General features: G+C 39.2%; 1 long non-coding RNA gene across 1 annotated transcript; it reads right to left on the bottom strand.

The window, feature by feature from the left end:
* Positions 1–27,882: 27,882 nt before the first annotated feature.
* Positions 27,883–45,159, bottom strand: LOC309641221. The gene is made up of 2 exons (XR_014252568.1): positions 44,377–45,159; positions 27,883–32,154 (listed from the first exon to the last, which is right to left on the bottom strand). It is a non-coding gene; the product is annotated as an uncharacterized lncRNA (long non-coding RNA).
* Between the last annotated feature and the right edge of the window lie 26,930 nt (positions 45,160–72,089).

The raw sequence follows: 72,089 nt of genomic DNA, 5'->3' as shown, positions 1-72,089 counted from the left end.
CCTTACCCTGAACCTGGAGGAAATCTCATGCAGATACCACAATTTTTTTGAGTTCCTTTCATTCTCAAGAGTAATTTCATTTTGGCAATTAAACTATTTAATCCAATCTAGTGTTTTAAGCTGAACCATGAGAAATTGCCAGTATTCGATAATTTTTGATCTATGTAAAGGACAATTTCATATGGTTCAAACTAATAATGCAGTGTAAAGCCAAACATAATTCAAATTTAAACCCATCCCCTCCCTCAGATGGAAACTGGCCCCTAGTGGGTACAGAGTATGGTTGGCTTTTGTCTTTCTCTCGATCACCTTCTACTCCACTGGGAATGTGCTGCTTCTGTCACCTTCAGGGTCAGCCCAAATGAAGAGGGGAGTAATTTCATGTGGCTGACATTGTTGGAAGCTGATGTTGGATTCTAGGCTTGGTGAACAGTTAAAACTGACTTCTCTTTCTTGGATCACTTTTGTGTGTTTTCCTTGGGATTTTCCATCAGGGCAATTCCTTTACTGAAGCTAACTTGTTCTCTGAGGGACAATCTTGTGTTTCCCATCAGTCCTTGGTCTTCTGGTAGTTCATCCTCTGATTGGGTGCCTCTAGATATCCTCATGGACAGGATTCTTCAGAGACACTCTAGGCAATCTCTCTCAGTCGTGACTGATATCTGGTCCAAGAAAATACATGCCTCTGTCCCACCATCAGTGAAAGGATGGCTTTCACCCAGTAGAATTCTACTCACAGTGGACTCAGCTGCTCATGCCATTCTAATGCTCTCCTAATCTCCAGGGACATGGCCAAGTTCTCTCTGTAATCCCATTAATCTTCTATTATCTAATTTAATGTCAACACTTATAACCCTTTCCCTCCATCTTGAGGGGGAAAAGGAAAAGAGATCCTACAGCATTACAACAGCCCTCTCCAAAGGGCTCCGCTCTCTAAATATTTGAAGTTCAACATTTTTACAGGCTGGAGGTAAGGGACTTTGCTGGCAGAACCAGTTTTGTCATGTCCTTTCTATGTCCCATATGGGGGATATGGCATCTCATTTTAGGATATAGGGGTACCTATCACCTATTATATATTTTAAGCCTTTGGGATCTCTACTGAAACTCTGAGACGATAGAAAGAGCTACCTTTGACATTTGGTTTCACTTATATACAGTCCAGCCTTCCCAGTCATTCCATTTCAGAAATGACAGCACAGCACAGGAAATTCTGCAGAGTACCACTGCTTCTGAGCCCATTAGGTGAAGTTTCAGAAAACAACTTGGCTGCCTGTTAGAAGATTTTGATCAGCTTGGCCTTTCAAAAAGATGGATTACAAGAGCAGTGTGTGTGTAAGGGAGACTTCCAAAGTCAGATTTCTACTAGACAAGTTTATTCAAAAGTATATTGACTGGGACTTCCCTGGTGGTCCAGTGGTAAAGAATCCGCCTTACAATTCAGGGGACGAGAGTACAATCCCTGGTCAGGGAACTAAGATCCCACATGCTTCCGGGAAACAAAGCCCATGCGCTGCAACAACTGAGCTGGTGTGTCTCAACTAGAGAGCCCATGTGCCGCAAACTACAGAGCCTGTGTGCTCTGGAACCCTCACGCCACAACTACAGAGCCCACGCTCCCTGGAGCCTGTGCACCACAACGAAAGATCCCACATGCTTCAACAAAGATCCCATGTGCTGCAACTAAGACCCGAAGCAGCCAAAAATAAATTAAATAAATAAATAAATAATAAATAAATCTTTAAAAAAAAAATGTATACTGACTAACTGACCAACCATTCACAGGACCAGATTATTTAAACATGACAGCTCCTAACAGGGTTTGATGAACATCAAACCTCATTTCTATCTTTTTTTTAAATGACATTGCACAAAGAATCCAAACCCCATGGGGAACAGGGAAAAGCACAGTAAAATTCTAGGATTCCTGACTTTTCCACCATCAGATAGATGATGTAGTATAATTGCTTAGGGTCCAGGTTTCAGGGTCAAACAGACCTAGGTTTGAATTCCTGCTCCCCTACTTACTAACTGTGTATCGTTGGTCAAATTTGCTTTATCTGAAAACTCTAATTTATGGGGTTCATTTGACTATTAAACAAGGCAAGTTACTAGTGCTGTGCCTTGGACATTTTAAATACTTAGCACCAAAATAGTTATTATTACCAACATAGTAGTTGTGGACCCAAGAGTCATACTACCCAGGTTTGAATCTCAACTATGCTACTAACCAGATTTGTGGCCTTGTCCATAAAATGTGGTATTAATAAAACCTATCCTTATCTCATAGGGTTGTGGAAAGTATTAAACTGAGTTAATAAATACAAAACACATAGAATAATACCTAGAACACAGAAGATTCCCAGAAATTGTTAGCTGTTACTATTGTTACTAAGGTCCTCTTTGTAGTCTTTTCCCCCAGGAATTGCAAAAATTGGAAAATATGGTGTATTCAACCATGTAAGGAATGCTTAATTTCTTCCCTCTTCTACCACTTCATTAAAGTGGATCAAAGATATTCATGACTACAAATCAGGATTTCTGATTGAGGGAGACGGAAACCCCAGCAGTGTTATCAGACTAATTCTAATCAAAGCAAAGACTATTAGCATTTTTGTTAACCAATGAAGCATTATCCCTCCAATTGCCTTTTAAATTTTTTGAAACAACACTGAAATGTTCCAAAAGATTACAAACACAGTACAAACACTTTTCTTCTAAACTTTCGAGAGTGAGTTGGCAACCTGTGGTCCAATTACCTCAGAATACTTTGGCGTATATCTCCTACAAACAATGGCATTCTCCTACATTACCACGAGATATCACTTAAATCAGGAAGGTAGCATAAATATCAATATGTCACCACCACCTGCTCCACAGACCCATTCAAGTTCCTCCAATTGTCTCTTATAGCTAAAAGACTGACGTAAATCATGCATTGCATGTAGTTTCATGTGATTTTGGTCTTCTTCCGTCATTTCTCAATCTTTCTTTGACTTTCCTGACCTTGACACTTTTGAGAGTACCGGTCATTTATTTTGTAGGATGCCTCTCAATTTGGTTTTATATTCTATTTCCTTATGATTAGATTCAGGTTCTGCATTCTTGGCAGAAATATTGCAGAAGCGATGCTACATTTTTCTCACTGCATCCCATCAGGGGTTGGATGATTCCATTTGTTTACCTGGTCTCTTGATTAAGGTGGTGTCTGCCAGGCTTCCCCACTGTGAAGTCACTACTCTTCCTTTTGTAACTAGTAAGTATTTTATGGGAAAGTATTTTGACATTATGTAAATATGCCGTTGTCTTCACAGTTTTAAGTTATTTTTATCAGTATGGATGCACAGTTTTCTATTTTATTCGGTGTATTATAATCTATGACTATCATTACTTATTTGGTTACTCAAGTTGTTCCCAGTTTGGCCAGTGGGGTTCCATTCAAGCTGGGTTTTACACCCCTTTAAGATGTTCCTATTATCTCTCTCTGTCACAAGATGTTTCAGTCTCATCTTGTATTTTCCCTCCCCCACTCCTGGAATTAGCTATTCGCCTAGGAGTTCAGGTTTCTTTTACTGGAGAATGGTATTAAGAAACCAAGATATGAGGTCTAGGTGTGTTCATTGCTATTGGGATGTCGCTACACCCACATCTTCTTGGTGGACAGAGCCAGGGAATGTATGTGTGTATAGTCATACATTTACATTTATTTCTGTCTGTATTAAAGACCATGAATTCGGTCTGATTGTAATTCAACACTACAGTTTTCATTCTAATTTTCTGCCTTTCTGTATTCGTATGTCCATTCTCCAAATGGTTCCCGCTATCCTTACTCTGTTTACTTATTTGATCAATCCCTCAGCACAACTAATCTCCTATCTCCTCTCCCTCCTCCAGAGCAGATGGTACCCACACTCCTTTTGAATTCCAACACCCCGTGCAGGACCACCCCCTGTTTGGACACCTCTTCACCCTGCTGTGTCTTGGATACCCCAGAACCGGGCTTCCCCCACACATAAGTATTCTCCTGCGGGTTGTGCTTGGGGTTTGAGAGCCCCCTGCCAGGCACCCCTCCTCACCTTGGTCATTCTCCGACTCTCCACTGTAAGCTAATCCCCTCACCTCATCCCATGTGACACTCCCCATAGCCTGCCCTTCCTGGAGGTCATGCTCTTCTTCCTGCTCAGATTCTCACTTCCTAGGCTGGGCAACTCCCCTTCCCTACCTGAAGACACATTCTCATCCCACCTGGACCCTGAGGGCTGCTTCTCTTTGTGGATGCCCCTCTTACCGCACTTGGGATGACTCCTCTGAGGTGGACAACGTCCCCACGTGCTCAAGGCCCTGACATTTCACACCAGGCTGCCCCTTTGCTGGACGTCCTCCTCACTCGGTTGGACTCAGGCTACTCTGCTCAGGGCAGCCCTCACATGTGGCCCTTCCCTGCTCCCTGGTCTTGGCCCGGGACTCGAGCACCACAGCTTTCTCCCCTTTCGATACAGATGCCTATCCTCTTGTGTCCCACCTAATAGACTTAGGACTGAATTATTCAGCAAAGAAAGAGCAAGCAAGGGGAGGAGGTGGAAAAAGAGGAGAAGAAGAAGAAGAAAGAAATATGTGAGGAAAAAAATAGGTCTTTAACAACCAAACGGCATTTTCACCAATACATGCATAAATTAACAAAAAGCTTAGATCCTCTAATACTTTTGGGAAGTATCATTTAATAGAAAATCATAGACTTTAAAAAAAAGAGTTATTTCAAAATATTTCAATGCAGGCAGGGTTTTGTTTTTGTTGTTTTTGTTTTTTGTTTTGTTTTGTTTTGTTTTGTTTTCTCTTTGCTCTTTATTCATTCATCAAACTTTCCTGGGAGCAAACATTCCTGAACGCAATGAAATTGATGTGGTTGCCTCTGTCCCCATGGAACTACACTTGCAGGGGGTGCGGGGGGAGAGATGAAATACCTGTTAAATTAGTGAATGAATTTGCTTAAATTAATGAGGAGCTTTTTTTTTTACCATCTTTATTGGAGTATAATTGCTTTACAATGGTGTGTTAGTTTCTGCCGTATAACAAAGTGAATCAGCTATACATCCGCATATATCCCCATATCCCCTCCCTTTTGCGTGTCCCTCCCGCCCTCCCTATCCCACCCTTCTGGGTGGTCACAAAGCACCGAGCTGATCCCTCTGTGCTATGTGGCTGCTTCCCATAGCTATCTATTTTACATTTGGTAGTGTATATATGTCCATGCCACTCTCTCACTTCGTCCCAGCTTACCCTTCCCCCTCCCCGTGTCCTCAAGCCCATTCTCTATGTCTGCAATTGACCTAAGTCTATTGCTTCATCTTTCTTTTTTTATTAATTTTTATTGGCGTATAGTTGTTTTACAATGTTGTGCTAGTTTCTGCTGTGCAGCAAAAAGAAGCAGTTATACGTATACATATAGCCACTCTTTTTTTAGATTTCCTCATCTTTCAAATAGAATCAAAGTCCTACCCCAACCAATGTTGCAGAGGTGCTATAAGGATCAAATAATATAATAAATGTGAAGTCTCTCTGAACGTTAGTGTTATCTAAGGGGAAAGAATAAAATCTTCAAGATAGCACCTCAATTTTCCACATACACAGGAACCACTTCATTCCAATAACTGCTGTTATTGTTCTTTAGGGAAAAGAGCCCAGGGCCCCAATCCATCCTTCTTCCACTCTTATCTTTGGTCCTCCCTAAAGATGTAGCAGGCTCAAGGTCACGGCATTCCCCTATTAGGGAGGAAGAGTTGGAAGGGGAATGCTGACCTTATTCCAGGCTATTTTATGAGAACCATGATCCTGATGGGTAGAACTTTCAAGGGAATAAAAGGACGGTGCACATGCCCTTCTCTTTCTTCCTTCTACAAGTCGATGATGGTACAGTCTTACTTTTCTCTTTCTCTTCCTTTTAGCCATTTTCTTTTCTTCCAAGAGACAGTGTGTCCTATAGATGCTGCCCCAGGCTGAGAGGTCTGTGGCAGGCTAAGCAAGGTTGGCTCTATGCTATGGAGCGAACATTCTTTCTTCCTCTGTATCTTTTTCTGTGGTACCTCTATGTTCATTGAAGTAATTAGGATACATATTTGAACAATGGGAGGAAATAGACAGAGTATACCTTCAGCTTGATTGATGTAAGGCTATATTTAGAGCTAACAAGTATAGGAAAAAAGAGCTCCTACATGATTATTAGAGTTCGACTCTCATGTAAGTTCCCTGCCTTGTTCTTATTTCTTTGTGTATATAGTTCTTCTAAGACCTATAGGTAGGAGATGTGACTTGTCCAAGCTAGAGTTTGGATAGTCCTGAGTTTTCTTCATTCACTCATTAACTATTTATCAAGCTCCTATGTGCTAGGCACTTTTCAAAGATGCTGATATATAGTGGTGAGCTTATGAGATACGGTTTTTCTCCTCTAAAACTTGGAGTCAAATAAAGAGTAGACCTTCAACAAGGATACCACTTGTAAAATTACAAATTACATCACTTGAATACATGGCATTTAAACTAAGTAGAAATTAACCAGGTAGAGTTCAAAGAAACTTGTGTCAGGCAAGAAGCAACAGCATTGTTTAAAGACCCTGGGCAAGAAATAATTTGGTAGGTTCAAGGGACTAAAAAAAGGATATGGTGGCTTGAGAGCAGGGAATAAGGGGAAATAAAAGCCTGAAACAAGACCGGAGAGATAGGCAGCTGCCAGGCCATGCTGGTCTTGCCGGCTGGTAAGTATTTCAGGCTTGATCCTAAGTACATAAGAACCATTGAAAGATCTTAAGCAGAAGAGTGGCATAATTTATTTTAAAGATATTCTTGCTACTTTGTAGAAAATGAGTTGAAAAGGAGCAAGATTAAAAGACAGTAAGCCATTAAGGATCTATTGCAATCATCTAGATGTGAAATGATGGTATCTTGTACCAGGAGCGCAGTGGAAAGTCTCCCATCCTTCATCCTCAGCAGACCCAGGCCAGGCTGAGGTGGTAAGCCCATGAGGGGTTTGAAGACATGGCTTCAGCCTCATAAGATCAATCTCCTGACTTTCAGTCAAACCAGCCATACTAAAATATGATTTTCCCCCTTACCTGAGAATCAAACTCATTATCCTTTGTAGTAGTTGGGGATATTTACTGAGTCATCATTCTACGTATTATACAGGGCATCTGAGGTGTTTCACCTCTTGGTATTCATGTGCTTCTGTCATCATCTGCCCCAAGCAATTGACTGCGAACTGGACATTTAATTCTCTTCTAATGAATAGAATACAGGAGAAGGATCAGGTGTCACTTCAGATGTTAGACCCCATTAAGACTGTGGCTCGCTCCCTCTGAGGGAAGCCAGATGCCCTGTTATGAGCTGCTCTATGAACAGTCCACATGGCAGGGAAGTAATCTCTCTACCCAGTAGCCAGTGAGGACCTGAAGTTGGCCAGCAGCCACATAAGTGAGCTTGGGAACAGATCCTACCCCGGTAGAGTCTTGACTGTAGCCCCAGATAACACCTTGATTACAACCTAGTGACAGATGCTGAGCCATTGGCACCCAGCTAAGGTGTGCCCAGAGTCCTCACCCACAGCAACTGTGAGATAGCAAATGTTCCTTGTCCTAAACTGCAAAGTTGGGGGGAAATTTTTTATACAGCTGTGACTATTTAACACAGCAACATTATGAAATGTCTCATGTATTTGTGAATTGTCTTTAAAACAGTCTTGGGGGCTTCCCTGGTGGCGCAGTGGTTGAGAATCTGCCTGCCAATGCAGGGGACACGGGTTCGAGACCTGGTCTGGGAAGATCCCACATGCCGCGGAGCGACTGGGCCCGTGAGCCACAACTACTGAGCCTGCGCGTCTGGAGCCTGTGCTCCGCAACAAGAGAGGCCGCGGTAGTGAGAGGCCCGCGCACCGCGATGAAGAGTGGCCCCCGCTTGCCACAACTAGAGAAAGCCCTCGCACAGAAACGAAGACCCAACACAGCCAAAAATAAAATATATAAATAAATAAATAAATAAATAAAAGATTACTATTAAAAAAAAAAAAAACAGTCTTGGTATTTGTACACCTGTCTTCTACAGCCACATGAGCGGTTCCATTCCCATTAGGACAGAGTAGTGACCAGCCGCATGCCAAAACATTCCTGGAGACTGGTTACAGACCTAAGAGAACCCTAGAGACCAATGTCCAGCCCTCTCAGAGATGAATACGTGGAGACTCAAAGAAGAGGCAAAATTTTCAACTCACTGGTCTTAGTGTAGGGATAATGCCCTGGATCTTGTAATTTCCGGATTGATTTGGCATCTCTGTATTCTAGCTTTCAGGGCAATGAACCAGAAACTCTGATCAGAAACTTGTAGATGATATTCAGAGTGTTAGGACTGTACTAGTTTTCTATTGCTTCTGTAAAAAATAACCACAAACAGTGATTTAAAACAACACAGATTTATTATATTGCAGTTCTGGAGACCAGAAGTCTGAAATGAGTCTCGCTGGACTAAAACCAAAGTGCTGGTAGGGCTGAACTCATTTCTGAAGACTCTAGGAGAAAATGTATTTACCTGCCTTTTCCAGCTTCTAAAGCCTGCCCACACACCTTAGCTCTTGGCCGCCTTCCATCCCCAAAGCCAACAATGGCAGCTTGAGTCTTTTTCATTCTGACATGCATTCTCTTCTGCCTCCGTCTTCTCCATTTTAAAAACTCTTGTGATTACACTGGGTCTACCTGGATAATCCAGGATAATCGACCCATCTCGAAGTCAGCTGATCAGCAACCTTAATTCTATTTGCAACCTTAATGCCTTATCATGTATGGTAACGTCTTCACGGGTTCTGGGTATTAGGATGTGGACATCTTTGGGGTGGGGGCATTATTCTCCCTACCATAAGCATTTTCCGCCTACCTCCCTTGGCACCTGTTGATTGCTGTGGAAATGTGGTAGGAACATCATTATTTACCAAATATGTATGTTCTTCTCTCGCTTCCTTTAAAGTTACATCTTCAATGTGCCTCCTCAGGGTCCATTACTTTGTGGACAAGCCATTGACTGAGTGTGTAACCAGAATTCCACTAGAGGCATTTCCAACCTCATTTCCACCTGAGTCAGTAGGTAGCAAATGGCCCAACTGGACTTTTGTGAAAACAGAGATCAATACTTGGAAATGTAAATGCATGCTGGTATAAGGATAAGTCTAGACTTTCTGCTGGCAGTGTATGATGCCTGGTATGAGAATGGCCCCATGTTCTGCCATCCCAAGGACACATCTTATCTTCCTTTTCTGTGGGGTTTTTGTTAGTGGCTGAAGCTCATTAGGCTTGTGAAATGAAGTATAAATGGGAAAGGTGGAAGAAAAATTTCTTGGTTCAGGTGCATAATTAATGAAGCCTGGACATTAATATTAATGATCCTGTCCACCAAAGTTAGGCAAATGAAATATGCAAAGGAAGATAAACTTGGAAGAAACTTCAGGTCTTTCACACTTAGTTCCCCTGAGGGGATAGCAACAAAAGTATAGCCAGATTTGTATAGCAAATTATAGCGTGCTAAGAACCTTCACATTTATTAATTTGCATTATGCTCACAATATTCCTGTGAAGTAGGGGAGACAGGGAGGAGATTTCATTTTATGGATGGGGAAAGTGAGGGCCCACATAGTCGCTCAGTTTGAGCTAGAATTCAGGTGACCCGATTCCAAACCCCACGTCCCCTCCATGACCTCACTCTGTTATGTTAGCTGCTACATGGTATAATTCAGATGACATACAAAGCCCTCTTTATGTTAAAGAAAGCAAAAAAACCAACAACAGTAAGTAAAACTACTGTACCAAGAACATTTTGAAAGCTCTCTGTCTTGTAAAATTTTTCTCTATAAAATGAGAAATAAATAGGACTCATTGCATACATTTCTTGGGTGATTACATGAAGTAATGTACAAATAAAAGTCAACATGGTGATTGAAAATAGTAATCACTCAGTGAATGGCAGTTATTACAAGAACTAAGTAGCTAAATAAGATGGGTTTTCAGGCAAAATCACCTTTATTTACTTATTCATTCATTTATCCATTCAACAAATATTTATTGAGCTTCCTTTTTGAACAGCTTTACTGAGGTATAATTGATATACAAAAACTGCACATATTTAATATGTACAATTTGATGAGTATGGATGTATGTATATACCTGTGAAACCATCACCATAAGATAATAGACATCCATTACCTCTAAAAATATCTTGAGTTCCCCCACCTTTTTTTGTGGTAAGAACACAACATCTTTAATGAGTATTATTAACTATAAACTATGCAGAACTTCTGCTACATACTGCATGCCTGTTCTGAACACTGGGGTTATAATAGTGAACGAAAGAGACAAATATCTTTCTCTTCTACGTTTTCTTGCAGGGGGTTGACAATTAACAAATAAGAAGAGTAGTCTGCTGGTAGTAAAATGCAGATAAATAAGGCAGGGTAAGAGGGGTATGGAGTTCAAGAGGGACATGAAAATTCTCTCTGAGGAAGTGATATTTGATCCACAGGAAGTGTTTTCCATATCTGGACCACACTTCCCCATAGACTCTCTTGGGGAAGAGTGGTCCAGACATGGAAAACAGCAAATTCCAAGTTCCTGAGACAAGAGGTGTTTAGCAGCTCAGAATTCTGGCTTGCATCTTGGGGATTTTCAGTAAGGCTCAAACTCAAGGTATCGTGTGTTTCCACTCTCCACCACTGCCACAAGACTGCTAGCATTTGCTTCCCAAATCTCCCAGTAAGACTGCTGGCAGAAGATAGAATTTCACCTTACATATCTTATTCCAGGGCACCGCCTTTTTACCATGAAACTGGTTCTGTAAGTTCTCCATCAAATCTACATCCTGTCTTTGCTTAGGCTCAGCAGAAAAATCCCTTCTACACCCTTATCGTGGCATCATTGTACTCTAAATACCTGTTTATTTAATTCAACAAATATTTATGGAACATCTGCTATGCGCTGACACAGTTCCAAGCATGGATATACACTGTTTATCCATCTCCTGTTACTTATGGTTAGTTCCTGGAGGGCAAATATTGTGACTACTTGTTATGATAGTATCCTCAGCACCTTGGATTTCCTTAATAAAAATCCTGAGCTTAAGAGATACTTAGTGAATTAATCAAACTAAAATTCAGTGCCTTTCTTACTCTTCATATTTCCCTACCTTTTCATAAAAATAATGTTAAGTCCCTTATATTTTACCTCACTGACGTTCATAAGGCTCTTTTGTATAAGTTATTCCATCAGGAATTAGAAGATATAAAAATGTTCAGTCACTTTAATTCAGTTATTATACTTTTAGGAAATTATTTCACATACATAAAAAGAATCTAGTCAAACATTTGAATGCAAATATACCCCTTTAAGCATTATTTATATTAATTGAAACTGGCCATAGTCTGTATGTCCAGAAATATAGTAACACTCATGTAAAATACGTTTCTTCCTATACATTTGCTTTTTTTTATCCTCCTTCTCCTCCTTCTCATTCTAATTTTTATTCTTATCTTCCATTCTATTTTCTTCTTTCAAATAAAGCTAAATTTTCCAGGACCCAAACGAAAGCTTGCCATTTTGAAAGCTGGTAACTGTAATTTTGAGGGTGAAAGCTAGGTCTAGCTTATAAAACGTTGTATACAGTTAATATTTTACTTTATTGAGACATGCACATTTCCTTGAAACTTTACCTATGGTTATTCTGGAGACGATTGACCCAGGTTTCTGCCAACTGCCTGGGACAACAGGACTAGGACCATTTTAAACTAAATTCTTAGCTAGACTTTCAACAGATAGAGTGACTTCTGACTGCAACTTTGTATGATGGCTGGTTTGTGTTTATAACTTCTCATGGGATATTTTTCCTCTCCATTCATTGTTACAATTTCTTGGGCAAACTTCTTTTATTGCGAATTTCTCTGCAGTCCTCCAGAATGTGTATTTCTAATTCTCTTGTACACTAAAGTGTACTAAAGCTCTGTAGAGCCCAGCTTTATTGGGGACATCCTGTGTTAGACATCCTCTTGTCTTGGGTGGTCTCTGAGTTTTGTATTCTGTCTCTAAGCCCTGTAAGGCTGTAGAAACTTAAGTTTCACAAAGATCAGAAAAATGCCCTCTAGGCACAGGGCAGCTTCAATGCTACGCTTACATCTCTAGGTCCTTATTACGAGCATCACTGAACTTCTTGCCAGCTCAAAGTAGCATTCAAAAAGGTATAAAGGGGCTTCCCTGGTGGCGCAGTGGTTGAGAATCTGCCTGCCAATGCAGGGGACACGGGTTCAAGCCCTGGTCTGTGGAGGATCCCACATGCCGTGGAGCAACTAGGCCTGTGAGCCACAGCTACTGAGCCTGCGCGTCTGGAACCTGTGCTCCACAACAAGAGAGGCCACGATAGTGAGAGGCCCGCGCACCGCGATGAAGAGTGGCCCCCGCTTGCCGCAACTAGAGAAAGCCCTCGCATAGGAACGAAGACCCAACACAGCCATAAATAAATAAATAAAAAATTTAAAAAAAGGTATAAAAATGTTTTCTCTAGCATTGACAGTTGTTTTCAGCAAGAGGGTTGGTAGCAGGGAGCTGGTAGGAGACACCAAGGTGACCATCATGCTAGAAAGAGAAGTCCCTCACTCAATAAGAGAAAGAATTTGGACACAAATGAAATTTGCCTGTCTCTAAGGACCAATTTTTTTGTACAGCTTCTGAAACATATTACATCTAACACCAGGGTAGTGATGGTTCTACTCTATTTCAATTGAGTCGGATTAGAATATGGGTGCTACCTTTATTTCTAAGAACTTATATGACTTTTCCTTATGACTTAGCTCCAGAATACAACTTTGTTTCTGCTCATTCCAAAGGCGAGAAAGCAGCTGAGCCTGGTAGCAGGAGGGCAGCAAAGAGTGGGTTAAACGGAGCAAGCAGGACTTGCTTCCTGGAGTGTTGTTTTCCCCCATGAGTGATAATACGTGATTAACTAGTCCATTAACTGCTCCATTCACCTCCGACCTTTTTCTCTCTCCCTAGTCAAAGTGGGCAGCATTACTCTCAGAATCCAAGATTAATGGACTGTCACATATTTATATAAAATCTGTTTTTCCATTTCTTCTTCAGTAAGATACTTAGACACATTATGATGTGTAATACAAAAACCACAACACAGGTAAACATTTTACTTGCATTTCCTCAGTCTCCATCTAAAGAAAGCATCAACTTTTCCTGATGTCCTCTAAGAGGTTTACCGTGGAAAAAAAGAAAATTGTGCTGGCTGCATATTTTATTTATACAAGAGAGAACTAAATTTCTATGCATAGCTGAAAGGAACAGGTGTCCTTCAAATGCATAGGTTGAGTCCTTCAGCAATCCATCTCATTGCCCATTTATCCATTCACCTATACATCCACTAATTCAGTAAATCATTCATACATCAATCTATCACCCATACAATATCTCCTTCTATCCATTTATTTGTACCCATCCAACCACAATTCTATCCATCAATATATTTTCCATCTCTCATTTATTTATCCATCTAACCATTCATCTACATGTTCACCTTACCTCTACCCATTTATCCATGTACCTATCAAGCCATCTCTTGATCTATCCATCAATCTATTCAAAAATATTTAAGCATCCAATCTGCACAGAATGCTGAACTGGTCTATATGTGAATACAAAGATAACTACCACTACAATATAAGGCAAAATACGGCAAGTACTTTTATATAAACAAAATATTCAGGGAAATCTGAGATTGGAGCAATTCGTGTTTCAAAGGGAAGAGAAGGAGAAAGGTAATGAAAAGAAATGGCACTTGATTTGATACCTAAATAATATGCAAATTTTAACAGCTGGAAATTGGGTGGGTATAGTTAGGGTTCCTGGAGAACGCAGGGTTCCAGGAGTTCTTTCAATTCTCAGAGACCTCTATTCTTCCCAACTATATGAATCATAAGTTCCCCCTTGGCTTAAGCTATCTTAAGCTTCCTTTCTATCACTTAGACTAACGGTGTCTTGACTCCCAAAGAACCTGGATTCCCCCATCTGATGGGTATCAACATGATGGAGTGGTGAGGAGCTTGAATTCTAAATTGGACAGAACTTCGTTGGTGGTAATAACTATTGTCTCATAAGGTTATCAGGTACCATTTAAAAATATTTGCTTATTGGAGGTGCTCACTAAATTGTTCTTATTATTATTCTTTAATTTTTTATGTACGATCTTCAATAAGTGGTCATGTAGCCTTTAAATAAGCCAGAATTAACTCTGATTCTGTCTGTTGTGTATCCTTGGACCTAACCACCATTATCCTCATTTATTAATTTATTAATTCATTCAATAAACATTTAATGAATACCCACTTTATGTCATATTTTACTGTCTTGTGCATTTTACATATGATATCTTTTAATCCCAAAACCTATTAGAGGAGTATTATTATTCCTATTCTGAGGATAAAAAACCGAGGCTCAAGGAGACATCTAAAGTCAAATGATTAGTAAGAGGTAGAGCTGGATTTCAACACCTGTGATGTAGATATTAGTGTAACACCTGTGATATTAGTACAGATCTTCCTCAACTTACAATGTGGTTACGTCCCGATTAACCCAACATAAATTTAAAATATTATTAATCGAAAATGCATTTTATACACCTAACTTATCAAACGTCACAGCTTAGCTAGCCTGCTTAAACATGCTCAGAATGATTACATTAGCCTACAGTTGGGCAAAATCATCTAACCCAAAGCCTATTTTGTAATCAAGTGTTGAAAATCTTATGTAATTTATTGAATACTGTACTGAAAATGAAGCACAGAATGGTTGTGTGGTACAGAATGGTTGTAAGTGTGTCGCTTGTTTACCCTCACGGTCGCGTGGCTGGCTGGGAGCCGCGGCCCAGCATCAGGAGAGAGTATCACACCGCACATCACTAGCCAGGGAAAAGACCAAAATTCAAAGTTCAAATGCGTATCTCTTTCACACCATCATAAAGTTGAAAAATCCTAAATTAAACCATCATAAATTGAGGATCCTTTGTCCTTCCATGTTAGAGATGAAGAAGCTGAGAGTTGGAGAGTTTCCATAACTTACCTAAGGTCACAGAGCTAGTAAGTGGCAGAACCAGACTGTGAACCCAAGTCCCTCTGCCTCCAAAGTCTACGTAATAATCACAGTGCCTATTTCTCCTTCAAAACCTTGTAGGAGAGATGAGAGGAATGCGTCATCATTGTAATACAAGGATGAAAAGGGCTAATTGAACAACATAAGACAGGTACAGGGAGAGATCATGTCTTGCTGCGCAGGATCAGGGAATACTTCCAACAGGAGGAGGCACTTAAGTTGAACCTTAGAGATGAGGTCGACTAGGATATACCAGAGGAGGTGGCTCTGAGCATCCTAGGCTTTGGGACAAAAGATGAAGTGTCACACCAGCAAGAATGAAACATACAGGACAAATGGTGAGCAAGACAGTTAGGTTGGAAGTGGGCGTCCAAGGATGGAGTAGCCCCTCACTTCTGCTTGTACATTTCTCAGATTTGTCGACACAGTAGACAAAATCTTGAGGATGGAGGTGGGAGATCAACCCATCAAAAAGAAAAAAATAGGCAAGACAATGTATCTATTACAAAGGGTAAGACAAGGCTGCTTCCCTGTTTGTCCTATACTTTTCCTTTCTGTGAAGCATGAAGCCCAGGGCTTCTTGGACTAATTGAAGGTGAGGGTATTAAAATTAACAGCCAGAGATGGCTTTAGCAAAATGGGAAAGAGAGTGGTGGAATTAAGGAACAGAATCAGCATTAGCACTGGATTCAGACTGTCTGGATTTAGAATGCTAGTTTTGCTGCGTACTGTCTGTGTGACCTCAGGCAAATGCCCTCAGCTCCCTGAGCCTTAGTTTACTCATCTTTCAAATGGGGACAATGGTACCTACCTCATAGGAATGTTTTGTGATGATCATAGGCATGAACCTAGCACATGGTAGCTATTCAATCAATACTAGTTTGACTCTCCAGCATTAGGAGAAATAAAGAAAAGAAAAGAAAAAAAGGTGATGATATAAACGGAGAGAAGAAGAACAAGGATTTAAAGTGGACGGCAAAGGTGGCAAGTGCCTTCCTGGGGATTGTGACTTCTGTGCTGTCTTAAGTGTTTTTCCCAGTTCTGCCCACATGATATCCTGCAGCTCTGACTGTGTTTGGAGTTGGAATATCAAGCATTTTTGAGCTTTTACTGCAGCAATTAAGGGCTCTTAAAGCCATTCTTATGTATAATAAACTGAGCTACATTGGGGTTGCCAAAGTGAGGTTGCCATGTGGGGAACTCAGTTCTAACCACTACAACCTATGGGAGCCTAAGGAAGGATGCTGGATTTGGTCTTTGGACCAACACTGTCGAATATAAATGTGATTTGAGCCATACATGTAATTTCACATTTTCCAGTAACCACATTAATAAAGCACAAACAGGAGAAATTAATTTTAATAATATGTGTTATTATTTAACCCGATATATCGAAAACATTATCATTTCCATATTGAATCTGCATAAAATATTATTACTGAGATATTTTAAGCTCTTTTATTGCATTGAGTCCTTGAACTCTGGTGTGTATCTTACACTCACAGTCACATCTCAATTCAGCTACATTTTAAGTGCTCAGTAGCTACATGTGTCTACTGAACTGGACATCACAGCTATGAGTTCTGCCTCTGTAAGAAATAGCCAGGACAAGGCAGTATGAACAGTATGGGTTCTATGGTGCCCTAGTTAGGGCCTCTCCTACTTTTCCCTTATGCTTTATCATTGTACATAGACATGGAGCAGGTCTCATCAAATGCCTGCCTGACCAGTCCTCACAGAGCAGCTGCTGATTGGAGGAGAAGTTTGTAAGGTGCCAGATACAGATTCCACCTGTCGTCTGCCGAGGCTGCAGGTTGCCTGAGAGCGGTTTTATAGCACTGCTTCCCCCATCTGCCTGCTCACTTCTACACATGATCGCTTACAGCTCTTCCCTTGCAAGCTCTCTTGGAAACATACCCTCCCTCCTTTCCCCCACTCCACTCATCCCCACTTTGAACAGAAGCAAAGGAAGGGAAAGCCCTTGTTATTCCAAATGAGGCTTGACGCAGCTTCACAAAGAGCATAAAATCAAACCATTTTCACAGGCAATCACACCCAGGCAGTTAAAACAAACTGAGAACTCAATTACAGCCCATTACTGTCGGATTTGGTGCTCCCTGTCTCTCCATATCCCCTGCCTTCTGGAAAAAGGGGTTGGGAAGGGGCAAAGGACACCCGATTCTGTAGCCTTCTAATAGACTGGACTCACTGAAAAGGCCTTGATTTCTCCAATCAGTCCAAGTGGGAAAGACAACTGAACAATTCTGCTGCTATTTAAACAGCTGAGAAGTAAGTAATTATGTTGACAAGCCCTAAGCAAAGATCCTTTCAACATTTGATTAGCAGCATGGACCAAAAAATGTATCTACAGTGTGTGTATATGGGTATCTGTGCATGTGTGTCCACATAAGTGTGTGTGTGCGTGTGTACTCTCTTTCTCACACCCACATAGTGTGTACAGACATCAAATTTAATGGTAGTGAGAGTCAGAATAAAGCAAGAATCCAACTTCACATGGGCATCCTGAACATATCAAATTAATACCTCTGATGTAAAAGGAGGATAATAAAACCTCTACCACGCAAGGTTGTTTTAAAGACCAAACATGAGAGTTACTTATATAAGTTACTTCCTGATAGTTATTTATTTGATTATAGGTGGAGAGAGTGTAATGTGAACCAGACAGCCCTGGTTGATGGAATGGTAGAAAGAGCAACAAACATCCCTCTAGGGTGATTTAGAGACGTGAGCGTGTTCTGAAACTTCTCTCCCTGATCCAGGTGCATAGAAATTGTACATAAAATATTTTATATAATAATAAGAAGAACATGGCTGTATTCAAAGGCATTTTAAAAAGATAATGGAGAACCCAGAGTTGTAAGCCTGAAGCTAAACTATGATGAAATGTGGGGATTTGAATCAGGTACAGGTAGCTGGGGTTGGAGACCCCTTTCCCAAATGGGGATGAGGACCAAGTACACCTCATTCATGGAAAGGACTGTATGTCTGTTCTCCATGCGAAGCCAGGGCCTGGACGGCCCATGAACTGAGACCATAATACCTCTGCCTTCCCATGTCATGTTGTGGCCAGGACTATGCCAGCAAGATGTGGCTGGTGGAAAGTGGGTTGCTTTTTGAGCCTGCTACCTTGTTTTGCAAGTAGACCGAGTATTACACCATATGGGAGGGGAGGGAATCCTTTTGCAGGACTAGATTTATGCGCTCTCCAGTTTGCACATACTTCAATCTGTTACACTTCTTTGATTAAAGAAGAACTGGAATATCTTTTCCAACTCTACGCCATTTCCACAGTGAAATAGTAATGATAATAAGAGTCATTCATTCATTCATCACAGATCTTCTATTGTTGACCAGATCCTATGCTGGAGAAACAGGGTCAAAATAGATCCAGTCCTTCTGGCCGATAATAACAATAGCACAACAAAGCATTTGTTATTCATACCCTCTTTGAGTCCCATATCAACCCTGTGAGGGATGTTAATTCCCATGTATTTAACAAATAAGGTTACTCCAGGTCAAGTCGCCTCCTCCAAACCACCTATTTAGAATACTGTGGGCAGAGGCTGGAACTCAGATCTTCTGATAACTTGTAAGAACCCAGAAGGCATCCCTGCAAAATAAAAGGGCTTAGTCTGGAGTGGGTGAGGACTATGGGGTTTCCTAGAGATAGTGAGGTATGAAAGAGGCAAAAGTTCTGAAGAATAAGCCCTTTCCAAATGGAAGGAAAGTGGGAAATGGAGTATATGGAAAATGATGGGTAAGGAGTGAGACACTATTTCATACCCACTAGCAGAGCTATAATCTAAGGGGAAAAATAGGAAAATAACTAGTGTTGGCAAGGAATAGCAGAAATTGGAACACCTTTCCATACATTGCTGGTGTGAATATAAAATGGTGTAGCCACTGTGGAAAACAGTTTGGTGGTTCCTCAAAAAGTTAAACATATATATATATATATATATATATATATATATATATATATATATATATATATATATATATATGAATGACCCAGGAATTCCTCTCTTAGGTATATAACCCCAAAATTGATAACAGATACTCATACAAACACACATAAATGCATGTTCATAGCAACGTAATTCACCATAGCCAAAAGGTGGAAACAACCCAAATACCCATCAGTGGATGGATGGATAAACAAATTATGGTATATATAATACATACAATGGAATATTATTCAGCCATAAAAAGGAATGAAGTACTGATACCTACAACAATGTGTATATATGAACCTCAAAAACATTATGCTAAGGGAAATGAGCCAGAAACCGAAAGGTGACATATTATATGATCCCATTTATATGAAATATCCAGAACCGGTAGATCCATAGAGATGGAGAGAGAGCAGATTGGTGACTGCCAGGGGCTTTGGAGAGGGGGAGTGGGAAGTAATGGTTTAATGGATATGGGGTTTCCTTTTGGAGTGGTGAAAATATTTTGGAACTATATAGAGGTAATGGTTGCACAACATTGTGAATATGCTAAATGTCACTGACTTGTTCACTTTTAAATTGTTAGTTTTATGTTATGTGAATTTCACCTCAACAGCAACAACAGCAAAAAAGAACAAGAAAATCCCAGCCTCTCTGGCCCCAAAGCTTGCCGTCTTCTTGCTTCTCCATGGCCGTGGTGCTTCTCACATTTGGTTTGATCATGAAACCAGCAGCAAAACTGGTTTATCTATGTCAGAAAGAATGGAAGTTAAATGCAAATGACCTCAGAAGTAACCAAGAAACATTAAAAATAACAAAATTTTCTTTTTTATCCTCTTTCTTGCCAATAAAGACATTTAACCGGCTCTCAAACCCTTTCTTAGTTTTTAAAGTTGAACCTATGATGAGCAATTTCTTTCTTTGAAGAATTGCTGGCATAGGTCAACATATTGGGATTGATTTAGGAGGGAGAGGCAGAATGGCAGAAACATAAATGAGGAAGGAATGGGTCAGAAGACACAGAGGAGAGAAGCGGAAACAAATGTGTATATAGCTATGCTCCCTGATGGAAAGTAAACCTTTCTCCGGCCAAGGAGCATGTCTTATTCATCACCAACAGAACTCATTATAGAATCTCATTTATAGGGGCACTCAGTAAATATTTGTTTAATAAGTAAACTATAAAGCAAAATAAATTTGGGTTTCACCCTGCTGACCTAACTCATGAATCATCACACTTAAGAAAAGGCAATGTTTCTTATCCCATAACTAATTGAGTTCTTTTGTTTGTTTAATTCACCCAGTCATCCATCCACCTTTCTTCCATTCAAAATTTGACAAGCTTGTATTGATTGCTTACCCTATGCCAGACACTATCATAGAGGCTGTGGCTACAGATAGGAATAAGACACTGTTCTTGCCCTCTTGTGGCGGGAAGGTTCCGAGCATAGGGAAATGGAGCTGGAGAGGGAGGCAGAGGCTGGGCAGTGAAGGTCTTGGAGAAGTACAAGGAGGGATCAGTCAGGTGGAGAGCTTTCCTGGACTGGCTAACCACAGGAGCCTTGTTATTTAAGTGACGTGGGTGGAAACCAGGGAAGCCCCCTTCTTTATTAAGCCCAGGAGACAAGGACAGAGTTCAAAGGGGGGGAGATAAAAACAAGAAGGCCAAAGTGCAGGCAAATTAAAGAGCAAAGGGGGGAGTAAAATATTAAGCAGGAAAAGAGCCAAAATAATATTGACAGTTGAATTGTGGTGCCCCACCTTCATCATTATTGGATACTGGCTGCATGGATAGCTTGCTGGGTAGCTCTGCCTGGTGTAAAGGTAAAGATCACAGCAAACAGTCATTGTGATGATAAGCCTGGAGTGACTGTTGCCCTAAACGCTGGTAGAATGCAGAATGTGCCCCCTCCCCCGAAAGATGTCTTTGCCCTAATCCTTGGATACTGCAAATGAATATGTTATGTCACATGACAACAGGGACTTAGCAGTTGTAATTAGGATAGGGAGATTATCTCAGATTATCGAGTGGGTGCAATCTAACCTATGAGCCCTTAAAAGCACAGAAAGGGCTGGAGTAAGAAACGTGAGACAGATGGAGAAGTCAGGGATATTTGAAGCAGGAGAAGGGCTCAACCTGCTGTTACTGGGGGAGGACAGCTGGAAAACAGGAGTAGTGCTGGCAGCCTCTCAGAGCAAACACTGTTTCCCAGGTGACACCAGCTAGGAAATAGTGACCTCAGTCTTACAACCATAAGGAACTGAATTTGGTGAGTAACCTGAATGAGCTTGGAAGTAGGTGGATGCCCAGAGCCTCCAGAAAGGAACCTGCCTTCTTGTCACTTTGATTTCAGCCCCATGACAACTCAGCAGAAGACCCAGTGCAGCCACGTTGCACCAGGCTTTGGATCTACAGAACTGTGAGATGATATGAAGGTGATGTTGTAAGCTGCTAAATCTATGTTAATTTGTTAGGGCTGCAAGAGATAACTAATCACTGCCTTTAAGAAGAATTTGTCTCACAGCTGATGAAACAGCGAGTTCCTTCAGAGCAGTGAGTATCTTCTATTATCCTTGAGGTTAAGAGTACAGACTCTGGAGTTAGACCACTGGGTTCAAATCCTGCCTCTGATGTGTACTACTGGGTAACAGTGGGTCAATTTTTTAATCATTCTGAGTGTGCTTGTCACTAAAACTTCCTATTTTAGGGCTGTTTTAAAGTGTAAATAAGTCAGTATTTGTAACTTGAAACTGTGCCTGGAACAAAGCAAACACTGAAAATATTCGATTTTATTGTGAAGATGTGTCTGGGACATGGTAGAAGCATTAGTTGAACAATAGTTTTTCTCCTTGTAGGGGATGCAACAGTTTACCATCTAGATCCCTTCTTTAGGACCGACACACTCATTCCCCCAGACACGGGGATTGTTGGCTGAGGAAAGCTGTTTCACCCAAGGTCACATCTCCCTGGGGCCAGCCTATATCCAAAGACAGGTCATTGCTCGGGAGCTGGGCCTGGCTCCTTTGCCATGATTCAGGACAACTCTTAAGGGTCATCCCAGATTCAGAGCGCCCTTGGGATTGGCCAGAGCCTCTGTTGCCATGTCACAGCAGTTTATTTTCTCCCTCTGTCCCATCTGCTTCCCTCACTCTCTCAGAGGTGGTGATCCTGAGATCATTCCCCAAGAAATGTCTTGCACACACATCTCTGTCTCAGAGTTTGTTTCCCAGCGAAGCTGACATAATACACTTTTCCTTTCTCTTTTCCCTTTTTCTTCCTCTTCTTGCTATTTGCAGACTGTGCACTATATGCTACAACACTGTTCTTAATATTTTATAAAGCCCTTCTAATCCTTACAGATATAACTCAAGATAGATATTATTTATTGTCTTAAAGCAAGGAGGCCAAGACATTGAGTGGTTCCCTACCAGCTCAAAAAGCTCCAAGAGGCAAAGCCAGGATGAGAACCTGACTGAATTCAGATCTAGAGGCACCCTGTTTATTGCATTGAATTGACCAGATTGCCCTAGGATCTTCCCTTTGGGAAATGAACTTCATTTCTGCTTGGGTTTGAGCTGGCGGTCTCTTTGGATATGGAGTCTTGAGCTACTTCTGCTGCTTCTGAGGTGATTTCCATATTTCTTGTCCAAGAGCATTCTGGTTTGGCCCCAGCGTTCTCCTTTCTCCCGATTAAGAACAGTCAGTGAGCCCTGCAATGAGGCCCCCCACATCCTGAAGAAGGTTAACGCTCCTGTGTGACCACATGGCATATTCTCTTTAAGGGCATCATGTGATATCCTTCTGGGACCAGAGCCCCTCCTCTAAGGGCCAAAGATCCCTCATACAATCCTATCACCTGAGAATTTTTGTCAAACAGATCAACGAATGGCCAGTGACCATTCTTGTTCCTAGGTCCCATCCTTGTTCCTAGGTCCTGGCTCTTCCAAAGTAGTCCGGACAAGAAACATAGTCCATAAATTTATACCCACACAGCTTCTGGGCATGCAAGTTAGACTCTTAAAACATTATCCTGCTACTTCATGCAAGCCAGTGTTGGGGAAAACTTTCTGCTACAGCATGTGCATCACAATGTTGCTTATAGAAGCAAAAGAACAAGGGAATAATCTAAATGTGTAACAAGAGGAGAACAGCTAAATAAATGTGAGCATGTAGTATTGTCATAAAAATCATGTTTTCAAATAATATTTAATGGTATGGAAAATGGCTCAGAATATATTAAGTGAGAAGAATAGAATAGTTAAACACTTTCATTGAATTTTTGTCACTAATTCTTTATATAATATGCTAATAAAAAACTAGAATAAAATAACATCATAGTGGTTATTTGGGGGAAATGTGGGATTACAGTTTTTGCTTTATTTTCTTCTTCATATATTATTGTATTTTCCAAGTTTTGTGCTAATAGTGTGAACTAATTCTATTATCAAGAAAAACAACTATTTAAAAGATACTTTAACAATCTATTTTTTAAATTGCTTTCTTTAGCTTGCCAATAAGACACATTTTGGGTCTTATAATCCAACTCAGTAGAATTCAGGAAGTTATGAGCATTTTTTGTTCAGGTTTTTTGAATTTATAATCTTAATATGTCTGGAATGTTTTGTGCTTGGTTGTCAGTCAGTAGTTCAAGGTATTGGATGGATATACACCCAAAGCATGCAAATGATTCTAATTAATGAATATTAGGCTATTCTATATGAATATTAATGAATATTAGGATATTTTCCAGCTTGGTTTGTTTAAAAGGATATAGGATCAAAGCAATCATGCAAAAAATTTCATGAATGCATAGCTCATGCCAGGAACTCCCTTAGGTAGTAAAGATACAGCGATGAATATGTTTCCTTTTAAAAATCACAATGCATTACATTATGTGCTGTCATTACCTTATGTACCAAGAATTATGGGACCACAGAGTCGAATAACCAACTCTAGGGTTATCAATAAATACTACATGGGGAAAATGATTTTTAATTGGGCTTTGAAGGATAAATAGGATTATCCAGACTGAGAAAAATGGGAGACGGCCATTCTAAGAAGAGATAATAATAAGCAGAAGTACAAAGCTGTGAAGATACACGCTGTGTTAGGAAATATGCGAACCTGGTAAAATACTTGGCTGGAAAAGTAAGATGGCCCACGTTGGGAGAGTATTTGAATGTTGCATTAAGGAATTTTTAGTTTGGTCTGTGAAAGAAATGGGAAATGTTGGGTAATTACTGTGTCCATATAGCACGTGAATGGGGTTAGATGATTCAGCAATTCAGCATGAATACACCTAGATTTTAACAGCTTGATGAACTGAATTAATAGAAATACCCTAATGAGTCAGAGTACAATTATTTTGTATTTTATTTAGCATCTGTCTTATGCGCTCAGCCTTGTTTTAGGCACTATGTGTAATACATAAAAATGTTAAAAATCATATTTTTTCTAAGTACATTTATAGCTTGCCAAATATAGGCCATAGGAAAATGATAACAATACTTTTAAAAATAAATGCTATTAGGAGAAAAAACCAAAATATGTGGTTCAACTCTAAAAGAATGAAAGAACTGGGACTCCTAAGATCCCTCCAAGTGTCAGTACAATTTATAGCATAATTATATGTGTGGACTGCTGATTCCAATAGTCGTAGAGTAGGCAGTGCAGATTGCCCAATGAATATGGAGGGAGTTATGGAGGTGTGACCCAGTGACTCACTGAGATATCACTTTGAGGGTTTACAGAACTGTAGTAAGTCCTTCTGTCAACCTTTGTCAAATTGGGGTAACTTGGCATAAGATAAAGTTTCTACAAAGTTACCTTCAAGGGACAAGAAAACAAGTGGGCTTGTAGTGTGTGTGTGTGTGTGTGTGTGTGTGCATGTGTGTTAAATAATGCAATGGTTAAAAGGACAGAATTGCATCTAGACTGTCTAAGCTTGAATCTAAGCTTTGCCCAATATATCAGTTCTTCAGCCTTTGCAAGTTTAATCACCTCTCTGTGCCTCCATCTCTTTGTAAAGTAGAGATGATAATAGTATCCACCTCATAGGATTGTCATGAGGATTTACCATAAAGCACCTAGAATAGTGCTGGGTATATAGCAAGCAACTGATAAGTATTAGTGATTAATGTTACTAAGGCCCATGATCATTTGTTAATAAGCCAGAGAGTCAGAAAGGAAGAGGCTTAGGGAGATGTGACCCCAAGGAAAATACTGGGAAGGAAAGGGTCAGGAGAAGGCGCCCTGGGTCTGAGAATCATCCATCCCTCTCTTCCTCCCTTCCTCCTTTCTTTCCACAATTATCTACTGAGTGTTTACCATGTGTCAGAAGCTCTTCTAGATACAATGGAAATTGCAGTGAACAAAACAATAACAGGGTCCTTATATTCTAGTGAAAGAGATAGAAAAACACACTAATTTAATGCCAGTTACTGGTTGCTGCTCTGAAGAAATTGAACGAATCAGATGTGAGATTTGTTTCCTGGGAATGGTCGTAATATCGGTAGGGATAGAAATATCACTAGGCCAGTAGGGAAACAAGTCTATTGCCAGGGGAAACATGGATGTGTGTAGGAGCTGTTCTAGATTGGGAAAACAGCCCTGCACTGTAGCCCAAGGGATAGCCCCCTAGGGCAGTCTTATCATCCTAAGCAACCGTGCCCTTTGCTCTCAGATTTTGGGTATGGTGTATCTGGGAATCTCAGAAGGGAAGCATCACTTTGGGCATTGAGAACTTGTCTGCCAACCATCTCTCACTGAGTAAGTGTAATCGATTACCTAAGTGTGCTACAAGTCTTCACACATCATATGATCATCTACCATATGAGGATGCCTCCTGGCAACACCTAGGTCATTTGTGAACTAGTCTAAAGGGCCACCAGATGCCAGGTGGAATGAGGCAGGATGTACCATGGTTTTCTCTGAGAGTAAGACCAGGGCATGCTACTATGCTCTGTGTCCCCTAGTACACAGGGGACAGAGGTAGTGATAGTTAATTGTATATTTCAACATGGCTAGGCTGCAGTGCCCAGGTATTTGGTCAAACACTAATCTAGATGTTGCTGCGAAAGTATTTTCAAATGAGATTAACATTTAAATTAGTAGACTCTGCATAAATACGTTTACCTTACATAATGTGAGTGAACCTCATCCAATCAATTTCAGAGAAAAAAGACTGACTTTCCCCAAGGAAGAGGGAATTCTCCCTATACTCTGCATTTGAACTCAAGCTGCAAAATCTACTTTTCCTGCCAGCCTGCCCTACAGATTTGGGACTTGTCACCTTCCACAACCATGTGAGCCAGTTCCTTAAAATAAATTGATCTCTTGATAGATAGCTTTGGTCTATCATCTATCTATCTATCTATCTACCTATATATCTATCTAATCTATTTACCTATCTATCTAACTACCAGGCCATCCATCCATCTATCCATCCACATACATACATGTACATTCTATTGGTTCTGTGTCTCTAGAGAACCCTGACTAATACAGAAGGGAATGGACAGCTCAATCATATTTGGATAACTCCCATTCCTCCTTCAAGATTTAGTTCAGCTTGTTACCTCCAAAGTGATGTTTTCCCTGGTGTCTCAACTTTGGGTCAGATGCCTTTTCTCATTATGTAATAATTGTTTCTATATTTTCCTTAGAGAATTAGGGTCACCTCTTATTCATATTTGTATGCCTAGTGCCTAGCAGAGATCCTGGCCTCTAGCGCGAAGCTCACTAAACATAAGACATGAATATAATTACTACTCAGAGCAGGGGCCGTGTCCCAGGCACCTCTGAAGATATCAATACTTAGTGCCTCACGGGTTGCTAGGCTTTCACTAAATTTTAGTTCAATTGAACTAAACTACCTCCTTGTCTACTCCCTATCATGGCTGGTTTTGCGTGAGAAGGGGTGCGTTATGGGTTGAATTATGTCCCCCCACAAATTCATATGTTGAAGAGCTGACCTCCAGTACCTCAGGATGTGACTTTATTTGGCAAACGGGTCTTCAAAGAAGTAATAGCATTAAAATGGGGTCATCAGGGTGGGTGCTAATCCAATATGATTGGAGTCCTTACAAAAAGAGGAAATTTGGACACAGAAAAATACATAGAGCGAAGATGATGTGAAGAAACACAAGTAGAAGACAACCATCTATAGGCCAAGGAGAGAGACCTGGTACACATCCTTTGCCCATTGCCCTCAGGAAAAACCAACCCTGCTGACACCTTGATCTTGGATTTCTAGCCTCTGGAACCTTGAGACCATAAATTGTCCTTTAAGCCCTCCATTTGTGGTACTTTATTATGCAGCCCCAGCAAACTACTACAGAGTGTATCCCCACCAATAAATGCATCTTTTTCAGTTTACCCAAGCACCTAGCTACCTAGGCAGCTTCTTCCAAGTCTTTAATATTTAAAGGAGAAGCTGAATATTTAAGTCAATGAGAGATCACAAACTCTTTAACTTGTTTCCTGTTAGCTTCCTTACTTCTTATCACAACTAGAAAGTGAATTATCTCTACAGCGAAGCCTGGCACATAGTAGGCATTCAATAAGCATTTGTTGAAAGAAATGAAAAAGTCATGAACACGGTTGATGCTAGTGCCTTCCAGCAAAATAAAACCAACCTTCCGTGTCTTGTTTGGCTGTCTTAGATCAGCATCTGTAATCCACCCTAGCCCCAACCCCTTTTGAAGCTGTTATTTATTCCTTGCCGGGTGCCCTGATTCATTAGTGGTTTCCATTAAAGCTATGGTTGAAAAGAGACTTTCATTTGCAACCCTCAAGCGTGGTGTTTTTGTTGGCTGGCTTTTCCTGCTCTGAAATAATTACTTTTTCTTGAGGTGCTGAACTTTTTCATGTTTCTCTCTCCTCCCTGACAGCCTTTTCTTTGCTCTTTCTGGAAGGATTTGCTCAGGCCCATTTAGTAATGCCAGAGGATCTTAAAGGAAAATAAATTATTGACTACTGATGCTGAAAAAGACCCCGGGAGATGCTTTTGTCCAAACCCTTTCAGTGAGGTCACAGTTTTCAAAATAAGCCATGTGAATGGTAATAGTAGTGGTAATAAAAGTAATAACGATAAAAAGCAATTGTCATAGGCTTTACCATTTGCAAGGGATTTTCATTCATGGCATTATATTTCATACAGGACCTTACACAGAGTGAGGTACCTTGGAGAGTAAAAAAAAAAGATCATTGGCTCTGGTGGCAGGAGGCCTCAGTTAGAAGTCTGGTGTTGCCACTTCTCTTCTGCTATGACTTTGGGCAAGTCACTTCACCTTTATGAGCCTTTGTTTCCCCAGCTATAAAATGAGGATGAACAAGGCTTCTCAAGACAAAGAATGCAAAAGATCTTTGAAAGCTGTAATGTTGTACCAAAATATAAAATATGGTAACATTTTACTTCAACTTTTTCTTAGTTGATTTTTAATTGCTGTTATCAGCAAAACAGAGAGAGATTTTAATGAATTTTATTTGAAAGTGAAGCATGAGTAAATTTGTGCCAACTCTATAGGGTGCCAACTGAATTCAAAGTAAGAAGCTCAATATATCAGAGACGCCACTCTGAATGAATCCCACATTCAGTAATATAGTCCCAAAATTTGAGACATGTTGGTATGTGCATATCTGTCTCCTCCATGGCTAAGCTGCTTTTTTAAAAAAACACTTTCTTCTCTACCCATTTTTCAGTTTGTTTTTAATTTACTTTTTATGGTTATAAAACAGTTCACTTATTCATTGACTCAGCAAATATTTATTGATCCATGTGCTGGGTACAAGTCAAAATACTGGGGAATATATCTAGTAACAAAACAAAGTTCCTGCCCTCATGGGGCTTACATTTTTTTTCAACATCTTTATTGGAGTATAATTACAAGGCTTACATTTTATGTGGAGGAGATGAACAGTGAATATAAAGTAAATGTAGAGCATGCCGGGTGATAATATACCTTATGGAGAAAAATAAAGAATGGTAGAAAAAGAAGGAGTGCTTAAAGGTAAGTTGTGGGGCATAGAAACACTGCACAGACCAGAAGGAAGTGAAAGAGGAGCCATGGGGTGTCTGAGAGAAGAGCAACTAGGCAGTGGGAACAGCAAGTGCAAAGGCTAAGAGGTATGGTCGTACTTAGCATGTCTGGGGAAGAGCAGGGAGGTTAGGTGATTGAAGTTCAGTGGTTGGGAGAGAGGAGTAGGTTATGAGGTCTGAAAGACAGTGGTGTTGAGCAAGGAGTGGCAGAAATGGCCCTGCAAGGTCACGTAAGCCTTTGTAAACAAGTGCGCGAGGCTGTCATCCTTTATTTTGAGTAAGAAGAAAAGGAGTTGGAAGGTTTTGAGTGGAGGGGTGACATGATTCAATTTGTCTTTAAAGGATCACTTCAGCTACTGTGTTGAGAATAAACTGAAGAAGAAGGAATAGAAACAGAAAAGCTATTGCAAGCTCACTTCTGAAGATGAAGGAGGCTTGGACCAGTGTAGTCACAGTAGAGGTGACCAGAAATGATTTGTGACCATCAGAATAGGATGTATAATGCCATGATAATAAAAGATATCTGATATCTCAGTGGCATAGTACAACAAAAGTTTATTTCTTGTTGAAGTACATGTGCTTCATGGAACGTCTGTGGCTCTGATTCATGTCAGTTTTACTTCAAGACCCAGGCTGTCAAGAGAGCTTCCATCTGGATCACTGGCAGTTGTGAAAAGAGACATTGGCCAAAGCAAGTCACAGAACTGCTCCTGAGTTCAGCAAAGCAAAGATGAAAAATCCTCCCACAGGTAGGAGCATCTCAAGGAAAGAGGTCAGGATAGTTGGAGAATACATAATTGACCACATGGTCAAATTCCGGTTCTGCTCTGAGGGTAGAGGTAACAGATTTGCTATGGATTGGACCTGAGCTGCAGGTAAAAAGAAATAAGTGAAAAATGGCCTCAAGGATTTGACTTGAACAAATGGAAAGATAGAGTTTTTATTTTCCAAGATGAATATGATTGTGGGAGGAGCAGGTGTGGGGCATGCTAAGTTTAATAAGCTACTCATTAAACATCCAAGTACAAATATCAAGGATGCAGTTGGATATCTGAGTCTGAAGTTCAAAGAAATAGTTTAGACTGATGAAATAAATTTTGGAGTCATATTCAGTGCAGAAAGAATGGAAAATACAGAAAAGATTTTTTTAAAAGGAAACATATAGAACAGCTGTACTGAGGTATAGTTGATATACAAGGAACTGCACATATTTAATGTATACAATTTGATAGGTTAGACATATGCAAACACCCATGATATCATCACCACAATCAAGGAAATAGACACATCCAACACCACCCAAAGTTTCCTTGAGTCCCTTTGTTTTTATTTTGTTTTGTTTTGTTTCATTTTGTAGTAAGAATACTTAGCATGAGATTTACCCTCTTAACAAACTTTGAAGTGCACAATACTGTATTGTTAGCTGTAAGTTCTACGTTGTGCAGCAGATATCTAGATATTATTCATCTAGCATAACTGAAAATTTATACCCATTAGATGATAACTCCCCATTTTCCCCAGCTCCTACCCCCTCGTAGCGACTACTGTATTCTCTGTGTCAATGAGTTTGGCTATTTTGGATACTTCATATAAGTGGAATCATGCAGCATTTGTCCTCCTATGGCTGGATTATTTCATTTTGCATAATGTCCTCCAGATTCATCTATATAGTCACAAATGGCAGCGTTTCCTTCTTTTGTAAGTCTGAACAATATTCCATTGTATGTATATAGCACATTTTCTTTACCCACTCATTTGTAAATGGACACAGGTTGTCTTGGCTGCTTTGAATAATGCTGCAATGAACATTAGAGTGCAGGTATTTCTTTGAGGTCCTGATTTCAATTCTTCTGATGTATACCGAGAAGTGGATGGCTGGATCATATGGTAGTTCTATTTTTTAACTTTTTAAGAAACTTCCATACTGGTATCTATAGACAATGTGTTATTTTACATTCTCATCAACAATGTAAAAGGGTTCCAATCTCTCCACATCTTTATCAACACATATTATCCTTTATTTTTTTGATAATAGCCATCCTAACAGATATGAAGATGATATCTCATTGTAGTTTTGATTTTCATTTCCCTGATGATTAGTGATGTTGAACATCTTTTTACATACCTGTTGGCCATTTGTATGTCTTCTTTGGAGAAATGTCTGTTCAAGTCTTTGGCCAATTTTTTAATTGGGTTATTTTATTTTATTGCTATTGAGTTGTAGGAGTTCCTTATATATTTTTGCCTATTAACTCCTTATCAGAGATATGGTTTGCAAATATTTTCTCCTATTCTGTATGTTGCCTTTCCATTCTGTTGATTGTTTCATTTTCTGTGTAGAAACTTTTCAATTTGATGTAATTCCACTTGTATATTTTTTCCTTTTGTTTCCTGTGTTTTTGATGTCAGAGCCAAGAAATTATTGCCAAGACCAATGTCAAGAAGGTTTTCCCTTATGTTTTTTTGTAGGAGTTTTACAGTTTGTCTTAGCATTTAAGTCTTCAATCCACTTTAAGTTGATTTTTGTGTATAGTGTACAGCAGGAGTCCAATTTCTTTCTTTTCCTTCATATGGATATCCAGTTTTCACATCACCATTGGTTGAAGAGACTATCATTTCCCCATTGTGTATTCTTGGCACTTTGTCAAAGATCAGTTGACTTTATATGCATGGGTTTATTTCTGGGCTCCGTATTCTATTCCATTGGTCTGTATATCTGTCCTTTTGCCAGAACCATAATGTTTTAATTATAGTAGCTTGGTAATATATTTTGAAATCAGGATGTATGACGCCTCCACCTTTGTTTATCTTCCTCAAGATCATTTTGGCTGTTCTGGATCTTTTGTGGTTTCCTATGAATTTTAGAATTTTTCTCTATTTCTGTAAAAAAAAATACCATTGGGACTAATTTTATGAGACCAGCATTACACTGATACCAAAGCTAGAAAAAGATACTACAAGAATAGAAAATTACAGCTGCCTGCTTCCCCAAGTCCAACCCCTTGGCCCCTCTACGAGGGCAAGAGAATTATCAATCTGTGTGTGACAGTCCAGATCGCACATTATACCACATTTGGTAGTGCACAGTGCCACCATGCATCAAGACATTGCATAAATGCACATGGGTATTCCCTCCACGCTACTTCCATACAGCTGGGTTGGAAGCCAAGCTAGAGCCCACATAACATCTGGTTATCATGATTTCCTCTCCTTTCTTCCTTGCATGCATGTCTAACAAGCATGTCATCATTTTGTTTTCATGACCAGTGCCACAATTCAGAAAACTTGTGATTTTAAGATCCACTGGGGCTTGAAGGAAGATGGAAATCCTAATGGACGTATAGGTGGGGCTTTTGCTGTAACCTAGCGATATAAGTTTTTCCCTTTGGGGTAAAACACACTGGCCCAATCAACCATAAAGTATTCTTTTTGTTTCTCATTTTCCATTGCTCCTTGTAAGTACAGTTTCCTCAAGAACCTGGCGGGGAAGAGGTCACTGGGATGAGGTTAGGATTTGGGTATTCCCAACTTCCTTGGCAATATTGCTATCAGAACCTTGACCCACTTGTAAGAGAAGGAATTCCTAATATTACAACCACTTATTTATTGCTTGAATGTTATCGTCAATATCTCCTAAAAACATTCATGAAAGCTGTATTTATACACCGCCAGTGACAAGGACCTCTTTACCTTAGAAAGTCACTCTTTCCATCTTTGCACATTTCTAATGAATAAAAAGTTCTTTTGTGTGTCAAGCCAAGTCTGATCCCCAGTAACTTCCATCCCATGGCCCTATGTCTACGCCTCAGGGCTAAAATGGAATGAATTTAAGAAGCTTATTCCTTTTTAGTGTAACAGCAGCTCTTCAACTTTACTACAATTCCCTCTAGCTATATGAAGTTCTGATAACCCACAGGAAGGAGATATTCCCAAGTGTTGGCCGTTTCTCTGTAATTGACTTTTCTGCTCAGTGCCCAGCTCAGACAAGCCACTGTTGATCTGCTGATCTGAGATCCCCTCTGTGTACACAGCCAAATGGAGTGCGACAGCTAGGGTACAGGTAATGGCTATGGATGGATGTCATGGGTCCTGATACATCTCCATTTCATTTGTTAATGAAATTGCTCATTCTCAGTGCCCTAAAGGAGACCTGACTTTGATACCCAGTGACCCTAACAAATGTGGAGTTTGCATCCAAATGGCACCCTTGTTTAGGTGCCAGATTGTCAAGTGGTCCTTGGTATATGTGGGGCATCACTGTATACACACAATGACAGCGTTTGTACATCACAAGCATGAAGTCTTAAGAGTGAGAGATAGAGTGTAAACACACACAAGCAGGAGCTATGAACCAGACAGACCTGGTTCAAAACCAACTTCTACTGCTTACTATCTTTTGTGACCTTGGACCAGCTACTCTATCTCCCTGCACCTCATTTTCCTCCTACATTTGCAAATCAGAGAAGTAATATCTTCCCCACAGTGTTGTTGTTAAGATCAAACAAGCAAAGGGTCTAATATAGTGCTTGACACATAAAAGATGCCCCAAAAGGTAAGTTATCTTCTTCAATTTTTCAGTTTACAATGTGTTTTTTCATATATTGTCTAATGGCACCTAGAATATATTTGATCTAAATTTTAGCTTTCAGGCAGGGCCATTGCATGTGTAAATACACTCTAACCTAGGAAGAAAAAACAAGAAACTATAGAGGAGATTGTACAGCCTCATCCTTGAAAAGTTCTCTGTTCTACCCAACTTTCATTATTCATGCTTCTGTCTCTCCATCTACAAAATATTTAGACTGAACTAGATAATCTCTAAGGTCTTATACTCTATTCTTATGCTGATCTATTATTCCTATAGCAATCTACAGCTGTTTTATTCTGTTTTTAAAGGGGAAGTGAGGGAAGAACTAACAGTTCTTGAGGACTTCCTCCTTTCCAGGGGCTCTGTTGGATACTCGGTTAAACCTCATTTTACATTCTCTACCACTCTGTGAGGGAGTTATGATCGCTCCTTTCTCACAGGTAGACGGAGAAGGTCATAGAGATTAATAAATTGGCCAAATCATTCATGATTAGTAATTAACAGAGTTTCCTAATTTATATGAGGACATGAACTCAGGGAAGGGGATGTTTGTCCCACTACTGAGAAATACAAGAGTCCTTATATAACCCAGTACTCTCATTCCCAAGAGAGAACATCATGGAACAGAGAAAGGGTACCTAGTCCCAAAAGTTAGGAAACCAAACTTCTAGCTTTTAGTGTAAGTCTAAATTGCATCCTGAATCATTCTTTCCCAGAGGAACTGAGAAATTCCCGCTATATTTAATTTTACCTTCACGTTCACCCTGAAAGATGCGTGAGCATGTTAAAGCGGAATTAAAGACGGTGTATGAGGAGTTGCAGGTCTGGGCTGTAAGGTTCCTTTACTCACTGTGTGACCTGGGGAAGTTTGCTTGTACTTTCTGAATCTCAGCATCTTCACCTGTCAAATAAAAGGGGTGGGCCATGTTCTTAAACTGCAGTCCCCAGACCAGCACCATCAACTTTACCTGGGAACTTATTAGAAATGCACACCTCGGTCCCACCCCACACCTAGTGATTCAGATGCTCTGGTGGTGAAGCCCAATAAACTGTGTTTACATAAACCCTCCAGGAGGTTCTGACCACAGCAAAGCTGGAGAACCACTGGACTGGCCAAGTGCTAAGTACTCTCTGCACCTGGAAGAAATTCTGGAAGGTGTGGATGGCAGGCTGATGCCAGCCCCAGAGAGTGGGTGAAGATGAAAACTGAGGGAATAATCAGATTGGGTCCTCAAGGCAGGACGAATTATTGTCTTGTGTGTAGAGCATCCGGGCTCCCAGTTTCACTTCTAGCACCCAACTGTTATTTTAACTCGATTCATATTTCTTAACCTCTTTCACTCTCATTTTCTCATTTGCAAGGGGTGAGGGGAAGTAAAGATAAGTTTTCTGGGAATTGAATGATGCAACTTGTGGGAAATAGCCCCTGGATAAGTGATAACTTAACCTCTCTGGATCTCCACCCCTAGGGTAAAGTGTCAACTTTTTTTTTTTTTTTTTTTTTTTTTTTTTTTAGTAAACTCTTCCTTTACCTGAGTGACAAGGAGTTTTTCTGAGACAACTCATGCAGGTGAGTTGCTTCTAGCTAGACTTACACTAAAAGCTAGAAGTTTGGTTTCCTAACTTTTGGGACTATGCAATGGCCCTGCCTGAAAGCTAAAATTTAGATCAAATATATTCTAGGTGCCATTAGACAATATATGAAAAAACACATTGTAAACTGAAAAATTGAAGAAGATAACTTACCTTTTGGGGCATCTTTTATGTGTCAAGCACTATATTAGACCCTTTGCTTGTTTGATCTTAACCACAACACTGTGGGGAGGATATTACTTCTCTGATTTGCAAATATAGGAGGAAAATGAGGTCCAGGGAGATAGAGTAGCTGGTCCAAGGGCACAAGAGATAGTAAGCAGTAGAAGTTGGTTTTGAACCAACTAGTTTCCTTTTCACTAAGGAAACCTACTGCATCAGAGGTATCATCACCCACAGGACAGATTCGGAGTCCATTTTCAGCCCAGAACTTCTGAGTTTGTCCCTCAAGGAAGCTCTATCTTTTCAGAGCTGACTGGAAATTTTTTAGGGTGTGTGAGCAGTAGGGGCATTTTTTAAATAGCAGGAACCAACTTACGCATTAAGCAAAATAAAAGTAGAAAGTATTCTAATATGGGAGGACATGGACCTTGATCTCAGATGGCCAAGTCTTGCTGGAAGCTGTTGGTAACAGAAGTCATATCACTGCTCGGGCTTGGTGGATCTGATTTCTCTGTTCTCCAGTCCACTTGGTGGATAATAATCAACCACAGCTCTGGAGTTTTCGGGCCACATGATTTTGTACCTTCCGCCTCTCTCTTTGCCTCTCTCTCTGCCTCTCTCTATCCAGGAGTCTTCCTCTCTTATTTCCAGATCCCTGGGAAAGAGAATCTGGTTGGCTGACTTGAGTCAAATACCTCCCATCTCTTGGTCTAATCATCTGTGTCCAGAGGCGCAGAATCACCACATACACTCTTTTTTTTTAACATCTTTAATGGAGTATAATTGTTTTACATTGTTGTGTTAGTTGCTGCTGTATAACAAAGTGAATCAGCTATATGTATATATATAACCCCATATCTCCTCCTTCTTGCGTCTCCCTCCCACCCTCCCTATCCCACCCCTCTAGGTGGTCGCAAAGCACCGAGCTGATCTCCCTGTGCTAAGCAGCTGCTTCCCAATAGCTATCTATTTTACATTTGGTAGTGTATATATGTCAATGCCACTGTCTCACATCATCTTATCTTACTCTTCCCCCTCCCCGTGCCCTCAAGTCCATTCTCTACGTTTGTGTCTTTATTCCTGTCCTGCCCCTAGGTCCTTCAGAACCTTTTTTTTTTCCATATACATATGTGTTAGCATAAGGTATTTGTTTTTCTCTTTCTGGCTTACTTCACTCTGTATGACGGACTCTAGGTCCATCCACCTCACTACAAATAACTCAGTTTCGTTTCTTTTTATGTCTGAGTAATATTCCATTGTATATATGTGCCACATCTTCTTTATCCATTCATCTGTCAATGGACACTTAAGTTGCTTCCATGTCCTGGCTATTGTAAATAGTGCTGCAATGAACATTGTGGTGTATGACTCTTTTTAAATTATGGTTTTCTCAGGGTATATGCCCAGTAGTGGGATTGCTAGGTCATATGGCAGTACTATTTTTAGTTTTTTAAGGAACCTCCATACTGTTCTCCATAGTGGCTTTATCAATTTACATTCCCATCAGCAGTGCAAGAGGGTTCCCTTTTCTCCACACCCTTTCCAGCATTTTTTGTTTGTAGATTTTTTGATGATGACCATTCTGACAGGTGTGAGATCATACCTCATTGTAGTTTTGGTTTGCATTTCTCTAATGATTAGTGATGTTGAGCATCCTTTCATGTGTTTGTTGGCAATCTGTATATCTTCTTTGGAGAAATGTTTATTTAGGTCTTCTGTCCATTTTTGGATTGGGTTGTTTGCTTTTTTGATATTGAGCTGCATGAGCTGCTTGTATATTTGGGAGATTAATCCTTTGTCAGTTGCTTAGTTGGCAAATATTTTCTCCCATTCTGAGGGTTGTCTTTTCGTCTTGTTTATGATTTCCTTTGCTGTGCAAAAGCTTTTAAGTTTCATTAGGTCCCATTTGTTTATTTTTGTTTTTATTTCCATTTCTCTAGGAGGTGGGTCAAAAAGGATCTTTCTGTGATTTATGTCATAGAATGTTCTGCCTATGTTTTCCTCTATGAGTTTTATAGTGTCTGGCCTTACATTTAGGTCTTTAATCCATTTGGAGTTTATTTTTGTGAATGGTGTTAGGGAGTGTTCTAATTTCATTCTTTTACACGTAGCTGTCCAGTTTTCCCAGCACCACTTATTGAAGAGGCTGTCTTTTCTCCATTCTAGATTCTTGCCTCCTTTATCAAAAATAAGGTGACCATAAGTGCGTGGGTTTATCTCTGGGCTTTCTATCCTGTTCCATTGATCTATATTTCTGTTTTTGTGCCAGTACCATACTGTCTTGATTACTGTAGCTTTGTAGTATAGTCTGAAGTCAGGGAGCCTGATTCCTCCAGCTCCGTTCTTCTTTCTCAAGATTGCTTTGGCTCTTCGGAGTCTTTTCTGTTTCCAGACAAATTGTGAAATTTTTTGTTCTAGTTCTGTGAAAAATGCCATTGGTAGTTTGACAGGGATTGCATTGAATCTGTAGATTGCTTTGGGTAGTATGGACATTTTCACAATGTTGATTCTTCCAATCCAAGAACATGATATATCTCTCTATCTGTTTGTATCATCTTTAATGTCTTTCATCAGTGTCTTATAGCTTTCTGCATACAGATTTTGTCTCCTTAGGTAGGCTTATTCCTAGGTATATTATTCTTTTTGTTGTAAAGGTGAATGGGAGTGTTTCCTTAATTTCTCTTTCATATTTTTCATCACTAGTGTATAGGAATGCAAGAGATTTCTGTGCATTAATTTTGTATCCTGCTACGTTACCAAATTCATTGAGTAGCTCTAGTAGTATTTTGGTATCATCTTTAGGATTCTCTATGTATAGTATCATGTCATCTGCAAACAGTGACAGCTTTACTTCTTCTTTTCCGATTTAGTTTCCTTCTATTTCTTTTTCTTCTCTGATTGCTGTGGCTAAAACTTCCAAAACTATGTTGAATAATCATGGTGAGGGTGGGCAGCCTTGTCTTTTTCCTGGTCTTAGTGGAAATGGTGTCAGTTTTTCACCATTGAGAATGATGTTGGCTGTGTGTTTGTCATATATGACCTTTATTATGTTAGGGTAAGTTCCCTCTATGCCTACTTTCTGGAGGGTTTTTATCATAAATGGGTGTTGAATTTTGACAAGAGCCTTTCTGCATCTATTGAGATTATCATATGGTTTTTCTCCTTCAATTTGTTAATATAGTGTATCACATTGATTGATTGGCGTATATTGAAGAATACTTGCATTCCTGGGATAAACCTCACTTGATCATGGTGTATGATTCTTTTAATGTGTTGTTGGATTCTGTTTGCTAGTATTTTGTTGAGGATTTTTACATCTATGTTCATCAGTGATATTGGCCTCTAGTTTTCTTCTTTTGTAACATATATGCCTGGTTTTGGTATCAGGGTGAGGGTGGCCTCGTAGAATGAGATTTGAAGGGTTCCTCCCTCTGCTGTATTTTGGAAGAGATTGAGAAGGGTAGATGTTAGCTCTTCTCTAAATTTTTGATAGAATTCGCCTGTGAAGCCATCTTGTCCTGGGCTTTTGTTTTTTGGAAGATTTTTAATCACAATTTCAATTTCACTGCTTGTGATTGGTCTGTTTATATTTTCTATTTCTTCCTGGTTCAGTCTCAAAGGTCTTGCTTTTCTAAGAATCTGTCCATTTCTTCCAGGTTGTCCATTTTATTGGCATAAGTTGCTTGTAGTAATCTCTCATGATCCTTTGTATTTCTTCAGCGTCAGTTGTTACTTCTCCTTTTTCATTTCTAATTCTGTTGATTTGAATCTTTGCCCTTTTTTCTTGATGAGTCTGGCTAATGTTTTATCAATTTTGTTTATCTTCTCAAAGAACCAGCTTTTAGTTTTATTGATCTTTGCTGTAATTTCCTTCATTTCTTTTTCATTTATTTCTGATCTGGTCTTTATGATTTCTTTCCTTCTGCTAATTTCGGGGTTTTTTGGTTATTCTTTCTCTATTTGCCTTAGGTGTAAGCTTAGGTTGTTTTTTGAGATTTCTCTTGTTCCTTGAGGTAGCACTGTATTTCTATAAACTTCCCTCTTAGAACTGCTTTTGCTGCATCCCATAGGTTTGGGTCGTCACGTTTTCATTGTCATTTGTTTCTAGGTATTTTTTTATTTCCTCTTTGATTTCTTCAGTGATCTCTTGGATATTTAGTAGTGTATTGTTTAGCCTCCATGTGTTTGTATTTTTTACAGATTTTTTTCCTGTAATTGATATCTAGTCTCATAGTGCTGTGGTCGGAAAAGATACTTGACACAATTTCAATTTTCTTAAATTTACCAAGGCCTGATTTGTGACCCAAGATATGATCTACCCTGGGGAATGTTCCATGAGCACTTGAGAAGAAAGTGTATTCTGTTGTTTTTGGATGGAATGTCCTATAAATATCAATTAAGTCCATCTTGTTTAATGTATCATTTAAAGCTTGTGTTTCCTTATTTATTTTCATTTTGGATGATCTGTCCATTGGTGAAAGTGGGGTGTTAAAGTATCCTACTCTGATTGTGTTACTGTTGATTTCCCCTTTTATGGCTGTTAGCATTTGCCTTATGTATTGAGGTGCTCCTATGTTGGGTGCATAAATATTTCCAATTATTATAGCTTCTTCTTGGATTGATCCCTTGATCATTATGTAGTGTCCTTCTTTGTTCTTGTAATAGTCTTTATTTTAAAGTCTATTTTGTCTGATATGAGAATTGCTACTCCAGCTTTCTTTTGATTTCCATTTGCATGGAATATCTTTTTCCATCCCCTCACTTTCAGTCTGTATGTGTCTCTAGGTCTGAACTGGGTCTCTTGTAGACAGCATATATATGGCTCTTGTTTTTGTATCCATTCAGCCAGTCTATGTCTTTTGCTTGGAGCATTTAATACATTTACATTTAAGGTAATTATCAATATGTATGTTCCTATTACCATTTTCTTAATTGTTCTGAGTTTGTTATTGTAGATCTTTTCCTTTTCTTGTGTTTCCTGTCTAGAGAAGTTCCTTTAGCATTTGTTGTAGAGCTGGTTTTGTGGTGCTGAATTCTCTTAGCTTTTATTTGTCTGTAAAGGCTTTAATTTCTCCATCAAATCTGAATGAGATCCTTGCTGGGTAGAATAATCTTGGTTGTAGGTTTTTCCCTTTCATCACTTTAAATATGTCCTGCCACTCCCTTCTTGCTTGCAGAGTTTCTGCTGAAAGTTCAGCTGTTAACCTTATGGGGATTCCCTTGTATGTTATTTGTTGCTGTTCCCTTGCTGCTTTTAATATTTATTCTTTGTATTCAATTTTTGATAGTTTGATTAATATGTGTCTTGGTGTGTTTCTCCTTGGATTTATCCTGTATGGAACTCTCTACACTTCCTGGACTTGATAGACTATTTCCTTTCCCATATTAGGGAAGTTTTCAACTATAATCTCTTCAAATATTTTCTCAGTCCCTTTCTTTTTCTCTTCTTCTTCTGGGACCCCTATCATTTGAATGTTGGTGCATTTAATGTTGTCCCAGAAGTCTCTGAGACTGTCCTCAATTCTTTTCATTCTTTTTTCTTTATTCTGCTCTGCAGTATTTATTTCCACTATTTTATCTTCCAGGTCCCTTATCCGTTCTTCTGCCTCAGTTATTCTGCTATTGATTCCTTCTAGAGAAGTTTTAATTTCATTTATTTTTCATCATTGTTTGTTTGCTCTTTAGTTCTTCTAGGTCCCTGTTAAATGTTTCTTGTATTTTCTCCATTCTACTTCCATGATTTTGGATCATCTTTACTATCATTACTCTGAATTCTTTTTCAGGTAGACTGCTTATTTCCTCTTCATTTGTTTAGTCTGGTGGGTTTTTACCTTGCTCCTTCATCTGCTGCGTATTTCTCTGCCTTCTCATTTTACTTAACTTACTGAGTTTGGGGTCTCCTCAGGCTGCTGGTTCATAGTTCCCTTTGTTTTTGGTGTCTGCCCCCAGTGGGTAAGTTTGGTTCCATGGGTTGTGTAGGCTTCCTTATCGTGGGGACTGGTGCCTGTGTTCTAGTGGATGAGGCTGGATCTTGTCTTTCTGTTGGGCAGGACTGAGGCCTGTGGTGTGTTTTGGGGTGTCTGTGAACTTAGTATGATTTTAGGCAACCTCTCTCCTAATGGGTGGGGTTGTGTTTTTGTCTTGCTGGTTGTTTGGCATGGGGTATCCAGCACTGGAGCTTGCTGGTTGTTGAGTGGAGCTGGGTCTTAGCACTGAGAAGGAGATCTCTGGGAGTGCTCTCAACGATTGATACTACATGGGGTCATGAGGTCTCTGGTGGTCCATTGTCCTGAACTCGGCTCTCCCACCTCAGAGGCTCAGGCCTGACACCCAGCCAGAGCACCAAGACCCTGTCAGCCACACCGTCAGGATTAGCAAGGGAGATCCTGGGCGAGGGGTCCCACCAGGTCACATAGACTCCTGGACTCTCTGATGTCCTTTTATTCCTTTGCACTTAGTCTAGTTTCACTTGCACATAGGGAGCCATGTGAAGAGGCCTCACAGCTGCTCCTTCAGACCAGAGTTCCTACTGGGAAATGCCACCATACACACTGAATTCCTGGGGACCACCCCTGGAAGTGAGGGCAATTTAGGATGTTCTTAGAAACTGGGCAGACCATCAGAGATGTTCACCTTGACAAAAACTGGAGACAAATATCTTGAATCCTCCTCAAGAACCAGGGTGGAGTTGAGAAGACCTGTAAGGACCAGAGAAGCAGCCAGAGACTAGCAACCAAAGAAAGTTATCACCTTAGGCTTAAAGCACTATATCCTCAGGTAAGGAAGCCACCTGAAGCTGGCAGGAAGGGAGCAGGGGACAAGTGCCTGCATTTCCTTCTCCTCCATTCTCAGACTTCAGTTGGTGCCTCCCATTGGCTGAACCCAATGAGAAACCAGAATACTAGGTGGCCCCAGGATACAGTCTTTCTGCTGGGCAGAGAAGGGCAGATGTCCAACCTGGAGAGATGAACAGAAACAAGGAAATGGGGGAAAGTGCAGTGGATGTCTCCACACCCGTTGCACTGTTAGCTCCAGACAAATACATATTTTACCTCTAACACAGAATTGATCCTGTCTCTGGCTGTAATCCCCACGGGGTGGATAATACAGGAGACGTCCTGGTTGCAGACTGGTTGCAGTTACCAGAGGGAAAAGGGGCGGAGTCCCTGCAACACCCCTCAGGAGGCACTGCAACCTCGGATGGTCTTCCTACGGTTTTCTAAGCCTTTTCCATTCTAAGCTACAATGAACATAAGGGGATTTGGCCCATACCACCACCTACTGCAGTCCTGAAAATGGCCTTCTTCCCACCTCTAATCATCTCTCCCTTCCTCAAAATCCTGCACTGGGTCATTAGTATCCATAACAAACCTTTCTTCAAGCACTTGTGCCCAATTTACCAGTAGGTGCAGGTGTTTTCCTATTACAGAAACTTTTCTTGGGCTGTTTCCTTCCCCTGAAGTATGCTTTTTCTCTATCTCTATCTCCCCGGGGGGGGGGGGAAACACTGCTTAATCTTAGGCTCTCAGTCAAACCAGTCAGGTAGAAAATCACCTCAAATGGAAGTGAGCTCTCCTTCCTTCATCAGACAAGTTTCCTTCGTTCTTCTCTTTAAGTGCATGTGTAAAAAGTTAATTGGTCCCTCTTTTAAGCTCTCTTCCTGTTCCATCATTGCTACCTCAGTGGACCTTTTGCTTGTTTGTTCCCAGGTCATCTCTTGCTGCACTCACCACCCAGAGAACTACACTCCCCAGGATCCTTTGCCCTTTATCTCCAAGTGGTTTCAGCCAATGGGAGGCACTGGCAGAAGACCAGAGAGGACAGAAGCTGGGTATTTCTCTCCATCTTTCCCTGGGTTTCAGGGAACTTCTCCAGCTTTAGCACCATCTCTTCTGGGATTCAGCTCCTCCCACTGGAGGGCCTCCACTTCTGGGTTCTGTTCACTCCATCATTTCCCCATGACAATGAAGCCCTAAAGGGGGTGGCAGCACCATTTTGCTACTGGAACCTCTGAGTTGCCTGCAGCTTTTTTTACTATTGGAACCCTGTAGTGTTTTTCAGCTCTTCTATCACCTGTATAACAGATTCCCTATCTTAAATTTCCTTTGCTTTAGATACCTGGAATATTTTCTGTGCTCCTGAGTGAGCCTGAATGATGCATCATCTCACACCAGCATGAAAGTATGGAAAGTGTATTCACCTTAATCACAAAAGATACCCAGGAACAGATTCAAATTCTGCTCCTTTTTTATTGGAGTGACTTTGGGCAAGGTCTGCAACCTCTAGCCAGTAACAAGCATACCGATTTCTTAGGAGTCCTGGAAAGATTTTAAGTGAATTAACATATATTAAAATGGTATAAAAATGACCTGGCACCAGGTAGATACTCAATAACCTAGCATCATATTCATCAGTATCAACAATAAATAAATTCATCTCCTTCCCTGGGCCCAGTTGTGAGTTTTGGGGACTTCAACTATTTGTGGGTAAGCTCTACAGCTTTTGCAGTAACGGAAGAATTAGAAGTGGAGTGAAGAAAACCAAAAGAAGGCAAAGAAGAAGTAAAAACATTGATTGAATGGCTGTTCCATTCCAGGAATCGTGCTGGGTCTCTTAAATATATCTCCTGATTTTATTTCCCCTGGAAGAGAGGATTTCCAGAAGAGGAAAATGGGCATTTTGGAGGTGTGGTAGTTTGACTTGTCCAAAGTCATGCAACTAGCACACTGATTAGAAGCCAGAACTTCCCACCCCTGGCATCCAAAGTTGCCATCAGGAATGGAAGATAGGAGGAAAGAAACTAAAGTTCCTTGAAAAGAAAGAAGAGACCCGAAAGTCACATCAGGTCTTAAGACAGCACACTCGCTTCCTTTTAATCTTGCAAAACAAATCTGAGAGATGAGGATGGGAGCATTAAAAAAAAAAGGAGAAAGAAATTACAAGACATGTGATGAGTCGGAGATCTGGAAGAGCCTGGGAGAGAGAAAAGGAAGGGAGTGTGGGTGGAGGCACTGGCGACAGCGTTGCGATAAGGCGGGGCATCCCCCTAACAGATTCTTCCCCAGTTCCAAGAAAATTCTATCTCCAGAACCTGTCCAAGAAACAGGTGAGAAGGAAAAAAGAAACGGAGGTAGGGGAGGCAGGCAAAAGGGAGCTGTTGTCTCAAGGACATTCTCAGCTTTGGAGATCACCTTGCTCTTGACCTCCGTATGCCCTCCTTTTCACCAGAACGGTAAGAAATGGACAGTTATATGGCAGATTCTGTACCTCACTCTTCAAAGGAAAGACTTCTACATCCAGCAAAGAAGGCAGTCGTGGACCATTGGATTCTAAAACTGTTACTTCCTCTCCAAAAGCCTTCAAAGGAAGAAGCTGCCCACAGTCGGCCCCTCTCAGAGGGTAACAAAGACAAAATCTGTCTTTTGGGAATTTCAGATTCGGGTGGACTTTGCTGCACACTTATCCCATGCCAGGCTCAGAGTCTTGGTGCTTTCCCATGCACTCTCTCACCTGGTCTTCTCAACCACACCCGGAGATAGACTTTACTCTCTCTTTATTTGATAGAGGAGGACGTTGAGTGTCAGAAGAGGGAAATGACAGCCCAGGGTCAAACAGCAAATAATTGGCGTCTGAGTCTTCTGGTTGTAAGTCAGGTATTATTTCCTGAAGCGGTGGGGCGGCGGGGGGGGGCACGTGCAATGGTGATGTACAAGATGATTGCAGGTGTCTCATGTATAAACCACTAAAGCAATATTTTAGGACTTATGGCTTTGTTTTATTATAAATTAGAATATATTAGAAAAAAGCTTGTCTATAACTGGTACACTATACCTCATGTACTATCTGCACATAGATACCATTGTCTTGGAAGAAGTTAAATACATGTTAAACTTAATAAAAAAAAAACAGATGTCTGTAAAAACAAAGGGTTCATCAATACAGTAATAGCGAACATTTTAATAGTGCTTGCTATAAAGTGACCATAGTCTAAGCTAGATATAGATATAGATTTGTCTGTATAATTAATTCTTATAAGTTGGATAGTACTATTTTTTGCATTTTACAAATAAGAAAACTGAGGCACAGAGAGCTTGAGAAACTTGACCAAGTTCATACAGCCAGTGAGCAACAAGGTTGGGATTTAAACTGAGGCAGCCAGAATTTGTGCTCTGAACTGCTGCCTTAACCCCTGGTTATGCCCTAATATCTGATATTTGGAAACAGATGTTCCACTGTGAACTCCAAGAGTGTGACAGAGGTTTGTCCCCCAGTATGCATTCTGCCCTTCTTCCAGAATAACAGAATTTGAGGTCAGGCACTTGGCCATAGAGAATTAGCACCCCAGATGTGGCCTCGGGACTAGTCCTGGCCAATGGAGGGCAAGCCGAACTGATGACCACGCCTCCAGTTCATGGTCTCACCTTCCTCTTTCCCGCTGCCCCCAGGCTGAAATGGGGAAGGTGGTGAGCCACCGTGGGCCATGTAGACATGGGCTACACTCCAGGGAAGCCAGAGTAACAGGAGAGAAGGAGACCGGCCTCATGCTGGCTTTGTGGAGAATATATTCCAGCTCAACCTTTTTGTGAGACAGAATAAACCTTCATCTTGCTTAAGCTACCCTTATTTGGGGTCTCCGTTACATGCAGCCAAACCTATATCCTAATACTTAGCAGAGACCCATAGCTTTCTTGCAAATTTGGAAGTGCAGCCTAGTATTTGAAGAATTTGTCTAACAGGCTTATGTGGAGGCAATCTAAACTTAAAGCTATCCTTATACAGAATAATAATAATAATGGCACTTACTATGTGCCAGGCACTTTTCTAAGCACTCTTCACATTTTAACTCATTTATTCCTCCTTAGGAGAAAGATACTATATTTGTCCCATTTTACAAATGAAGAAGCGGAGCCACAGGGAATGTAAGAAGTTCTTCCCAAGGCACACATGTGTAAATGGCAGCGACTTCATGTGTGAGCTCTTTGAAACTTAAACCTAAACAGAAGTTTAATAATGAATGGAGATAACCCTCCTCTGACATTACAGGGAGGTGGAGGGGAAATAGGATTTACTTTCTTCAAACTCGGTTTCCATAGGGCAGTTTCCAGAGTACACACTAGGTAAAGAGGACCCTTGGTGCATTTGGCCTGTTCCTCTGGCTTCCTTGGGCTGTTATCCTTGACCGTGTGGTCGGGTAGCTCACCCCTGCTCTGCATGCCACCCAGGGGGCAGCTGGAAAGAGAATGGAGCAGCTACGAGCTGATGACAGTCTGTTTATGCCCAATGCTCCAGCGGTTCTGAAGAATTCTAAAGAATATTTGCTGAATGAGGATTAAACAATATTCAGTTCTCTGAACAGGCCTTTGATAGAGGATTATTGTTCACATCTTAAAGACGTGAAGAGGACAAATGATGTGCTTAAGATCATGTAATACTCAAGTGACACAGACTGGTTTGGAGACCAGATCTTCCCGCCCTGTCTCGTGTTTGATTGGTGTTCTCACCCAAGCAGATTTTTTTTTTAAACATCTTTATTGGAGGATAATTGCTTTACAATGGTGTGTTAGTTTCTGCTTTATAACAAAGTGAATCAGCTATACATATACAAGTATCCCCATATCTCCTCCCTCAGCACAGGGAGATCAGCTCGGTGCTTTGCGACCCAAGCAGATTTAAACTTTGGGCACATCCGTGTTTTCCATTAGGCTCCCCAGCTCTGTTACCTTTCATGATGATCAGGGCCTTCATACTTCCTTTGTCTACCGCTAGTCAAAGACTGATCTCAAATCCTTTATTTATATTAACTTATGATAACTTAAATACTTAAGGATTCAGGAGGATTTTATGTTTTAGTAGAATTCAAATGCTTGCCTGAAATCATTAAGTTCCAGAAACATAATTTTCAATATCCCTGGGTAAAATCTTTTGGAGATTCTGGTTTGGGGACTTTTGGCCCAAGAAATCTTACGACCTAAGATTAGAAAAAGTAAACCACTGAAAGTCATAGACCCTCAAGGTTCTGCTCCTCCTTCAACTTGCTATGTGACCTGGTCTAATCATAGAGATTGTTCTGGGCCTTGGTTACTCCCTTAATAGAGAGGGTGGACTTGGTGATCCTGGCAACTCACATCCTCTATAGGGTGCCTCTCTTTCCTCACCGTATACTGGCCAACTCTGAACATGGAGCTGTAAAGTCCCTTTTTGTATGACTACCAGCCCTTGGAGAATGTCACCATGTGTCTAGCTTCTCCAAAGGGAACCCCTGCCACTGCTTTCTCTTATTCTGAACCAGGAACAAGTTATTAATCCACACCCTACCCAGCCAATGGGCCATACGTCCACAAGAGCTGTTGTTGGTGCCTTATAATAGGCTGGAATATGTCTGTCCCCACCCAGCTTGCTGTATCCCTTAAACCTGCTCCAATCAGTCTGCCATCTCCACCTCTTCATGGAAGCTGCTCAAGTCAAAGTACTAATGACTTCCATGGTGTTAAATCCGGGCCACTACTCAGTCTTCATCTAACTTGTTTATCAGGAGCATTTGACACAATTAATGACTCATTTCTCATTGAACTACTCTCTTCACTTGGGTCTTAGGACAACAGAATCAAATGTTTCTCCTGCTACCTTCCTAGAGACATCTTTTCAAGGTCTCTCTGTGAGATCTTTTGCCGTTTCCTGAACTCAACATGTTGGGGCAACTTCCCCATGCCAGGGCTCAGTTCTAGGTGCTCTCTACACGGTTCTACTCTGTCTCAAAGCTTTAAATACCATCTATAGGCTGCTAACTGTTAAATTTCTAGTTCCATCTCAGAGCTCTTTTTCAAACTGCTGACTCCTACGAGCAATGCTTACTTGACATCTCCACTCAGAAATCCAACAGGCATCTCAGACTTAGCATGTCCAGTAGCTTACTCTTGATTCCATCCCTAATCCTGCACTTCCTATATTCTATCCCATCTTTGTAAATGGTACCTTCATCCTTCCAGTAGCTTAAGCCAGAAATCTTGGGAGTCCCATTGAGTCCTTGCTTTTTCTCACACCGCATTTCAGTGTATCATCCAGTCCTGTCTGATCTACTTTCTAGATGTGTCCTTGGTCTGCCCTCCTCTCACCGTCTTCATTGCCTCTGGACTTCGGCCATAGCTGCCTCCTATTCGGTCTCCCTGCTTCTATTCTTGTTTGAATCTAAATGCTACACCGCATGCAGAGCAATCCTTATAAAACTTTTGCCAATTCATGGCACTTCTCTGATATAACTCTCCTCTGACTTGCTACAGTGCACTCAGAATAACATGCTAACTTCTGATGTTGTGGCTCCTGACCCATCTTTCGTCCTTCTATTCCGCTCTCTCCCTGCATCACCCTGCCCCAGCCACATTGGCCTCTTTGCCCTTCTCAACACCTCACATGCCTCCCCCCACCCTTGGGTTCTCCTGCTTTTCCTTTTTCAGGAACACTTTCCCCAGCTACCTCACCATTTGTTCCATCATCCCAAACCAGCCTCTGCTCAGAGGTGACCTCCCCAGAGAGGCCTTCCTGGACCATCTTATATAAAAGAGTGCCTTTCATCATTCTCCAGCCCCTCTATCTGCTCTATTTTTCTTCTAAATACTTCTCACCCCCTACATGTTACGTATCAGCTTATTCATTTATGGTCTGTCACACCTCACTAGATGTAAGCTTTAGGAGAGCTGGAACTGGATTTTCTGTTTACTATTGTTTCCCAGCATCTGGAACAAAGCTTGACACGTAGAATTTGCTCTATAAATACTTATCAAAAGAGAGCTGGGCTCTTTCCCTTTTCTCTCAAAGTCGGCTCGCACATACAACTTATATGCAGACTCAAACATATACACAACACCATTGTTCTCACATACCCTCTGATGTACACTTGCTCTTTATCACTCTCTTATTTACACACCTACAAGGTTTCCACAAAGTCCCCTGCATGTGACTCCCCCTAACACCAGAAACCTAAGACCAGCTCACAGGGTCTACTGACATAGAAGATGGTCAAAATAAAATTTGAAATCTGTGTGGAGAATGCAATAGAGCATACAGAAAATTGTAACAAGTCTTCATAAGGACTTTAAAGCCATACAGTAGGCTCTGGTAGCTACCCGTGTACGCACACTCAGATTCATATATACACTCTCACACCCCCATATGCACATTCACACACGTTTACTATCACACAGATATACATACACAGACATGTACCTACTCACTTGATCGTACCCACTGAAAATTCATACACCTATGAGCTTTTCCCCACAGAAACCTACATGCTGCACACACACGCCTATACACCAAACTTTGCCTTGTGTACACATCATCATGCTAACATACTCAAGCACACTCAGAGCTTAAAGAGATACTCACACTCACATGCTGCCTCTCCATCTCCACATACTGACACACAAAAACGACTCACAAACTCTTGCCAGCTTATTATCCACACGCATAATCACAGAAACACCTAGTCTAGCACTCTTAGACACTCCAGCCTATATTTACACCACATTTACTAGAACACTCAAGTCCATTTGTGGGTACACACACACACACACACACACACACACACACACATACTTTAAGAACTAATCTAAAATGCCACATCCTGTTGTTATGGCAACAGAAGCCCTACAACTGCCTGGGAAAGTACAAGGACACATGGAGACAGAAGCCCAGAAGCAACTCTATGGAGGGTGGGCCATGTGATTATGAAAATGGTACTCAGAATGGAGGTCCTTCCTTCCTACTTCTTGGAGAACATCAATGGTGTCAGATGAGACCTCCCCACACTTCCTGTGGGATACTTAAAATATACATTTATTTGAGTTTACACCTCCTTTCTCCCAGGCTCATAGGCTGTGGTCTCTTTTCTGGGTGTGGACATTCTCCACCAGTGCTGTTGATCTCATGCTTTCCCACCTCAACCCAGACACTGTATTTCCAGACTCTCTCTCCCTCTTGGCTGCTTCCTTTCAGATGAGGAAAGTACTCAAATGTCTTCTGTAGTAAGAAAACCCTCCCTAAACCATTTATTTCCCTCCAGTTGCTTCCCTCTTTCATCTTCAGAGCCAAGCTCCTCAAAGGAATTCTAAAAAAAAAAAGAGTGGATAAATGTATATGTGTAAATAATTCACTTTGCTGTACACCTGAAACTAACTCAACATTGTAAATCAACTATATTCCAATAACAATTTTTAAAAAATAAAAATAGCAGATATAGTTTTTTAAAAAAAATAATTTTCTCCACTTGCTGTCTCCACTTCTTTACTTATCACCATTCAGTCGCTGCCACCAAGATCCTCCTTATCTATTGACTGGCATCGCCCCCCAGCAAAGTCACCATTGGCCACTCTGTTGATAAATGCAATGGATACTTTGGCATCCTCAGTGACATTGACTTGGTTTCTTTCTGTCGCGATTCTCTTTTAATCTCTGATCATACTTCCTTCAGCGGCTTTTGCAACCTTGTATTTCTCTTCTTACCCCTTATATCTTCTTACTTCCCCAGAGTCCTGTCCTGGATCTTATCTTTTCCCCTCTATTCAGTCTGCATACACTTGAAATCATCTACTCTCACAGGTTCAACTACTGCCCAGAGCTGTTCCTTGTATTTCAGACCCATGTATTAAAACTTTGCTAAGAACCTCCACCCAGATATGTCTCAAACACCTGAAATTGTACTGAACTTAGTATATCTCCCCTAATCCTGCTCTTCTACTCCATACTCTCTATGTCCTTGTACGACACTACTATGTGCTTATCCTCCCAAAGTCAGGAACCTGGCCATCATATTAGACTATCTCTCACTCTTCTGGACCCAGTTAGTTAACAAGTCCTTGAGATTCCATATATTTTCCATCTCTCAAAATTTTTATTGTTCTCAAGTATTTTTCATTGCCTCCTTTCCCATCCAAAAAATCCAGAAGCATGTTATCTCCCACCCACCTATTCAAATTATCTTGTACCTAACCTTCCTGGTCTTGGTACTTGTCATCTTTAAACTCTTCAGTACTTTCTTTAGCCCACAGGGTGAATTTTGTATCCAAACAAACACTATTGCCTCACTTTTTGTTCTGCTGTCCCCTCCCCTTTGTACCTCCTTAGTTTTGGCCAGATGGGTATTTCTGAATTTCTCTGATAATTCCAGGCTGTTCAAGCCTCCAAGACTTAAGTCATGCTGCCTGGAATGCTCTTGCTCTCTGTTCCCTCCATGGCTTCACCCGACGGGTAGTTGGTCATCTGTTCATCTTTAAAGACTCAACAGTCTCTGCCTCCTTGATGCCTTTACTGACCATTTTCACCCCTTTCTCCTTTGCTCCCCTACTTGATCCTGGACACGCTTCTATCACTGCAGCTATAATATTGAGTACCATTAGGGTAAGTCTGTCTCCATATTGGATACCATTAGTGTAGGTCTGTCTCCTTAACAGACTGAAGGTTAAGGAAGGCACCTGGACACCTTGGACAGCACCCTATTGCACGTATCTGCGCTCAGTCAATTGTGTGTTAACAACCTACTTGGTGCTGTTATAGATGAAGTACTAAGTACACAAAGGCTATGGGAGCACCAAAGAGGGAGTAACTAACACTGACCTCTGTGATGTAGCCAAAGCAGTGTTGCTGATTCTCAAACTATGGACTGAATCCAGCAGAAACACATTTTGGTTGACACATACAGTGTTTGTAAGAAAACTAGATAAGTTCCTAATTTACTGCAGACCTACTACTCCCTTTAATTACATCTAATGCCTTCACATATTTTTGTTACCTGCCTGGTTCCTGAATGCTTTTAAGTTCATGGCCCCTAATTTAGACAGAGACAAGATTTGGGGCATAGAAAGAACAGAAAAGGGCCCTCCTCTATTATATAGTGGTTAAAAGAGGAGATATTTTGGAATCAAATGGACTGTGTTTGAATCACTCACTTACCAGCTACATTACATTAGACAATTTAATTCACCCTTCTGGGCCTTGGTTTTCTTCCGTTGTCAACACAGGGATATTCAAGGTGCCTAAATCACTGCATTGATATGATGATTAAATAAGTAAATGCATTTAAAGTACTAGAAGAGGGCACTCAATTAATGTTAGCTATTATTTGTTATTATTCATTGGGCAGAGGAAATCACAGAGGCAAAGGCCTCAGAGTTTGAAAGAACATTGCATGCTTGGGGAAAATTAAGAAACTAAATGAGGATGGAGTATAAAATGAATGGGTGGGAAGAGTTAGAGATAAGACCTCATTGTTTGTTTTGCTAATACTAAGCCAAAGGCAGAAAGCAAAATAGGCACTCAATATATCTTAGTAGGGAGAGTGGATGATTGAATGAATGGATAAATGTTCCCAAGGCTCTCATTGACTGGAGAGTCTAGTTACCATGTGGCCTGGGTAAGAATTAAAGGGATTCATTCATGGTTCATGTTTTGAATTCCTCTTGTGTGCCAGGCACTGTACTAGGTACTTATAAGATATCATTGAACGAAACAAAGAACTCTGCCCTCCTGGACCTTACATTCTAGCAGGGTAAGACAGGAAATAAATAGTATGAACAACAATTAAGTAAATTTGTAACGTATTGGAATGCAGTGGATGCTGTACATCTTCGCTGCTGTGGGGATTAGACTGGGTGGCAAAGGTAGTGGCAGGGACCCTCTTTGGATGCTATGGGTTGGTCCAGGAGAGGATAATGGTGGTAACTGTATTGCAGGGGAAGAAGGATCAGGTGGGCCAAGGGGTTGGAGTTGGGGAGGCAGGCAGCCTTATTAAATAGGGCGGCTGGTGTAGGCTGCTTTGAGAAAGGATATTTGAGCAAAGATGTGAAGTAGGTGAAGAGTTAGCTAAGTGCGTAAATGTGGCAAGAGCACCGTAGGCAGAGAGAAATGTTAATGCAAAGGTCCTGGGGCAGGAGCATGTTGTGTGTGTTTGAGAAGCAATAAGGAGGCCTGAGGGGCTGGAGTGGAGTGAGGGAGGGGAGAATAGCAGGAGGACAAAGAGGTGAGAGGAACTGGACCATGCAAGGCCCAGAGCGTCATCATAAGGACCGTGTCTGTCACTCTGGAGAAATAAGGAGTCATTGTAGGGTCTTGAGCCAAGGAGTGGCATGGTCTAACTTCTTTTTTTAAAAGGATCCCTCAACTTTTGCATAGAAATTGGGACTGTGTGTGGCAAGAATAAAAGCAGAGTCTTACTAGGAGGCAGGTGAGAGATGAAGGTGGTACAGAATGAGAACATTCCTTAGGGCTTGGGAGCTCAGGAAGAAAATAAAGTTGAAGTGACCACTAATTTGTGACAGTGAATGGGTCCAACTGATGTAGCAAATTCAACTGGGTCTCCGGTCTACACAGGTCTGATCCTTTGCTTTGCCTGCTTCTCTCCTCTAATGACCCCAACTCTCCAACCACTTATCAGTTTACAAAAAATAATAATGATATCTGTCACAATAGCAACAGCACTGATCTGATAGCACCTAATATTTATGTAGCGTCTCATATGAGCTAAGCATGGTTCAAAGTGCATTACTTATATTAAACATTTAAAAGTATGAGTTGGGTTCTATTCTTACCCTACTTACAGAGGCGGACAAGGAGACACAGACAGGCTAGTGAATTGCCCACAGTCACACAAGTAATAAATGGCAGAGCCAAGTTTGATTCTAGGCTGTATAACTCCAAGACCCATACCCTTTGCCACTATTCTGTGCTATTGCCCAAGTCATAAAAATGTAAATTCAAGGACTTTTGACTGCTATTTATTCTTTATTCTATAAATATTTTTTTTAATTCCTTGCTGTCACCAGCTCCTGTAAAGTGAATCAGGCATAGGAGTAGGCAATTAAGGGTTTGGGGATGATTTTTGAAGAGGCCACTTACATGAATTCATTAGTGTCTATCTTTAGATTTTTGTATCCTCAGTTTTTAATTGTGCAAATATTTTATGAGTTTTTTTCCAATATTATTTAAGCTATCTTTGTATTTTCTTTCTCTTAAGAGATATACACAGTTTTTAGGACATGGAAGTCTGACTGAATTATTACTGTTCTTCTTCTTGTTGTTATTATAAAAAAGAATTAATTTTGCTTTGTACTTCTACAAACAAGAATGTCTTGGTATTTTCTTGGATTTCTGTAGGGAAAAATTTTATTACAAATTTCGAACCAAAACACCTCAGAGAACCCTAAGGACCCTACTACCATTTAGTTACTCATTTCTTGTGAAAATTGCAGTCTTTAACTTTTTAATATAATTATTAAAGACATGGAAAAGTGCTTAGAGTACCTCTAATGGGTTAAATTAATAACACTAATTTAATCTTATAAATTCCAGTTTTTATCTACTCCTAATTTGTTTATTCAGTCATAACATGTGTCTATACAGTGCCATAATCTGGATGGTTTCAATAAAAATGGATTTTCTGAATTTAGAGTTGACATTCATCAGTTTTGAAGTATTTATAAAGAAATGGTGAGTGAGAGGGTTGGTGGCCATGGTGATGGAGTGTGTGTGCCTATGTGTGTGTGTGTGTGTATCAGGGTTTTTCAACCTCAGCACTATCGACATTTGGGGCTGGATAATTCTTTGCTGGGGAGGGAGGACTGTCCTGTGCATTGTAGGATATTTAGCAGCATTCCTGACCAATACTCACCAGATGCTAGTACCACCCCTCTCAGTTGTGACAACCAAATACTATGTCTTGTGACTACGTTTTTCTGACTCTTGTATCCAGGGATGGAATTTTCATTAGGCAGTCAATAATTATTTATTTATTGGACGAATAAATTAATTAACTAATAATGGCAGATCTTGGTTCTGGCACTGCCTGTGAGTGGTACCATTTACTTATGCTCTTCGAGATTCACTTTTGTCATTATAAAAATAAATACCTCATCATGTTAAGAATAAATGTAAAAAAAAAAAAATTGTCAATACCACAAAAATAAATCCTCCAACCAGAAAAAAAAAAAAGAATAAATGTAATAATTTGTGTTAAGTTTCTTGTACATAGTAGGAGCTCAATATATATAAGTAGATGGAGGTCACCTCTTCTAAACCTAATCTCATCCCCTCTCAACCATCGTCACCATTTTATTGATCCTGGTCTAACTCAGGGAGTGGGAGACAACCTCAAATTCTCCCTAATCACACTTGAAGGATGAGATTCTGATAACGAATGAAAGACGATTTTGTCATAATGGGGTTTCATTTTCATGTTGCTAGGTTTGAAAGCAATTTTAAAGGAAAAAAAAAATCATGTGTCCTAAATGGTTAATGGTCCTCAGCAAGCAATCTGTCCAGCATGAGAAAGATTTCTTTTGCAATTTGACAGCTGATCTATAATCAGATTCTGCTTGGCTACTCCCCTGAGCCCCTCACCATAGCTCTCCAAGGGGCTCAGTGAACACCCTATGGAAGAAAAAAGCCCAAACCTTTTATTACATGCATTTCTGATTTCCCAGAAGTTTCTCAACAGAGGAGGACTTGCAGATGCCTGCCAGATGTTGTTTTATCTTGTGGGAGAGAAGTGACTTCTCCAAGTGTTTTGAGGTTTATGCTTGGTAAAATGATAGAGCTGGCATATTATTTCCTTTCTTGTTATCCTTTATTCATTCAATAAACATTAATTTAGCAACTACTATCTCAGGGACTGTGATTGCAGTGACAAACAACATAGTTTCTACCACGAAAACTCCCAATTCAATAAGGGATATAGAACAAATAAGCAGACTACTGTGGTAAAGATTGGTTGCTGCTCTGAAAGGAAGGGCACAGGTGATGCAGGAACCCAGAGGATGGGCGCTGACAGCATTCTGTGCTGGAGTCAGGGAGGGCTTCCTGAAAGAGGTGTCGGGAAGGATAACCACTAATTAGACAGACAGGGGAGTAAAAGGTATTTTAGGCAGAAGGAACTGCATCTGAGAAGAGGTAAAGTAGCCTAGCATGCAAAGGAAATAGCAAATTATTCAGGAGAGGAGTTTTATGTGCCAGTCAGAGGGGATTAGTAAATGAGGACAAAGAGGTAGACAGGATCCAGATCATGAAAATCTTAGATGTCATATTAAGGAGATTAAGCTCATTTTAAGGCTATGGGGACCATAGAAAGTTTTAAGCAAGGATACATTCCAGTCCAAAAAGACTGGACAAGGAATCAAGCCTACCAGTTAGGTCTAGAATTGAGTGCAGTGGCAGCTTGCTGATTAACAGACAAACTCCTACCCAGGATCCCCATCTCCTTGGTTACCTTGCAGCCAGGTGTAGCCATGTGACAGAGCCCTAGCCAAAGAGATACAAACCCAAATCATGGAAGGAGCTCTAGAAAAGCATTTAAAAGGGACAGAGCTTAGATTCTTTGTCTTTTTTCTCTTCCACCATGGATGTTGGACATGAAATCCTAAGTTACAGCATCCATCTCAAGACCATGAGACAACAAGCAGATGCTGAAAGACAAGAGATCCCAGAGACGTCACCTGGACATTCTTGAATTGTTGACCCTACACCAGCATCCATTTACTCTAGATTTTCCTGGTTGTGAGAAAAATTAACTTTTCAGAGTGTGAGCAATGTTTAACTCAGGAATTCCTGTTTGGTACAAATGCCTTTGATACCCAACAGCTTAATCTCAGCCCCCAACATGATTCTCTGTTCTTCTCACCTACCACAAAAGACATGCATCCTCTCCTTAGTGCCTCACTAGGAGTCCTGTGGCTTGTTGATCATCTTCAGGATGGACAACCATCTTTCTTCTGGCTCTGGTTTTGGAAGGCTCTCTTCCTTCCACCCACCCTCCTTCCTTTTCTTTCTTCCTTTCTCCCATTTATATTTTCTTTTGCAATCTTCATATTTTTTTAAAATTTCAATTGTTTCAAAACCTCAAATATTCTCTCTCCTGATATTGTCTCTCACCATTGTTTTAAAATTAGAACTTCTGTTAATTAAAAGTCAATATTTTAAAAAGTAAAAAGGCAAAGCACAGAGTGAGGATAAACAAATGGATGATAGATAGATTGATAGATAGATTGATAGAAATAAAGAACTTGTATTCTAAGTATATAAAGAACTCTTACACAGTGCTAAGAAAAAGATAAATAGCATAATTTTTAAATGGGCAAGATATTTTAAAAGGCACTTTACAAAAGAGGGTGTACAAATGATTATTAAACCTATGAATGAAAAGATACACAATCTCATTAGTAAAGGTTTTCCTCATTTATTCTTTTTTAGAATTTGAATTCATTTATAAGTGAACGAAAACATACATTCTTTCTTTATTATGGAATTCTTCAACAGCATTTATTTTATGTAAAACAACTCAGAAGTATTTATTAATTATTATAATCAGTTTTTATTCTTTAAAAAATAAATTCGAAGGATAGCATACACACAGAAAAGTGTACATATCATAAATTGAGTGAATTTGCACCTTGTGAATACACCTTGTAATTCCACCCAGATTAAACAATAAAACATCACCAGTACCCAAGAAACCGGCCTGTACCACAACCTCTGACAACTCACCCCCAATCAAGGCAACTGTGGTTTCACTTATATATCCATAGATTAGGTTTGCCCTTTTTTATTTTAGTTAAATGGAATTGTTCAGAATATGCTCTATCATCTATCACCTATCTACGTAGCCTTACTCTGTGCCGTGCCTTTTTACTTTTTTTTTTAATGCTGTCTAATTAACAGAAGTTTTAATTTTAACTTGATCAAATTATCCAATTTTTTCCTTTAACATTAGTCTCTTTGTATCTACTTTGACAAAACTCTGCCTATCTCAATGTCACAAATATATCTCTTATGTTATCTTCTAGATTCTTTATTGTTTTCTCTTTCACATTTAGATTTACTCTCCATTTATTGATTTTTAAATGATTAAAATTTTATTCAATAAAATAAATTTACTCAATTGCAAATTATTCAGTTCAATTCAATTGTAATTTATTCAATTATAACTTATTGAATTGAATTTTATTCAACTATCATTTTTTTCAAGTTTTTATTTAAACAGCTTTGATGTAGTATAATTTACATATGATAAAATGAATGTATTTAAAGCATACATTTTCATAAGCTTTGACCTATGTGTATACCAATGAAACTATCACAGAAATCAAGAAAATAAATATATAGATTATCTCCAAAAGTTTATTAATGCCCTTTGTCATCCCTCCCTCCTTCACCTCTCCACCTTACACCCTCCCCCAGGCAACCACTGATCTTCTTTCTGCCCTACACATTAGTATGCATTTTCCAGAGGTTTATATAAATGAAATCAACTTTATATACCTCATTTTGTCTGCCTTGTTTTTAACTCTCATCGTTATTTTTCAATTTATCCATGTTGTTGCATGTATAAATAATTCAATCTTTGTTATTAAGTAGTAGTCATTTGTATAGATAAACAGCAATTTGTTTATCCATTTACCTGTTGATGGACATTTGGGTTGTTTCCAGTTTGAGACTTTTACAAATAAAGCTGCTATGAACATTAGTGTATAAGTCTTCATACGGACATACGCTTTCATTTATATTGGGTAAATGCCCAGAAATGGTATGCCCTAGTTACCTTCCTTAACGGAAGTTATATGAATAGATGTTTAGAAACCGCTAAACTTTATTCCAAAGTGTTTATGCCATTTTACATTGACACCAGTAGTGCATGATATTTGGAGTTGCTCCATATCCTTACCATTACTTGGTATGGTCAGTCTTCTTAATTATAGACATTCCAATACATATGTAGTGGCATCTTATTATGTGTATCTTAATTTGTATTTCCTTTATGACCACTGATACGCACTATTTTATGTGCTTATTTGCCATCCATATATTTTTGATAGAATGTCTACTAAGTCATTTGCTCATTTATTGAGCTCTTCTATTATTATTAATGAGTACTGAGTTCTTTATGTGTTACAATTACAAGTCTCTTATTAGATATGTAATTTGCTAATATTTACTTCCAGTCATTTGTCTTTCCATTGTTCTAAAAAGTATCTTTTGAAGAGCAAAACTTCTTAATTTTAATAAAATTCAATTTATCAATATTTTATTTTGTGGATCATGATTTTGGTTTGTATCTAAGAAATCTTTTCCTCACCCAAGATCACAAATAATCTTTTCTATGTTTTCTTCCAGAAATGTTACCATTTTAGGTTTTACATTTAGGTCTATGATTCTCTTAGAGTTAATTTTATATGATGCAAAGCATAAATATAAGCTCAGATATAGATGATGGATGATAGACTGATCAACCATTGCTCTTGCAATGAAAAAATATAGTTGTACATAGTATATAGTTGAAAAAAACTATATACTCTATCCACTGAATTGTTTTTGCACCTTTGTCAAAAATTAATTGACCATATAAGTGTGGGTATAGTTGTGAAAAATCTACATTGGTCCATTGATCTATTTGTCTATCTTTACACCAGCATCTATCTTGATTTATGTAGCCTTAGAATAAATCTTGGAATCAAATAGTTTAAATCTTTTGTACTTTTTCAACTGGTTTTGGCTATTTTTAGTTCTTTGTATCTCTTTATGAATGTTAGAATCAGCTACAAAAAAAATTGGGGACAATGTTTATTGGGATTGTGTTGCATCTACAGATCAATTTGGGGAAAAAACTAACATCTTTTTGAGTTATTGGGCTTTTCAATCTATGACACATCTCTTCATTTATTTAGGCCCTCTTTTGCAAGGTTTTATAGTCTTCCATGCACGTGGATTTATCCCTTTGCTAGGTTTATCCCTAAGTACTTTTGATGTCATTAAAATGGTATTGTTTCCATAATTTCACTTTTTGATTGTTTATTGTTAGTATATAGGAACACCTTGATTTTGTGTATTGGTGTTGTATCCTGCAACATTGCTAGATTCACGTATTTTTTCTGGTAGTTTTGTATAGTCTGTGTGATTTTTTTAATGTAGATGATCATGTCATCATTGAATTCAGGCTGTTTTACTTCTTTCTCTTTGGGATTCCTTTTATTTCCTTTTCTCGCCTTCTTACACTGACTAGAATTTTCAATTCAATGTTGAGTGTAAGTGTTGAGAGTGGACAGCTTTATCTTGTTTTTGATCTTAGTGGGAAATCATTTAGTCTTTCAGTATTAAACGTTCCTTGTATGTTTCCAATAGGTACTCATTGTTGGGTTAAGGAAATTCCTTTTTATTCCTAGTTCACTGGGAGTTTTTTTTTTTTTTTAATCAAGAATGGATATTGAATTTTACAATGCTTTTTCTTCTTTTTTTTTAAATGATCATATAATGTTTCATTTTTAGTCTGTTAATATGGTGAATTACTTTGGTTTTCAGATGTTTAAGGACAGCTGATTAACAAGTTTGAATTTATCTGCAACTCATGCGTATTAGTTTCCTATTACTGCTTATCAAGTTACCCAAACTTAGTGACTTAAAACAACAAAATTTATCCTCTCACAGTTCTGGATGTCAAAAGTCCAAAATGAATCTTAAAGGACTAAAATCAAGGTGTCAGTAGGCCTGGTTCCTTCTGGAGGCTCCAAGGAGGCCTCTGGTCCTTGCCTCTTCAGCTTCTGGAGGCTGATGGCTTTTCTTGGCTCCTGGCTACATCACTCCACTCTCTGCTTATGTTGTCACATCACTTTCTCCTTTGTCTCTGACCCTCCTGTGTCCCTTTTATAAGGATCACTGAGAGTACAGCAGGCCCACCCGAATAATTCAGGATAAACTCCGCATCTCAAGATCCTTAACTTAATCACATCTGCAAAGTCCCTTTTTGCCAGATAAATTAACATTCACAGGTTCTGAGGATTAGAACATGGAAATATCTGGGGGGCCATTATTCAGTCTACTATATTATGTAACATAACATATTCACAGATTGGAGATTAAGCCATAAACATCTTTGGGGGGCCGTTATTCTGCCTACCACTCTCCTTTGCCTACGATTGTTCCTTCTGAACATATCAACAGACAGATATTGGAAGTTCTGTATCTATTCTTCATACCTCTTAACTCTTCTCTCATATTTTTCATCTCTTCGTCGTATTGCCCTATAGTCTTAGGCTAATTACTTGGTTCAGTCTTTTAGCTCATCAGTCTTTTAGCTGAATCTTCAGCTATTCATATTCTGTCATTTACTTATTAATATATTTTTTCTAATTATCCTATTTGTAAGTTCCAGAACTATGGTTCTATTTCATAGCAGATGGTTTTTTAATCTCCCTAAGGATATTAACTCTATTTATTCTGAAGTACTTTCTCTATATCCTAAATTGTACTTGGGGTTTTTTTGGGGGGGGGGGACAGTTTTTCTGACTATTCAGTCTGATGCCTCTTTCAAGGTGCATGTTTATTCAAATATTTGATGATTCTTGGCTGTTCTTGATCAGTAGCTTAAGGCTAGACTGAACAATAGAGTGGAAGCTATTATACACTTTATTTGATTGACTGCATATCTTCATTTACTTGTCAATGAATCTAAATCCTGAACATTACAAAAGCATTTAATGAGTGATGACACATGAAGGGAAGGGTGAATATATAAAGTTTTTGTGCTTTAACATCTGAGTGTCATGTCTTGATTCTCTGGACACAGAACATGCTAGGTCTCCCAAGTTAAACCTACACTTCCGACTACTTTGTTGGAGACCTTGACGGGAACTGACTTTTTCAAAAATGAAATGTTCTATATGTTTGCATGTATATTCTTACAGATTTACCTCAGACTATATGTTTATTTCTCCAGTGCCAACACTTATGCTAAGAGCCCTTCCAAGAAAAGTTATTCCCTTTGTTTTTATATTAGTTCTCAAGGTTTTTTCCCACGGGCAAAAGCCATTGCCACCAGATGTTCAAAATGGAGGAGGGAGAGAAGTTCAGTGTGAGCAGCTGTTTCCAATTTAGTCCTTTAATTAATTTATCTGATGATTTCCTCATGTTCCCTCTAGACCTTTGTATATGTTCACTCTTAGCTTGGCATTTCTTTGGAGTTTCTATGGGAGAACTAGCTTTAACATCAGTAGTTGCTTCTCCTCAGAGTTGACTTTTTCTGTACTTGTTTCTTCTTTAGACCAGTCCAATATGCCTTATTTTTCTTTCCCTTTGATGTTTTGTTTTTGGTGTTCTGATTTATAATCACAACTGGAATTGCTGGGTCATCAAGTATGTTCATCTTCGTCTATAATAGATATTGTCACCAGTGTTTGAAACAATTGTCAACCTCACCACAGAATATGAGTTGCCATTTATCCACATCCTCACAATACTTAGTATTGTCATATTTTTAAAATTTTGCTTAACTGGTAGGTATGAAAGGGTATCTCGTATGTTTAATTTTCATTTCCCTGAATATTGGTGAAATAGAGTATCTTTTCATATTTTTTGGGGAATTTTGTTATTTCCTCTGTAAATTAACATTTTGTTGGTTAATTTATCTTTTTATTGCTAAGGGATTTCTTATATGTTCTAGTTAGTACTTCTTATTGATCATATTGAATTGCAGGTATCTTCTACCAATTTGTGGTCTGTCTTTATACTTATTTACATAAGCTTTGATTTATAAAATTATTGATTTTAATGTAGTATAAGGTAACTTTTCTTTATGCTCTATGTTTTTGTGTTTTATTAAAATAAAACTTTGCTACCATAAGTTTATATAGATAGCCTTCTCAATTTTTGTTTTAAAGATTAAAAGGATTGCTTGTTATATTTAGGTCTTGAGTTCGCCTGGAATATATTTTTTTATATGAATGAGTTAGGAATCCATTTTCCCCCTATACGTAATCAAATAGCCCCACTTCTTTCACTCAATAAACTTTCCTTTTTCCACTGGTCTGCAATGCCTATTTTAATTTGTTAAGTTTCTATTTATGCAGTTTTGTTTCCAGGCTCTTTATCCTAGTCTATTGTTTGATTTGTCTATTCCTTTTAAAAGCCATGTTTTAAAAATATTATGTATTTATAGAATTTATTTTTGATATTTGATAGGGCATGTCCCCTCACCAGATTTTTCTCTCTCAAAAAGAAATTGGCTATTTTTGGCCCATCAATTTTCCAAATAAATTTTAGAATCAATTTGTTAAAGTCCACAAATAACCCTGTTGGGATTTTAACTAGAATTATTTGAACATTTACACATATTTGGGCATAAGAGACAGCTTTGTAATCTTAATGCTATCAGGATACACAGGCTATTTTCCCATTTTTGTATGTAATTTACACAAACTGCCACACGGCTTGTGGGATCTTTGTTCCCTGACCAGGGATTGAACAGGGGCCCTCAGCAGTGAAAGCGCAGAGTCTTAACCACTGGACCACCAGGGAAGTCCTATACAATGTTTTATAACAATACTATGTCATAATATTCATCATAAAGGTCTTGCACACTTTCTTTAGATTTTGTTTTCTCTGTGTATCTAATCGTTTTTCTGCCTTGTAAATAATCATTATCTAATTAACCATTTGTTGCTGGTGTATAGGAAAACAAATATCTTTTGTATGATTATTTTATGTCCAGACAACTTGGAAAATGTGTTGATTAATTTTAATAATTTGCTTGTAGATTCTCTTGGATTTTCTACATATGCAACCATAGTATCTGGGAATTAGGAAAGTTTTCAACCCTAATATTTTTTGTTTCTTTTCTAGTTCTGCTAATAAGACCTCAATGCAATGCCATACAGGCTGAGTGCTGTAGGACTCTAGGGAACACCATTTACGTAGTAATGCACCTTGAGCAACGCAGCAATACTGTGCCCTGAAGAGGACCTCCGATAGAAGCAGCGCTAGCAGACAGCCCTGTTATATTTCTGATGTGATAGGGCACGAGATTCTAATGTTTTACCCAATAATTATGACAATTTCTGCCGGTTTTATAGAGACACACTGTATGAAATAAAGTTCTCTTCTAATTTAATTGCTAAGAATTTTTGTCCCTATGCGTATTCATCTTTATCCACTGTGTTTTCATTCCCTATTGAGAAAATCGTATGATTTTTCTCTATAATCTCTAAATATGGTGAATTTCAATAATAGATTATCTAATATTAAGTTCATGTATTCTGGGGTAAACCCAACTTTATCAAGATTGCTAAGATATTTTGATAATTTTGGGCCTCTAAGTTCATAACTGTGATAAACCTGTCATTTTATTTTCAAAGAATCATTGTTGGGTATTGGTATAAAAGTCTTATTAGTCGTTTATAGTAAAACTATAGTATTGTCTTAATACTCTTTGATTTCTCTATGATAATTTCCATAATATCGGAATTCTGTTTCTTAATTTTTTTGTAGAACTCACCTGTAAATCTCTTTATGGTGGTATTTTTTTTTAACTCATATTCAATTTCTTTAATGATATTGGTCTATTCTGATTTTTTTCCTTTGTGTTAGTTTTAGTAAGCTACGTTTTCTTTGTGCTTAGGAAGTTGTCCATGTAATAAAATTAAAAAATCTATTTAAAAATAGCATTCTTTCACTTATCTTTTGAATCTTCACTCACTGTCTCTCTTTTCTACTCCATCCTCATATTATTTACTTAGCCCTTATTTCTCTTTTGTATGACAAATCATGCCAGGTTATCTATTTTATTAGTTTATCTGTTTTATTAGTCTAAAAAAAACTATTAGCATTGATGTCTTGTCCATTTTAAATTTGTTTTCTATTTATTGTTATATGTTTTTATCTTTGTTATCCCCCTATTTGATTTTCTTTGTTTTAATTCCATTTTATTTTACTCTAAATTCTTAGGTGAATTTTTATCTCATCAATTTTCAGATTTTTAGTACAATTTTTATAAAACATTAGTTTTGTTCTAATTGTGACTTCAGTTGTATCCCATAAAGTGTGATATGTATTATTTACATTGTTCTAATGCTTGCTCTTTCTTGAAATACTTAATTTAAAAAATTTTCTAATTTAAACTGCATTGCATTAAGAAATGGGATGCATGTGATAATAATTTTTGGAAATTTGTTGAGACTAGCCTTATGATCTGGTAGTTATTAATTTTTATAAATATTGACTATATGCTGAAGAAGAATGTATATTCTTTGAGTTGGGGTCAAGGGTCTCAGTTCTCTTAAATCAAGCTTGTCAATTATGTTTCTCAAATTATTTGTCAATGGTGTTGTACTATTCTTTTATATACTCAGCTTTTTTGTCTGCCTTTTCTTTGAATACCAAGAACGGTGTATTAAAATATCCTCCTGTTGTTCACCATAATTTGATTTTTTTCAATTTAAGCTTGAATTCTGTTTATTTTTCTGTCATAAATTATGTATGTATGTATATATGTACATGTATGTAATATGCATGTAGCTATGTAACATGCATACAATTTTGGAATTATCATATTTTCCCAGTTTATTTTTTATCATCACATAGTGATCCTTTTTATTACCACAAAGCTTTGGTTTTAAAGTTATTTTTAAAATTCTGATATTACTATAATGTACAAATTTTCTTTTTTCCAGAATTTACCTGATACATCTTTATTCTAATTAGTTTACTTTCATCCTTTGTTAGCACTTATCTTTTAAATACATGTCTCTTGCAAAACACATGTAACTGAGTGTATTCATTTGTTAAGGCTGCTATAACTGTACCGTAAAAAGTACCATAAACTGGATGACTTAAATATAGAAATTTATAGTCTCACAGTTCTGAAACCTAGACGTCAGAGACGAGGTGTCAGCAGCTTTTGTTCTTTCTGAGGTCTGTGAAGAAGAGTCTCTTCCATGCCTCTACCCTAGCTTCTGGTTATTTGATGTCAATTTTTGGCAGTCCTTGGTTTACAGAAGCATTACCTTGATTTCTGCCTTAATCTTCACGTGTCCTCCCTGTGTGTATGCCTCTGAGTCCATATTTACCCTTTTTCTAAGAACACCAGTCATATTGGATGTGGGGTCTGCCCTACTTCTGGGTGACCTCACCTTAACTATTTTTACCTGCAATGACCCTATTTCCAAATAAGATCACATTTTGAGGTACTAAGGATTAGTACTTTAACATATGAATTTGGGGAGTGGGGAGACACAATTCCACCCATGACACCAAGTTATAAAAATCCTATATATACATATATTTACATGTGTATATAATACTACACATGATTATCTTATATACAATAATGTAAATATCTTGTATATAGATACAGTATATACATAGTATATAAATACTATATATTTGTATATTCATATGTATGTGAAATTACATCTATTTTGCTTTCTATTTTATCTCTTTTATAGTTATTTTTCTCTTTTCCTGACTTTTTTTTTTTTAACATCTTTATTGGAGTATAATTGCTTTACAATGTTGTGTTAGTTTCTACTGTATAACAAAGTGAATCAGCTATACGTATACATAATATCCCCATATCCCCTCCCACTTGTGTCTCCCTCCCACCCTCCCTATCCCACCCCTCTAGGTGGTCACAAAGCATTGAGCTGATCTCTCTGTGCTATGCGGCTGCTTCCCACTAGCTATCTATTTTACATTTGGTAGTATATATATGTCCTGACTTGTTTTTAATTTATCAAATAGTTTTTTGTTTGTTTGTTTGTTTTATCTTAGTTACACACTGTTGCTATTCTCTTTGTACTAATCATTAGAATTTAATTAAGTGTACAATCTCCTACAGAATTATACAAGGAACTTAGAAGAATTTCGCTATCATATGAGTATATTATTTTTATTATTACCCAGTATATTGTTATTTCCAAGTTGCCTTTAATACACTTCCAAGTTAGTTGTTGTTATTATTATCATTGTTTCATATAGATAATACTTCTAAAATTCTCCACCACATTTATCTGTTAAATTGCTCACTACTCCTTCTCGTATCTAAGTCCTCCCTCTGGACACAAGTTTCTTCTTCCTGACATATGTCTTTCTGACATTCGTTAGTAAGGAACTTTTAGTAATAAACTGACTCTTTTTTTCCTGGTAAATAATAAGCTATTAATTTTAAATTGAAGCTATTTTTCTCTCTGCCTTTCCTTCTTTCCTGCTTTGGCAAATTTCCTCTATTTTTGTGTTCTTCAGTATTATAACAATGTGTTCAGATGTGGATTTTTAAAAATTTTATCCTGATTGGTATTCATTGTTTCCTAAATCTGAAAACATGATTCCTTTATCAGTTATGGAAAATTTTACCCGTTATATCTTCAACAATTGCCACATGCCCCATTCTCTCAACTTCTTCCCTAGAAATCTGATTCAATATGTCTTGTAAATTTCTCTGTTTACTCTCTGTGCCTTACGTCTTCTCTTTTACTCTCTGGGCTGCATTCTGAAAATCTCCTAATATTTATTCCATTTCAAAAATTTGTCTATTCTCTTTTTAAAACCATTTACTAAACTGCTGATTACAATAAGTATACCTTTTTTATTTTTTATTGGAATATAGTTGATTTAAATTGTTGTGTTCGTTTCAGGTGTACAGCAAAGTGAATCAGATATACATATACATATATCCACTCAATTTAGATTTTTTGACATATACACACTACTGTATATAAAATAGATAACTAATAAGGACTTACTGTATAGCACAGGGAACTTTACTCACTACTCTGTAATGGCCTATATGGGAAAAGTATATCTTATTTATAAGAAGATCTGTTTGGTTCTTTGTCAACCCTACTTTGTATTTTTTATTGTATATTGTTCATTTTGTATATTTTCAATTCAGCTTTTAATTTTCTACCTATATATATGTTCTGAATCAAATAATTCTATTTGCTGAGGTTATTGTGGCTCTAATTCTGGTGTTTATTCTTTCTGCTGCATCTTTCTCTCTGATTTGATTTTCTCATGCGTTCCTTCTTGAACTTGGCTATCTTCTTCAGTACATCTCCAGCTTTCAAAACCCTGTGAAGCTTAAATTGAAGGCATTTCTTCCCTGAGAGATTTTCATTTGTTATTGAGAGGGACCCTGATGTGCTTGAGTTGTCTCAGAATCTCAATTCCTCCTAATGGGCAGCCCAGGAGTATAAATATACAGGGAAGACGTTTTCCTCCCAAAGCCCATGCTGCAACAGGTGCTTCCCTTGCAGTCTCCTTTGTTACAGGAGATATTTTTTTCCTAACACACTATTTTACCCACAGTGTAGCCTCTTGAGGGTTCCAGGTTTGTGCAGAGTTTCAGTTGCAAGAAGAAAACAAAGACCTTGTTTTCTTCTGTGACAGTCACTAAAGCTCAAACCTCTTGGTTAATAAGCATAGCAAATGCTCCCAGGATCGACTCTACATGGGCGGCAGCTTACAACTTGAATTTTCACATCTCCCTCTGTTTCAGGTCCCTGGAGATTTATCCTTCTTTCTCAGAAGCTCAGCTATGCATTTAAAAGAATGCTTATAACATTTTATCCATCATTTCCAAGTATTTTTTTTTTTATTCAGGAGTTTTTCTGTAAGTTTCTCAGATAGTCAGAAGTAGAGATATTCTGACTTCTTTCTATATTTTAAATATACATCAAAAATGGCCCACTGATGGCATCCTTTTACATTTTCCAGCGCTGTTCAGTATTTACTGTCTTTTACAATACCTTTTCTATCATCGAAAAGGATTTTTATGCAAAAGGTATAAAAAGCAGGTGAATTCAGTCTACCATCTTGACCCAGTTTTTGAACTGGGTCTTGAAGATTGAGTGGGTCTTTGCCAGGTAGAAATGGAGACCAAGGCAAGGCAGTTATGAAAACACATAATTTCTTTAAGTAACAATGAAAAATTAAATATAGCTTGAAAGCACTATCCATTAGGACAGAGAAACAAGATAAATCTAAACGTTAGGTAGGTTTAGATGATATTAAAAAGGGTCTTACCTGATACAATAGGAGTCTAGGTTCTGCCATATAATTCAGCAAAACTAGCTGTCAGTTACTTATTAGTTACTAGTTGGTAGGCAGTGTACTGGAGATTTTACATATGGTATTCTCATGATCCTCATTTTATAAATAAAATGGGCAAAATGGGATTTAGTTTCCTAGGGTTACACAGATCCCAGGGGGTGGAGCTTGACTACAGAGCTCATGAATTAAATTAATTTCTTCAGTGTTCCCCAATAAACAAACAAAAGTTGGTAAACCATCTTAAGATGAAAGTGAAGTACTAAGACTGGTTATTTAGGAAGATTATTCTGCTGCTCACCTAGAGCGAAGAATGAAGGAATGACACACCTTCGCACTCTTAGCTGCTTCTCAGCTTAGAGAAGAAACCTGAAAAACAGAGGAAAAGACAAAGGAAGGTGTTGCAGGTCACTGTAAAGGCCTGTACCTCTTCTTGAGATAGGAAGCCACCTGAGCGTTTTAGCAGAGGAGTGAAATCCTTAGCAATTTTTAACGAAACACTGTCATGACTATGTGCAGAAAGGATTAAGAAAGGGTTAGGGACCTCCCTGGTGGCACAGTGGTTAAGAATCCATCTGCCAATGCAGGGGACACAGGTTCGAGCCCTGGTCCGGAAAGATCCCACATGCCGCAGAGCAACTAAGCCCGTGCTCCACAACTACTGAGCCTGCGTGCCACAACTACTGAAGCCTGCGCACCTAGAGCAACAATAGAAGCCAGCGCAATGAGAAGCCCACGCACCACAACAAAGAGTAGCCCCCACTTGCCACAACTACAGAAAGCCTGTGCACAGCAATGAAGACGCAACACAGTCAAAAATAAATAAATTAATTAAAAAAAAAAAAAAAGAAAGGGTTAAAGCAGAGAATTATGCATTACTGCATACTCTGTTACCTTTATTTATAAGGATAGAATATTTGGGCCTCCCTGGTTGATAGCAGAGGTGAGAAATACAAGACAGTTCAAGGAGACCAGTTTTTGGAAGACCAGCTATGCAGAGTAATCCATGGGTGACCATATTGTCTTTCTGAAGAGAAAAGGAAGTGAGGACAGATCTTGGTGAGGTGGAAAAATGGGAGAAATAATACGGGCAGGGAGCACCAATGATAGGAATGTAAATCACATTCCCTTTGGTTAACATTTATACCCCTACTTAAGAAAATCTCCAGAGAACTAGGAAAGAGACAGGGGCTTTGCCACATGGAAACATTCTATGCAAATGAGAAATGATTGACAGCACCGTATTCGTATTACACATACGCTCTCCCATTTGATACTTCAAACAACGCTGAGAGACAAATGTTATTACTCCCAATTTATAGATAGGAAATTGAAGCTCAGAGATGTTATGTAACTTTCCTGAAGGCAACCACTACTGACTGGCAGAGATGGAATTCAAACAGAGTTTTATGGCCCTAAAAGGTGTCCTTTTGAGGACACCATGCTGGGAAGAAAAATGTGTCTTAATCAAGGTGAGAATTATTCTGCAGTGCATTGGAACTCAGAGGGGAGCCCAAGGAAATAGCCGTAGCAGCTCAGACAAACACATCCTGGAGGTGGCTTTTAATTTCTCTAATGTTTTCAAGTATGTCACTCCTGGGATAACTCTCACTGGTGCTGGCGACAGTTCCTCCTCCCAGAATTCAAGTTTAGTTCTAACTCTTGAAGCCTCCTTTTCCCTCCCGTGGGTCAGAAACCAGAGCTCCTGAGGGTGCCCCAACTGTTCTCATCAAGGCAGCTCTGCACGCCCCAGGGGCCTCTGTTATTCTAAACCCTCACCTGCCCTTGCTGCTTCCTAATGATGGAACCTGCTGATGTCACGCCAGGGGAGATGCATTTAGGGGGCGTCCCAGGGCTCTGTTATGCAGCTCTGCTTTTGTAGCCGGCAGTGTGGGGGCAGGGATATGGAATATCTTCCTTTCCATCACCGTGGGCAATGTGTGTGTGTGTGTGTGTGTGTGTGTGTGTGTGTGTGTGTGTGTGTGTGTGAGAGAGAGAGAGAGAACTGGTTCCTCTACTTCTCCAGATAAAAATACCCAACTACCTTCTCTTCTGTTTCTCTTTGTTCTAAAACTTAGAGTTCACCGTCTTGTGCATAGAGGAATCAGACTGATGTAAAAATTTCATGGGTCCAGAGAATGAGACAAGAGGATATTCAAGGAAGAAAGGAGTGGGAAAGAGTCTAAAAGAGAGACAAACACACCAAATTCCATCAGTGGATGCTATAAATAAAGCCAGACAGATGTCAGGTTACATATAAGGTTGATCACTTCCTGCCAACTTGATAGGTTCAATTTACATTACTAAGTTCATGTTCTGTGTTGAGTTTGGGATATTAAGGTTTTTTCCTACCTTTTGAGGTAGTCATTGTTCGCTGCCTTTTACGAATGAGGAAAGTGACATTTCCAAAGATTAAATGATGTGTCCAAGTTCATTCAGCTCTCAGTATCAGAGGCAGGATTCTAACCCAAGCCTTTCTAAGAATCTAGGACTCTTTCCACCACGTGACCCTACTTCCTTTTCCAAGAGTGGCTAGGAATTGGAATCCAATAGAGAAAATGAGATCCTACGGAAGGAGAAAGGGCACAGAAAAATGAGTTGTGTTCACTTATCTCTGCATCCACGTTGCCAGTAGATCTGGCACGAGGCTGCTCCTTAGCCATCTCTACTTAGTGCTTTTGCTCATGCTGCCTGACATCATACTCTGAAATTCCTCCCA

This window comes from Balaenoptera physalus (genome assembly GCF_965194825.1).
Source record: "Balaenoptera physalus genome assembly, chromosome: 13".
Lineage (NCBI taxonomy): Eukaryota > Metazoa > Chordata > Mammalia > Artiodactyla > Balaenopteridae > Balaenoptera > Balaenoptera physalus.
Note: the sequence above shows the minus strand (reverse complement) of the source record. Positions and strands in the feature narration are given on the sequence as shown.